Here is a 68878-nt window from a genome sequence, read left to right on the forward strand (position 1 = left end):
GTTGCGGTCACGACAAGTATACAGGTTGTACAAGTAATAAAGAGTGAGTAGAGTTATCGTCCCACGAGGATTAATTGCACCAAGCACTATTCTCACTATTCCCCTTAATTTGGACAGCGCAATAAATGTAAAGAAGACTACTTTTTAATTAAAATAAAAATAAACACAATTGCAATTAAAATAAGATTAGACAAGAATGCAGAGAATTAAAAGGGAATTTAAGAAATCAATAACGAGACTGTAGCTAGGTTTTACTTCATCTCTTATCGCCCTTGAGTAGTTTAAATTAATTTCAATAATAATTTATCTCTATTATTTCAAACAATTCATCTTCTTATTAATTGGTTGGTTGAATCTTAATGCCTTAGTGTCTTTAACCCTTTAACCTAAATGGAATCCTAATGTCTTAGTAATTCCTTTCAGATTAAGCCTTAAGCACGATGAATTATAAAAGCTTGCAATTCCTACATGCCTATGTCTAGATCATGTAAGAACTAGTGTTTACCCTTGTCATGATTAAAATCTCAATATGTCTATTGTGAACTCTAACCCTCAAATCCCTATATGAGTGATCAAGTCATACAAGAAGAATGCATAAAATTATTCCAATGTAAAACACAAATAATTTGAGACAATTTATTAAAAAAACAATTTAAACCAAACAAGGATTCTCGTTGGATCCATATCCCTAACTACAAAAGAAACTTATCCAGACACAGCTGGCTTAAACAAAACAAAGAAATAAAAAGAAGTAGAAGAAGTCATGAAGAAGAAGAAGAAGAAAAGAAATCAATGTTGCCCAATTTTTTAAGTCTTTTCTCTTTTTGAAATTCTCCAATCTCCAACAACAGCTCCTCCCTTTCTAAATGTGCCAGCCTCTTTCTATTTCTAAGAGTTGCCTTTTTATAGTGATGAAACCATATCTTTTAATTTTCCATAAGATCTTTAATGGAATCTTCATAGAATTTCCAATCATATCTTTAATCAAATCCTTAAAATCTCCCCTTTTATATTTAAAGAAAGACTTTCCTTAAAAATATTCAAAAGGATATTCAATAAGATCTTCAATCAATTATATGATTTAGAAATCCCAAAACAAATCCATTTGAGCTCTCTGATTTATCTTTTATTGAGCTGAAAATAACACTTTAATTATAATTCTCATAATTTTTTAATTATTTTTAAATCAATTTCATGCCCATATTAACCCTTAATAGATAATAAATTGGAGATACATCATTAGTAGTACCATTATTCTAAGAATCCAACCTGTTGTTTGTAATCCCTATTTAAAAAGGTTTGTTTTTTCAATAAAAGACACTACAAAATTGCTCCATTTAGTTTATTTTTCTCCTTTCCTTAAGCTTATCCATTTTGCTGAAAAGGAACCTAACATGCCCTCATTTACGTCAGCAAATCCATTATCCAGAATAATAACCCACACGATATTCAACACCATGATCAAACATTACCCCTTAATTATCACTATATATATATAGAGGCAAGATATTTTAATACTAGTGTAAGAATAAAAAATCTTAGACCAAATCTTAATCATTGATTTGCTTGTATTTAATGGTTCAAATATTTAATAAATAAGAACCGTTAAATATAAATAAGATCAACGATTAAGATTGAGAGTGTAACTTACACCGGTATAAACGATCTTGACCCATATATATTATTCCACAAAGGCTCTCAAATCAGTTTTTGTGTCTCTCAAAGGCATAAAATATACAGGCGGGATATACTTACCATCACAAAAGTTTACCACCCTTACAACCAACTTAATCATTGTTGATTTCCATTAATCTAACTATTATTGTAACATCCGTAAAAATTAGGAACTTATGTAAATTGCCTTTGGTATTGTGAATACATGTTTCGGATTCGGGTTACATACATGTAACTAAGGTAGAATGAACTTTTAATACTTCTAATTACATTATATGTAGAAACATTAGTTAATACCTAGTGAATACATGAAATAATAATTGTTAGGAAAATATTTAAATTGCAATTGAGAGTGTGAAGTTATGTCATGAAATCGAACTACATGTAGGGTAGCATAGGTTTAATTTCCGAATTACATCACATAATAAATCCTAGATAATACATAATAAATCACATAAAAATTATGATCCATTAGGAGTTAAAGTTAGACCATCTTGCCTTAATGGGCTACGGCCCAAATACCTTTGAGGGAGGCTCCAATCAGCCGAAGTCCTCTTACAATTGATCTATGAATAATCCTTATCTCTTAACTACTCGAAGAATTCAGAATGCATGCGCTTCTATTGGTTGAATAAAACCTCATTCAATCATCCGCACTACTTCATCTAGCGCGCTTATGAGAGAAGAACAAACTGAAATATTAGTCTTTGATTCAGAATGATAAGTAATCCATTATCCTCTCTACCATCTATGCGCACAGCTAGGAACAAAAGAATCAGAAACTCAGCCAACCATTTCTCCCCCAAACCGTAAACTATCAAGAAGAACACCTCAAGTGTTGACTGCATGCCCTTCCTTCTCATCCTCCCCATCAACCGTGAACCCCTAAGACCAGAAATTTCACCTCAAGGAGGTGGAGACATTCTTTGGTGGTCTTCCTTGTTCGTCCTTGCCTTAGGCGATTTGAGGGAGACCTCTCTGCATGCAGCTCGAAATCCAAAGTCTCCTCATGGCCTTTTTGCTTCTCTTGTGCCCAGCCGAAGGCCAATCATCAAGAAGGTGAGGTACCTTTCGTGTATTCTGGCTCATTCCTACTTGAACCAATTCTGGGTGGAGTTCCTTCCCATTGCATGTGTATGGTCTGGTTATGATCGAGCTCTCCCTTCCCTTTCATACAATATGTGACTTCACCCCAACATGCTTTCTCCTCCTGCTCGCGTTCGGCTGTGGACCTGCAAACAGGGAGGTGCGGCATTTTTCCCCATTCTTTTCGGTATGTTTGAGTTCCTCCCACTGCATGCAGTTGGACGCGGTTCTGTGGAATAAGAGGGAGGGCAAGGACTGCTCCTTGACCGATTTGGGACTGGTTGTGCGCCTGCAAGAAGAGGTAAGCTAACCTCAAGCTTTCTCCTTTCATCGTTTCTGTTTCGTTATGTTTAAGTATGATGGGAAGAAGATTCCTTTTCTTTGTCATGTCTTCCTTCGTTTTCTGCTCATTAAAATAGCCGCAATAATAATGCTTGCAAGTCTGAAAACTGGTTTGTGTGAACATTGGAGTATAATTCGTTTCGAGTTCGGAACTGTTTCAGGCTTAAGAAGATTAATTAAGTCTTACATGTGATAATGAACAAAGTCAGCATATTAAAAAGTTGTTTGACATTTGAGAACCTTTTGAAATATAACATTGAACCAAAAAAATTAATTAAGTGGAAGAACCTTGGATTTGTTATCGATACAAGTTAGAAAAATTAATAGAAAGTCAGAAAATTTATTTATTTTGAGAATCATGAAAACCGATGCTAAACAAGAGTTAGGTGGCATAGAAATTGTTTGTGAATTATAGAAAAGATTATTTAGAATTCTGATTTGGTATAGTTGGTATATGTTGTTGTATCAAGTTTTGCTCGAATTAAATTAATAGGGCAGCATGATGTATGTTCCCCTTAGCGCACAATAGGCCTGGGAAAGTGGAAAATATATGAATAAAAATCATGAGACCTTGTGTATAAAATCCGAATTGGTGACTTGAGAAACCTAGGGCTTTGTCACGGTTAACAAGTGGATAATATATATATTTGAAGTCAGAAAAGTTATTAGAAAAAGACCCTGTCACCCGATTGGGAGCTAAGAGTAAAAAGGAGTGAAAACATATGCTGCATAGGGGAATTTATGTGCCGTATAATTCTGACAGATTATATTCTTGTCTAGGTGCGCATAACCCTTGAGTGTGGACTGATTATTGCTGCTGTTTGATTAATAATTTGTGGCACACGAGGTAAGTGTCTGGTGGCATTACCTAATGTGACTATTAACTAGCGTATAGAATTGTGAATTGTTGCTCACATGTGCCTTGGATTAATGTGCTGTTATATGCTATATGTGTGCTGCCTATGAATGTGACAAGATGAAAATTCTGTTATGAGAAGTAATTGCTGTGCAGCAGCTTAGTATTGAAAATACATGAAAGATATGCTATTATGATGGTGATGATTTAGTCATGCATATGCACATCATGTTCATATGTTTCTTTGTGAGTGAGAAGCATTTCATAGCATACAGCATTGTGCATCCAATTTAGAAACCAAAGTATATAATATAAGTAAGCATATGATTGAGCACGCATCATATAGACATCCTTCCGGTACCAGGGTATGGGACACTTGGCTTCCGTCCGCATAGGCCACAGTTGGAATTCACCTTTGAGGAGCCATTATGGAATATCCACTGTGTATGTCAGTATGCGCACGACGGTGCTATGAGCGTAATGATGGCGTTATATACGCACTATGATATGTTAATACTTCTCCGGAAAATGAAATGTTGATGTGACTGTTTTATAATTTGGTGCCTAGTTTAATATTGTTGCATTATTGGTTTTGCTATCACACTACTGAGATTTTTCTCACCTTTTTGGAGATGCAAATTTTATAAAATTGCAAGAGGACGAAAGAGCATATGAGGACGTGGTTATATGAATAATTGCTGTTAATTGCTGTTGTTTGGACTTTTCTGTTGTGAACTGTTTGTCTGCTGGATGACTGTATTATTGTAATATTTTGGGAAGTTTGGATTACTGTTGGAAGTATGTTTTAATTACTGTTTTGAGACTTTTTATAATCGGTTAGCACCTTGGGAAAATTCTGAAAACGTTTTGCGAAAACTATTTCTTAACGTTTTGAACACAGCTTTATAAACTGTTTTTGCGAGCTCTTTGCGAGTTATATTTAGTGGGGCTACAGACCTCCGAATTGCTTATAAATTATATGTGCGCGAAGCCCTACGTGTTTAGTTTCAGATTATGTAAACGTTATAATGGAATTTTGAAAACTTGATTTTTCATGATTTTTGCAAGACAGCAAGGTCTGTCAGGAAAATAAATAATTTCAGCAAGCTATATATTTTTAAAAGTCCACTCTGATTTTCATGAACAACCAGATTTCAACTTAAGTGTTTAATTAGTAACTTAAAAATGAGTTTTCAGTATTTTAGTAACAACATTTGGACTCTAATCCGCTTAGCAGACAACTCTCCTAGATGCATACAGGGGAGGGTGTCACACTTATAATTTGTTGTAAATTAATAATTAATTAATAAAAGAAACCCAATAATTTTTACTAAATTATAATCGTTAGATTAACGGAAATTAACGATGATTAAGTTAGTTGTAAGAGTGGTGAACTTTAGTGGTGGTAACTGGTAAGTATATCGCATACCAAAAAATGAAAAAAAAAAAACTGGTAAGTATATCATTCCCCTAAAATATATAACAATATATCTTATTCCATCAACTGCCTTCACATGATGAAAAGAAAATATAATAACGCATCATATTTAATAAATTATAAACAATATTAAACTCAATTATTTTTTATTTGCCGTTAATAATTAGACCTGCAAGCAATATTCAATGTCAAACTCATAAATTTATTTAAAAATTTGGTTGTCCTTTCTAACTTGAATCAAATTAATTGAATAATCAATGAAACTGGTAAAAAAATCCAAAATAAAAGAAAACAGCAACTAATTTCTTTTAAATTAAGGGGTACAATAGACTATTAACCGTTGATTAAAAATTAACTGTTAAGATTGTAATAAGAAATACGTACACCTATAACAAACTACGAATTTATCAAAATTCACTCTGTTGATTGTTAACTCTAATTTTTATAATTTTATAATTTTCTCTTTAAATTGCATCACCCGCAAAAGAATAAAATTCCAAAACCTCGTGTTATGTTTTTTGATCAAAATATTTATGGTGTGGTGGATGAATATTATAAAGTGAATCAAAGCTTTAAAGACTAGAGCCCAACTATCACGGGCTTAAGAAAAAGCTCATCTATTACCCATGTTAATGGGCTACCAATTCAACAAACTTATCCTGACTCTACATTGTTTTGTTGGCACTTTTAAACATCAACGAGGATAATAATAAATAAATCATAAGAAATTAAAATTCAATTTTTATGATATATGTATTAAATCTAAAAAAATAGGTCAAACAATAAAACTGAAATTTAATTTTTTTTTTATGGATTGATATTCTTTTATTTAGACAAGCTTATTTTCAACTTGTTTAACTAGTTGAGTTTAAAACACTTTCTTTACATTTTCAACTCATTTGGATGACTCAATATGTAAGTGATTTGCAGCTTCTCCTAACGTGGCATCACATGTGTGATTGATACCCTTCAAGAGCAACAGAAGAATACTCTAGATGAATTCAGAACTATTGTTTGATACGCAATGTTTGACATGAGGTTTGAGATGATTGTGTCGAAACAAGAGCATAAAATTTAACAACATTACGCAATGTTTGATACCATATATTCTGTCTCCTTTTAAATATAAGTGGTCCATAACTTGAGTCATATATGTGTTGGTTTTTCCACCAACATATTAGGGCACATATGCAATGTTTGAAAAATGCATGCTATATGCAAAACCAGAGATGTGACGAGCACCATGAAACAAAGAATATATATGGGACAAAAAAGTAACAAGTCATTATCTAAAGTTGAACCAATTAGGAAAGTTCAAATAGCTATGACGCAACAGAACCCATTTTCTTCCTATTGGATAGACCATTAGGGTATTAGATTTGTTGGTTTTATTTCGCTCATCAGCTAGACCATCATCATGATAATATATTAATATATATATATATATGCTTTCTTTCTTCGTAAGCATGTTTGCATTCAATTCTCTCTAGCTAGACTAGATTTGACTTTAAGTTACATAGAAACTTCAAATTATTAAAAAAAAATTACATGAAAAGAGACAAATTAATATATTTTACCTTAAAAACCAAAACGTATTTGTAAATTTTTTTTACGTATAACTGTTATCCTGGAACATTTACGGTGATTACAAGATTTTATCCTAATTAAGGTCTTATATTCGTCAACAAATAAGTTTACTAATTAAGCTAATTTGACACCTTCTGAGTATATATCTAAGAATTATAAATAAAGTTACACATTACATTTATGAAATTATAATTTTTTGAATACATATTTACTATTTGTTATTAGGTTTAATATAGGGATGTCTACAACAAAATCATATTTGAAATATGATACCATTTGAATAGCAAAAAACGACAGATATAACCAATCTACATGCAGTATACAAAAGCTTAAAACATTACCTTAAATTGGTATGAGATAGTGGCATAGTGCTACATGTATCACATATAGCCAAAGCTACAGAGTATATGGCAAGTTAATGTGATGATATTGACAGAAGAATAGAGAGCACACTAAGAAAGCCTCTTTGGCCATTCACGGGTTGTGCTCTCTCTCTTCTGTCAACATGAGATGTCTTTCCCAACTAAACCATCCATTAAACCCTTCTTGACATGCTTTCCTCCACAGTTTGTTATATCACTGTCCATCATCAATAAAAACGACGCATTTCCATCATATATATATATATATATATATATATATATATATATATATATATATATATATATATATATATATATGTGTGGTAAAATGATTTGTCATGCGATTAGATCTAAGGTTTGGTGCGAACAAAAAAATATAACTATATTTTACGAATAGCACATAGTTATAATATTAAAGTTGTATTTTTTCTCTATTTTCATAAATTTAACTATGTATTACAGGTAATATATAGTTATAATATTAAAGTTATTTATTTTCTCTCTCCTATGTTACTCGACAATTGTCTGAAAAGTTAATGAGAATAGAAAAAAAAATAGCTTTAATATTATAACTCTGTATTACCCGTAGTACATAGTTAAATTTCTGAAGAGAGAAAAAAAATACAACTTTAATATTAAACTACGTGTTATCCATAATACATAGTTAATTATAATTTTTGACCACACCAAATCTTAATTCCAGTCATATATATATGTGTAAGCACTAAGCAGCGTTACTTATCATTTATATTATGTGTATGTGTTTAATAAAACTTCAAAAAAAAAAAAAATGGATGATGCATGGTTATAAAATACACAACACACATATAAAGAGATAAAAAAAATGCACATATAGATGTCGGAAGCTGGTTATGTAGATACTTTGCTCTTTAATAAGAATTAATAATCAAGCATAAACTCACCTGTATACTCATTTCTCTCCTCCCAAAATCAGCCACTTCCATCAACGTTTCTCTCTTTCTACAAAGCATGCATGATTCTAGTAAAGAAGGATAAAAAAAAAACAAAATATAAAAAGATGTGGTTGAAGAATGAACCATGAAAATAAAGTATAAAAGAGAATATATATATATATATATATATATATATATATATATATATATATATATATATATATGGTGTTTATATTTCTACAACTGTTGTACGTGCAACAGTCAAATACTTGTCATATATATAAGTGAAATTATTAAATGTGAAGAATCATAATCATATACCTGTCGTTACTGTACGTAAATCGACTGAAGAAATAATTTTTCCATATATATATATATATAGGATTTTTAGGATGTACAGTGACTGCACCTAAGCATTGGTGCAATCATATGAAACTACGTCGTTTTATATATAGTGTAAAAACATTAAATATGAAAAATCATAACCATACAAAGGTGGAAATGAATATAATATAGTATAATTAATAAATTCATATAATATATATTGGGGAAGGGATGAAGGTCTATGAAGCACCGACACTTCAAAAACTCTGACGTGTCGTGTTCTACCATTCCCGACACTCTCCAACACGCGTTATAGAAACTCAAAAAATGGTTCAAAAGTTGCATTGTGTTACGTTTTTAGTCCAAACTATTAGATTCAATTGGATTACGATTATATTTTATTGAGTTTAATATAAATACTTGGGATATCTTATGTTTCTTTGCAAAATTGATGGGTATTATAAGTTTAACTTCATTTTTTTGTTAAATTATTGAATATTAAATATAATATACACTACATAAATTAAAAATATTATTTAATATCAAAACGTGTCTTAATGTATTGAAATCTAACATTTTTTAGAATTAACGTGTTGGAGTGTCGTATCGTATCGTGTCACGTGTCGCGTGTCGGTATCGATGCTACATAGATGAAGATGAAGGTGAAGGTTTTACAGAAAGAGAGGAGAGAAAAACGCATAAACAAAAAACTCTATCTAAATGGAATGGAACAAAGTAGAAAGTGGTTCTTATGCAGACATATCAAGGTCATTGATTGGCTCACCTGTTAGGAGGTTTGTATGAAGTGGTCCTCTTCACTTTCACCGTTTCTAATTTCTATGTATGCATATGCACACGGTTTAATGGTATTTGTATATATTTTCTTCATTGTAAACTAAATTATAACAAGGTCGGTCCACCAGTGTATGGATAACTCGAAGAAAAAAATTTATTAGTGACGAAATTTTATGAAATTTCGTTACAAATGCCTACCTCACAAGTAAATTTCGTCACAAATTTTTACGTGACAAGTTTATTTGTGACGAAATTTGATTATTTGTGTCGAAAATTGTCGTTTATGACAAAATTTATGACGAAATCTTTTCGTCACAAATAAAATTTTTTCTTATATAGTGAACTTTATTTTAATGGGAATATTAACATTAAGATAATTAATGGAATGTCTAAGAAATTAATCTTGTTGTAATTAATGTCAATAAAAATACTTTAACTAAAGAAAAGAAAATAAATCTTGCAAGTGGTATCACAATTTTGTCCTTACAGCATCTACAAATCTTGCAAGCTTTTTTTTAAGATGTATTTCACCTTTATGAAATTTTCATATTTATTTTTCAATCATAATTATTTATTCTAACTTTTTATTTATGAATTTTATTATTTACCGTTATATTTTACACTAATAACCAACATTTTATCTTTTTTCCTTCAAAACTCTAAAAAACACTTTTACAATTATCAAATAGCTTTTAGTTTTATTCTTTAAGCTATTTATTTTTATTTTTTAAAAAATAACTTTTATCTTTAAAAAAAGGGACCAAACAAGCTCTTAGTCTAATTAGAAAAAAACAATTAAAATTTTGATTTTAAATTTTTAAATTCTTATGGTAAAATTTGTCATTTTATATAAATATTATATTAGTTATGTCTTATAAGACATAACTAATATTATATCAAAATAGGATAATTATTTTATTTAAACTAAATACTTAAAAGGAAAATTTTAAGGAAGGAATATATATTTTTTCAATGTCTTGAGAGGAATTTTGAACTCGGAGAAAGAAGTTGGAGGCAATGTTATTAAAACCGGCCCGATCAATGACCCGGTCGAAATATCGGGTCACTGGTTCAATCAGTGGGTCACTGATTCAACTGCATGACCCGGTAATTATTTATAAATCTATAATTTATATTAAAAAAATTATAAATATACTCAATTAGCTAAAAAAATAATATAAATTCTAGATATTTTAATATAAAAAATAATAAATTATACATTATTGTCCAATAAAGGATCAAACAAACACATAATGCTTGTTATATTGGTGTTTCAGGTTCGCTAAACGACATCTCTAACTATCAAATCAAAATTCTCTGCATAGTGCATAACTGAGATAATATTAGTATTGTAGGTACATAACTTATGTAAGTCAATAAGTAATATATCACTCAAATATGTCAATTATGATTTATTTATTTTTGAAAACTTTTTTTTTTTTAAATAATTTTTTTTTAAAACCCGTGCCGGTCACCGGTTAACTGGCCAAGTCATCGATTTTTCACCAAAACCGACCAGGTCACACCGGGTCATACTGGATCTGATACTTGACTGATCCAATGTGATAACCAGAACGGTCAGATGACCGGTTCACAGGGTTACAAATCAACCCGATCGGTCCGGTCCAATTTTCACAACATTGATTGGGGGCTTATAATGCCAGATTAGGCACTCTTTAGGGGAAACTGAGTTACTTTTATTATTGGGTTATACATGTATAATGTTACATAAAAAGCACTGTTCAGTCCTACACAAACATAAAAGAAGGTAGAGAAAGTGAGTTGAGGAAAGAGAAAAGAAAAAATTGTGGATCCCATGTATTTTTGTTTGTGCAGGAAAAATAACTTTTACTCTTGTTACATAATATATACATTTCCCTTTATTATTTCTCAAATATGAACTATGTATTTATTCTCACTTCAGGAAATTATTATGGGTTACAATAAACTTTTAGTTTTTCTAAGATGTTATAAAGTGAATCAAAGCTTTAAAGACTAGAGCCCAACTATCCCGGGCTTAAGAAAAAGCTCATCTATAACCCATGTTAATGGGCTACTAATTCAACAAACCTATCCTGACTCTACATTGTTTTGTTGGCACTTTTAAACATCAAGAACGATAGTAATAAATAAATCATAAGATATAAAAATTCAATTTTTATGATATAAGTATTAAATCTAAACATATGGATCAACTTATAAAATGGAAATCTTAATTTGTTTTATGGATTGATATTCTTTTATTTAGACAAGCTTATTTTCAACTTGTTTAATTTGTTGAGTTTAAAACACTTTCCATACATTTTTATATTACTTATTTTGCAAAACAGTGTGAGACTATTAGGGTATGAGGGAAAAAAAATGTCTTAAATTTGATGTTGTGTTAGTAGACTCATTTTGATGACTCTATGTAACTTGTTCTATTATGGGGATAGAGATATCTAGTTAAAGACTTGTGAGTTTATCTTGGATCTAAGAACTCTCTCAGGTATTTATAATAGATCAGTGTGTACAAGAGAATAACGATGTAACCAAAGGGGTGATGTGTGTGTATAGTGATAGCAAATATAGAGAAAGAGTGTCATTACATGTAGGCTTTATTTTTTATTTATAGAATTTACCTGTGGATAATGAAATTTTGGACCTCCGGTGAACTTTTGAGGGACCAATCTTGATCTATTATTGTCGTATTATGATTAGTATTAAGGAACATTTCTTTAATTTTCCTTAATATCCTTCTGAGTTATTGGTCCTTCTTTAACCTTATAGAATGTGAGCCTTTATGTTAGGTACATAGATTTGCAGCTTCTCCTAAGGTGGTATCACGTGTAACTGATGCCCTTCAAGAGCAATAGAAGGATTCTTTAGGTGAATTCAGAACTGTATTGAAGTTTGAGGTGATTGTGTCGAAACAAGAGCATAAAATTTAACAGCATTACGCAATGTTTGATACCATATATTATGTCTCCTTATATATATATATAAGTGGTCCATAACTTGAGTCATAAACGTGTTGGTTTTTCTACCAACATAGTAGGGCACATATGCAATGTTGTAAAAAAGCATGCTATATACAAAACCAGAGATGTGACGAGCACCATGAAACAACGAATATATGGGACAAAAAAGTAACAAGTCATTTTCTAGAGTTGAACCAATTAGGAAAGATTCAAATAGCAATGACAGAACAGAATCCATTTTCTTCCTATTGGATATAGACCATTAGGATATTAGATTTGTGGTGTATATTCATCTTCATTGGCTCATCAGCTAGACCATCATCATGATACCATTTTTCCGGTAATATATGCTTTCTTTCTTCATGAGCATGTTAATTTGCATTCAATTCTCTATAGCTAGACTACATTTAATTTTAAGTTACATAGAAACTTCAATTTATTTTAAAAAAAGAAAAAAAGATTACATGAAAGACAATATTTGATCCTAAGTTCTTATATTCACCGACAATTGAGTTTAGCAATTAAGCTAAGTGACACCTTCTGAGTATATATATATCTAAGAATTATAAATAAAGTTACACATTACATTTATGAAATTATAATTTTTTGAATATATATTTACTATTTGTTATTAGGTCTTAATATAGGGATGTCTACAACAAAATCATATATGAAATATGATACCATTTGAATAGGAAAAAAACGACAGATATAACCAATCCACATGCAGTATAGAAAAGCTTAAAACATTACCTTGATTGGTATGCAATAGTGGCATAGTGCTGCATGTATAACATATATAGCCAAAGCTAAGAGTAATGGAAAGTTAATGTGATGATGACAGAAGAAGAGAAAGCACACTCCCAACAAAGGCAAAGACTTTCTTTGGCCATTCCCGGGTTGTGCTCTCTCTCTTCTGTCAACATGAAATGTCTCATCACACTTCCCAACTAAATCATCCATTACACCATTCATGACATGCTTTCTTCTACACTGTTTGTTATATCACTGTCCATCATCAATAAAAACCATGTAAATAATGCATTCCCATGATATATATATGTAAGCAGCATTACTTATCATTTATATCATGTGTATGTGTTTAATAAAACTTAAAAAAAATAGATGATATTTTACGTTATATTAATTACTCCAAAATTTACAAACATCATAATGCAAAGTAAATAAATTCATGACATATAATCTCATGGCATTTGTCATAGTTTAGTCATCCATAAATTTATATATGGGATAGGCAACGCAACTCTTATGATGTAGATTTAGAATTAATTCCCTGTTATTATAGGGAATAGATGATATTTGAGAATTCTGTGACTTTCTTTCTTTCAAGCAAGTGAAACTCACATAAAAAAATTACACAAACTCGTTGATAATTTTCAAATCAACAATATTGGAATTTTTTGCACATAACGCATATATAATTGGAGGGATTTTTTTATTTTTATTTTTTTGCATTTTACTCATGTTAAGGTTTTCAAGGACCGGAACTTGTAATGAAATTGCCTTGATGGGTGTTCATAAATCATAATATCTCAACAGTAATTGAAATCTCCTTCTTGATTTATCTAAATAAACTGGCCAATCAACATATGCATCCTTAATCAAACTGCTTAACTTATAATAAAAATGTAATTGTTGAGTGCTGATGCAATCTTCCATAACGATTATAAACATCTAAGATTCAATTAGCTCTTTGGCCATCCACTGAAGAAAATTATCACTTACTATATGAGTCATATTTATGAATATAAAATACGCAACACACATATAAAGAGATAAAAAAATAAGTATGCACATATAGATGTTGGAAGCTGGTTATTAAAAAATGCAAGGTAGATATTTTTCTCTTTAACAAGAAGTAATAATTAAGCATAAACTCACCTGTATACTCATGTCTCTCCTCCCAAAATCAGCCACTTCCATCAACGCTTCTCTCTTTCTGTAAATCATGTACGATTCTAGTAAAGAAGAATTATAAAAATAGATGGGGTTGAAGAGAATGAACCAAGGAAATAAGGTCTAAAAGAGGAGGAAATGAGAATTTATAATGCAAAAGCTTTTACCTAAGAAGATGAAATATATAACGGGGAAAGGAAGAAGATGAAGGTTTTAGAGAAAAAGAGGAGAGAAAAACGTATAAACAAAAAACTCTATCTAAATGGAATAGAACAAACTAGAAAGTGGTTCTTATACACACATCAAGGTCATTGATTGGCTCACCGGTTGAGGAGGTTTGTATGAAGTGGTCCTCTTCACTTTCACCATTTCTAATTTCTATGTATGCATATAGAAACGGCACAATGGTATTATATCTTCTTTATTGTAAACTCAATTATAACAAGGTCGGTCCAGTACATTGATAAGTGAATTTTATTTTTAATGGGAAAAAAAAACATTCAGATATTAAGGAAGATAATTATTGGAATGTCTGAGAAATTAATCTTGTAGCAATTAATGTGAATAAAATTGCTTTAACTAAAGAAAAGAAAATAAATCTTGCCAGTGGTATCGCAATTTTGTCCTTTCATGCATCTATACAAATCAAAATGAAATAATCCCAAAAAAACATTTAAATATGAGTAATAAGATTGGACCTATGTACCACCGATACGACACGCGACACGCGACACGACACGACACGACACGACACTCCGACACGTCAATTCTAAAAAATTATAGATTTCGACACGTTGGGACACGATTTAATATTGAATAGTTTTTTTAATTTATATAGTGTATATTTCATTTAATATTTAATAATTTAACAAAAAAATGAAACTAAATTAATAATACCCATCAACACGTTATAAAGATGGAAGCTTTAATAAAAAAAATTAGAACTGGGATGAGAGAGATATATAATATCAGATAGAGAGATCAAATCATATTAGAGAAAGATCAGAGAGAAGGAGATACAACAAGAGCGTAATAGGAATTGACAACAATGATGCTGAGATGATCTCTTATCTACTTAAGGGAAAAAAAGACAAAAAAATAAAATTGATATGATCAAGTGGAAGCTTTATTAATATATTTTAATTTTTTTAAAAAAAAAATTTAAAAAAAAAATTATGAAAATGCCATTTGACCGTGTCGGACACGGTCAAATTCGCGTGTTGAAATGGTCAACGTGTCAGAAAAAGTTGATCGCGTGTCCGACACTGTGTCGGAGCGTGTCGCCGTGTCGGAGCGTGTCGGACACGACTCTTCCTGTATTTACAAGTGTCTGTGCTTCCTTGGATTGGACTATAACTCTGTGGGTAAGGCTAGGGGTGAAACTGGGTCGGGCCAGCCTACATGGGCCTACGGCTCGGCCTACGTCAGGCCAGTCCTGATCTAATATATTTCGTAAAATAGGCCGGGCTTGGGCCTTGAAAAAGCTTGTTTAATAAAAAGGCCGTAGGTCCACTTTCACAAGGCCTGGCTTATAAGCCTACAGGCCGGCCTATATTATTTTATTTATTTTAAATAAAGTAAAATAGAATAAGTATGTCTTGAAAAAAATAAAAGATATAAATTTAATCAATTGTAATTATTTACAACTTAATTATATTCGATTATATTTTAATAGAAATCTGACTTTATTTCTTATGTAGTAGGAACCAACATGTTAGATTGTGTATATAAATATATTAAAAGGTTTTTTGGAGAAGTTATACTTACTACAAGCATCATGATGTGTTTGTTGAATTCAAGTAGTTATTTTAATTTACATAGTATGGATTTGTTTGTTGGATCTGATGAAATATGTTATTTAGTTTGAGCATTTTGCTTTTGAAAGTGACTTAAATGCAGATTGTATGAGTTTTGTTGTGATTCATGATTCTGTTTGGACGTTGAAATTATGATTTTTGGTTTAGCAACAAAATTTGAGTATTTTGTAAAGTTGATTCATGGTTCTGCTTGAAAGTTAAAAATTAACAGGCTAACGGGCTGGGCCAGACCATTTGTTTTTTAATAAACGGGCCAAGTCAGGCTAACAGTTAGACTCGTACTAGGCTTGGGCTAGGCCAAATTGAAATTTTTTGACGTAGGCTTGGACTTTTCAGGGCAAAGCTTGGCCCAGCCCAGCCCACTTTCACCCCTAGGTAAGGCAAAAGAATCAATTTTTAGAGAGAATTGTAATTTATGTGTAGAGTTATCAAATTGCAAATTGTAACACCCCGTATATATCCGGTAATGTTATCATGTTATCGTATTAAGCTGCGCTTAATTAAAATTGCGGAATATCTTTTTCTTTTCAATTATGCTGTCATTAACCATTACCAACTTGATTACTTAATCATTTTCAAAACATTGCCTGTATGTACATTGCAATAAACAACTAACTGGAATACCTCATCAATTAATTAACATAAGTATGTCTCTAGTCACGGAACTACCACACGTAAACCGGACCAACTAGCAGTTTATACAACTCAACTCAAAAGTACCAACAACATAGTGGTATGGACAACTCCCATGCTCACCCAAATAAGGCAACAAAGCTTATCATAAGTCTCAACTCAATAATCATAAATGACAGAAAACGTAAACAACATCCAATCCAGTCATGCCAGCATAATATGAACAGCACTAAATATCAACTAAGCTCTGGCCTCCTGCCGCCAGAGGCATCAGTCCCCATACTACCTGAACCTGAAATAAGCATTCCCAAACGTGGGGTGAGATCTCTAAACAAGAAATCTCAGTAAGGCAAGGGGTCCTCAAGGATCTTTCACCCCAAGCTCACTTACATGTGCAATATAAGTTCAAAAACAGTTCATCAATATCATTTCTAAAACAGTGCAATGCAGCAGATAATCATGTCATGTGTGTCAATACTATTCTACTGGCCAGAGAAATGCAGGATTTATATACGCCAAATACCCACACATAGTGCAAGACGCTACTTGCATCCACCCCGGATCTCCGTCTTGTATGACGCCACATACTCAGGCTTTCCGTCAAGATGGAACAACACATGCATATTAAAAGCCATTATACGTAAAGCTCAACAGCATTCCAAATATATCAAAGCATGTAACACAACATGCATATAACCATTCCCCATGCGGCACGGTGGAACTACACAATGGCTAAATCGAGGACACGAAATCTTCCCTTGCAAGCTAACTATCCAATGCCAAGAGTTCACACAAGCTCAAGGCCCACAAACAACAAAATCACAATCTGCCCATTGTAACACCCCGTTCTAGAACCGGATTGTTATTATTGCGTACGACATTAAGCGCAGTTACAATCACATTGGTTCAATTAGAAAACCGGATAAATTTTTCCTTTTTAAACAAGCCGGATGTAAATAACCAAGTGCGTGATCATAACTATATATACTTCGCGGAATAGTGGGACTAAACTTAATATGATATTCTCATTCTACTTGACAATACGTCGTTAAATGTCTTCATCACTTTAATTATAAAATTAATTTTAAACTCCTTTTATGATTCCCATCTTCTACTATGTTATAGGATTCTTCATTAGCTACGCGTGGGTTCAAACCGCGCTCAAATCGGAGCACCGTAGCCAAAGTTATGCATTTTCTAAGAAAAGGGTGTGAAACCTCCAGAACCCCCGCGCCCGTAGCGTGAGATCCACGCCCAGAGCGTCGGAAAACAGAAAGTTGACGCCCCAAGCGTGGGAGTGGCGCCCCAAGCGTGGATGCTACTGTCTGATCTCATAATTTGGCGCCCCAAGCGTGAATCTGGCGCCTCAGGCGCCATCCACAGGTCTGGGTGACCCAAAACAAGGTCATTTAACCTACCTATGGTTTTCCACTCATAACTTGAGCTATACTCACTCAAATTACACCATTTTGGTCTCTATGGAAAGCTAAGAGAAATGTCTACAACTTCCATAGAGACATAAAAGTCCAATTCCATCACATTGGGTATGAAAATTGGTCAAACGGACAGGATGTATTTGTTTTCTCAACATTTCCCAATTTAGCACTAGGTACCTAATTTAGTTTCCAGTTCAACAATTCAATACTTAATGAACATACATATATTAAACTTAAAGTACTCATCAATTACAAATCATGTTCATTACAATTCATGGAACTTAGCTTACAAAATACTATGATCATTCCCTTGGCTCCCATCAACAAAAGAGATGACCAAAGGCATGAGCATAGGCTAAATCCATTCCAATATACAAATCATACATCTATCAATGGTCTATGAATTACAATCCTATACATGTGAGCTACAAAATAACATGTATAATATCAAAATATAGGATCCTCATGCATATGCTAATCCAAATATGGCCACTTGCCACTGGTGGCTCCTGCAGCATCCTTACCTGAAAGGGGGTACCCACAACACAGGGTGAGATATACGAATATATCCAGTAAACCAGGGGTCCTTGGAGCATCTCTCCACCCCACAGTTCCATATCAGTGTAATAGCAATAACAATAATAATGCAGTAAATACATATCTATGCAAAGTGCAATAACATCTCTCCACCCCACAGTTCCATACTATACAATGAATATTCATATATACTCATTAATACCACAACAACTCTACATCCCAACTTAGCAAGAGCTTACCTATTCCAAGGAGCTAATCAAGCTCCATAGTTTGCTCCAATGGTTGATCACTCATGGTTGGTCCAAATGTCTCAATCCTAGACATCACAAGGATCCAATCATCAATCAACCAAGCCAACCCATTGATCATAATTGCAAGAAAACTCTTCAACAAGCATGATAATCTTGCAATATACCAAGTATAGTCATTTAACTAACTAGGCTCATTTTTACCGATTAAATGACATTCCTAGCATTTTTCTCAACATGTGCTAAGTCTCAATTCTACCACAACATAGCCAATTTACTCAAATTCTCACAAAACCCATAACACTATTCATTCAAAACCCTATATCATGAAATTTCCAAGAAAACATGGTTCAAGGGGTAGAATCTTACCACCAATGGTTGCACAACCAAGCAAGAAGCGTTCCTCAAGCTCCCATGGAGGTTGAAGCCCTCAAAACCCCAATTTTCACAAAGGGCCGAATTTTTGAGAGCCAATATCTCTCTCCACAAAGCTCCCCACTAAGAACTAAGCTAGGATTATGAAAGAGGGGAAGATTTAGAGTAGTTTAGGCTTTTGAATCACCCAAAACGGTTGGGATTTGCAATCTCTAGGTTCCCTCTCCCTCTTCTCCTTCCTTTCTCTCTTCTTCCTCTCTTCTTTCCCTCTGTTTCTGTCGACGGGTTTCTGGGGGGTTTGGGGTTCTTATTGTTCTTTAGTCACTTAACATAGGTTAAGTGACTTTAGGCGGGTATTGGTTCGTCTATCTATTCAACTCCATTAATTACCAAACTTTACCCAAAAGTCTGGAATATTATTCTAAGGATATTTATAATTTTATTTTATATTTTGGGCACTTTCGCCAGTACCCATTTATACCCCTTAATTTTCACTGAGTACACTTTTTAACTTCAAAGTGACTCAGATTCATTTCATTAAGCCTTATACTTAATTTTACTCACTAAAACATGCTTAATTATTTAATTACATGTAATTTGCTAATTAATTAGGTTAGGGCTATTATACCCATACCATAATTAATCATCAATAATCATAGCTCAGATTACACAAGTGATTACGTTTTTGTTACTCATTTTAACTCATTACATGTTGTTTCTGCAGGAAGTATTCGAATACTCCACGAGTAGTATTCGAATACTTATAAGTATCCGAATACTTTCCCCCCAGTATCTGAATACCTCAGTATCCGAATACCAAACCTCATTGTATTTGAATACCTTCCAGTATTCGAATACTTCTTCAAAGGTATTCGAATACTTTTCTTCCCAGAAAAGTATTCCAATACTTCTGCAAGGAGTATTCGATTACCAAGGACAAGTATTCGAATACTACACGGAAAGTATTCGAATACTTCTCCAACAGAATACAGAAATTCGTGCCAACTTCTGCATAATGCCAAATTTAAGGATCCAAAAGCGATTGGGAGTCCAATGACTCCCTAAACAGATAACCACCAACATGTTATGAACCCAAAAACACATTCCTTTACTCAAATGGTTAAAGTTCCTCTTTTTAATGGATTAAACAAGCTTAGACATCAATAAGGCAAAGGTTAAGCTCATGGTATACCTCAACTCCGAAAATTCAGAAACAAGGCTCCTCCTTGGAGCTTACAACAAGGCTCAATGGTTCAAACACAAAAGAGCCACGAAAATACAGATCAAGCAAGGTCCTTTCTTTACCAAGTTAGCTCCTTGGAGCCAAAAATGCCATGACAATGGCCTCACCCACCCAAACACTCAAAACTCAGCATAAATCCTCCTCACACAGCAGCTGGTATACCCAGAAAAGGTCTCCTTTCACACTCACAAGGATCTCTCCCACTCACACAAGGTATCTAGTGAAGAGAAATGGAGGAGAAGAGGTCATAATGCACACCAAAAGGATGAGGAAGCAATGGAACAATGGAATGGAGGGTGGCAGCAGCATAAGACCAGAAAACTCACGTAGGCACATCACACATGACCTAGGGTTTTGTGCAAAAGTCCTATATATAGCCTCATTAACTCAAACCACACGGTATTAGCAAAAATAGTTACGCTTAGCATTTTAATCCCAAACTTAGGATGCTTAACCTACTCAATTTTACAAGAATTAACATATTTTTCTTATATTTTTCGGAGCACTTTTCTGGTATGCGCTTTTCATAGCCAGTATCAGTTTCTGGCACCAGTTCTCATTATATTAACTTGAAACTCGTTTTACAAGTCCTATATATTATTCTAGGAATTATCATGCACTTACTATAATTTTCTGGGATACTTTTTCGGTACACATTTATATCGACTAGCAGAACCGTATCTGCACTTTTCATCGGAAAAGTGACTTTTAGCATTATTACTCACTTACTATATTTATTAGAGCCTCATAATAATTATTAGGGTCAATTATAGAATTATCTCATTAAACTCATAATTAACTGATTAATTTCTTTAATTAACGGTGCGGGTTCTTACACAAATAACTTTATATAAGAATTGTAAAGCATTTTGTATGAATTGAGATAAAACTAATCATGCAAAGGGTATGTAAGTTTTTATTATATCAAATTTTTATATTTGTGACATCTATATCTATATTAATGTGAACTAATTAAAAGAGATTCCCAACTTTGTACTGTATTCATATGTACTTTATTCATATATTTGACCGTAAAAAAATAATTCCCAACTTTGCTATCCAATTCTAGTTATTATTATTAATTACTAATTTAATATTTTGAAAAAAGTTATAAAAAGAAATGGAAATATAGTTTAATGATTTTAAAATTTAAAGATAAATAGAAAAATGATAAATTATTTGAAGTCGTTTTAACTTCTTATTATATGTTAACTGGTAGTGGTGTGACTGGTGTCGGTAATACAAGTGATGAAGTGAACATATTAAATATAATTACTATTTGTATTACTATCAATAAAGTCCTTCAATATCACCTAGTCAATTTAGCCTCATTAGAAAAGAAAAAAAGAGAAATTAAAATTTTGATTTTAAATTTTATATAATTGTGGTAATATTTGACATTTTATATAAGTATCTATATTCCTCGATATTACAAAACATAACTAATATTAAATCAAAATAGGATAATTATTTTTTAAAATAAAAATAAACTAAATAGTTAAAAAAAAAAATTAATGTATAAAAAAAATTTAAGGAAGGAATGATTATTTTTTTTCAGTGTCTTGAGAGGAATTTTGAACTTGGAGAAAGAAATTGGGGTATATATTGTCAGATTAGGCACTCTTTAGGGGAAACAAACAAGTAATCCAGATATGAGAAGTATTCTGTGAATGGTTGAAGGAGATAGAAAATAGAATGCTCACTTGTTAGTTAATACTTTTGATCTAACATGCGTAATTCTTTTGTTATTTATATATCTTTTTCTATAATTCATGAAGCAACAAAGTTTTTCACAGTCCTAATGAAATAATATTAATCTTTTCAGATGAAAAATCAATTTAATCTTTTAAATTGCAAGATATATTTTATACAATGAAATAAATTTAAATTTAGTGTATTATTAATATAAAAATAAGAAAATAATTCTTTATATGTTCATTATAGTTATTTATAATTTTTTTAAAAACTGAATTAATTGCATTCTACGCCTTATTTTTAATTGATGAAACCGATAGGATCTAGGTAGTCAAAATCAGGATTTTACTTAAAATCGAAAAGGAAATAAAAAATCGTAAATCATAAAATCGTAATAAAAATCGTAGATTTTACCTGCACTCTAAAATTAAATTTTTATATACATATGCTTATGTATAAAAAAAATTAAGAAAAATAGACTACCTGCCACCATCCTCATACATTTGTATACAATTGTCACACTCTAAGGGTCTAAGCTAATAAATCATTCAAGTTATTATCTTCGAAGACATTCTGTTCCACGTGATCTTCAACTACATCATTCAAAATTGTCTTCATCTAAACTTTCATCATGAGATAAAGTTTCTTCATTTTCCACAATCCATTCATCTTCGGATAAAACATCAGCAATGTTATATTCAACAATTTTTCTAACTTGCTCGGAATTTAATCTTAAAATCGGACTTAAGTAAATGTCTAAATCGAGATTTTATATTGGAAAGGATTTTAAGTGAAATCTAAATCGTTTTAGCAAAAATAAATCGTTAAAATCGGAATTTTAAGATTTAAATCCCAATTTTAACTACCATGGATAGGATAATATTGGTAGAAGTAGGATAGGAATCATAGGATGTAGCTCTTAAATGAGCTACAGAATCAGCATATGATCTGTAGCAGCAAATGCAAATGGAGCCATAAAGGGACTGCAATCGTAACAAGTGGTAACACATCATATTAAGGACCTGCTATGCAATGCATGCACTTTTGGCGTTTCATATTAATTTCACTGAGACTATTATTCATATAGCATTCGTTTAGTTCTGACTTCTCGGTTTTGAGATCAGAGAAGAGATCATTTTCCATGACACGTTGTGGACATGCACAATTGGTATCCAGCACTACTCCCATTTCAAGATATATAGTCTTTGCCAATGCATTTAATTTGGAATGAAGCCCTTGTCAATCTATCTGTAATGCACTTTCTATTAGCTTCACATGTCGTTTTCTTAGATGGAAGGAGAGATGGGAAACTCAGTTACTTTTTTTACTTTCTCAAATATGAACAAGGTATTAAATATTAATTCTCACTTAAGGAAACTATTATGGGTTACAATAAACTTTTATTTTTTCTTCCGATAAAGGCTTAAGGTATATTGTTCTATTATAAACTTAGAATATGTTACAATCAATAACCTATCAATAGAAAATCACCATTAACAAACAAACCGACCTTTGATTAATGGCAATAAATGACTCAACTAGTTTCGAACCTGTTACTTCCCAAATTCTCTATCGTTTTAAGTGAAGAGTCTATGAGTAACCGTAGTATTGGTTGGAGTCAAATTTATGACATAACCAAGGATAATACGCCAAATGTTAACCGAATTGAAAGATGACTATAAAATAATGACACAATGATAGAAAATATTTTTAAAGAAATTTGTTTATGTTACACAACAGAGAGATAAATTTAATGGGGTAATGTGTAGATTTTTACATATGTAGAAAATTTAAAAATTGCTATCCCGCCCGAAAATTTATAAGTGGTGTCATTTTCATCATAATATCCCTATGCATCTCTGGTTGCTACAGTTTCTAAATTCATACAACACCACCCCAAAATATAGGTTGCTTTGTAAAAAATTTAACTTAATATGATATTGTGTGTTCATGCTAACAGTATACAAAATCATTAGTCAATAATCACAAGTTGGCTTCTGCAGTACAATAAGAATCTTCAATCTCAAAACATGACATTTTCCCACGAGGTGGAACATTTCTTAACCGATCAATTGTGTTTGGCTTGGTCTTTTCTACGAACTTCATTGCTGAAATTACATTACCTTCTACACTGGGATTTTCGTGTTCTTCGCTCCCCAATGTTACCTTGTATTCTATCAATTTAGTCTTCCATCTTATTCCAACTGCCTTTGCCTGATCAGCAAATAGACATTCTGATAAGGGCGAACAACATATTTTTTTATAAGTATCATAATTAGCAGCACATGTATTTCCACCTTCCAAAAGTTTTGCCAGCGGATGCAAAACCAAGATTGGACCATCACTTCTCTCTAAGGTGTCCTTCAATAAAAGAAACTCGGAAACTAGTTCAGTCTTGCTAAACTGAACGAACACTGCAGTTGCATCCAAGTGGTAGACAGTAACTACAGAAGTTGGACCAAAAACTTTAGATATACACTGTCTTACTTCGCTTGCCTTCAGCTTAGAAGGAAATCCCCAAATAATAACAATGTTCTCAAACAAAATTTTAGGGTACCGCCTCTTGAGGCTATAGCTCGGTGAAGAATCTGCAACCTTATCACCAGTATTTAGATCAATAATGTCCCCATGCATCCAACTAAGATATAGATGATTAATGTACTTCTGTAGTTTCTCATTGAGGGCTAACTGTTTTGAAGATTCATGGAGTTTAAAATCAACTCCTAAATCACTACATAACTGGGCAAAGATGCTTCCGGTCATGAAAGCATCATATCCTGCCTCATGCTTGCCTCCAGGGTTCCAGCTGGATGACCTGCAAATATACATCTTATGTTGTTACAAAAGATACATCTAAAAAGACAGCTTGAACAACATACGAAATTGAAGACACTATTTCTTTTTAGAAAATTCTGAAGAAATCACTGCAATCTATATGTTGATATGTAGACAACAAAAAGCCACACAAGAAACAAAAAATGTTACCCACCATTGTACATCTTATTCAAATAAAAGAGGCGGGAAGATGTGTATACTGGTATATCTATAAACTTTGCATTACTGGGATTGATATCAGAAAAAAAAGAAAAAGGAAGAAAAGAAAAGGAGAGAACTGTGTCATGTATGAAAACTGTTGGAAGAATGTATAACTTCGATCACATGCAAACAAATAGTTGAAACATAAATTCTGCTGTCATAAACTCGTGAGTCACTGATTTGGCATCCCCTTTAATATGCATTAAAATAAAAGCCTTGAATTATGCAGATAAGATAACACCATCTTCTATAATCACTAGACTGGTAAACTTAAATAACATATTACCAGATCAGGATTTATAGAAGATTGTAGAGACAAACCTCAAATCACCAACTTCAACGTCCACTTTCACATGTGAGAGCGAATCTAGATCAGTGCTTCTGGAGCCTGCAGCAATTTGTGGACAAAACAAAGCAAATGCAGAGGCCAGTGATTTTCTCGACCTTTTCATCCTTTCTTGGAGGGTATAATTAGTGTTCAAGAGTATTTTGGTGTCAACAATGTGTGGAAAGCACTTGTTAACGGAGGTGACAAACTCTTCAGGAGTCCCTGGAAGAGGACCTATAAATTTGCTGTAGACATGAGCAATATCTGCATCGTGGAATGATATATATATCATCAGAATGTCTTATAAAATTTAATAGCTTGTTAAGGATTCAGAATGACATTAATACCCAGAAAACAATTGTGACCAACTATCAACTTTTGTTCTGATGAAAGGAGATCAATAACATGGCGAAATCCCACTGCAGATTGGATCTTTAACTCTGCTGCCCTGTAATTTTCCTCTTTCACCTCCTTCTGCAAGAGATTAAAGAACATTTTTTTAAGAATTTTATAAGCTGCTGTAAATAAAACTCAGTTCACCACTTGATTTTAGCTTTCTCATTTTCAGCACCATTGTGCTTGGTTCATACCTAAGATGCTTAGGTTTAAGCTCTGTTTCCAGAAAATGCTTAGCCATCTAAAGATTCTAAACTAGAAATAAAGGACAACATAAGGTCCATTCAAATTTTCATTTTTAGTGGTAATCAAAAGATTCAGTGGGTTAACCCCTCCATCATCATTTCAAAAGAGCAGGAGGAGCAATTATATTCCAAAAACCATTGGCAATATAGAACACACATCACAATTTCATAGGAAACATAATAACAAGGTTTATTACCAGAAGTAAGTTAAGTTCATCCTTTGAGTCTGTATATACAACTATTTCTTGTGAACCAGATGCTTCACTGTTCACGCTAACATATGAAAGATCTTTGAAGTGCTTTCTGATGACCTGAATTTTTTTGAACTTGTAATCAGCGAAAGTCAGCCACTGCACAAACTTAATATATGTACAACACTACAAGTATTTAACCAAAGGGCATTTATAGATGACACAATAAAAATAGCAATACAAGAAACAAAATGTGAACGTATCAACTGAGGGGACAAGATATAACAACATTACCAACTGAATCAATTTAAGCTGATGAGAGGTGAATCCATTAAGCCTAAGAGCTGGATGCATCTTAAAGAAAATCACTTGAAATTGTTGTTTCGAGTCTTTTGAAATTCCTTGAATTTGGTCATCTTGATTTTGCTCCTGTAATAACCCATCACGCCACTCACGAAACTTGTTTTTCATTCGTTCAGTGAACAAAATGTCTGCCATGCTGACCAATGGTATTTCCCTAACATCTTTTAATTTACAAATGTCTGACCACTCACTATCATACGTAGAATTCAACCTCCTTATTGCTTCCCTTTCTTGTTCTCTGGATAAATAAGATATTCCTGACATTATCCAAGGGTGAAAATTCTCAAATTACAGAAATCAAAGAATTCATGATGTAATTATACATACAACCAAATGCCTATCCTATGAGTCAGTGATAGACATAATTCAAACTATGGTTATTGGTTAAAGATCAAAGACCCGTTTGATGGACAGGATAGTGGAGATAGGATAAACTATCCTATCTTCTTGTTATCCATTGATTGGTGAGCCAATAGGATATGATAAGCTTAACCTTTGTTGGGTCACTTTATCTCGTCCGCAACCTAATAAATTATCCTAAGGGGGGCCTTGGGTTAGGATTTTATAGGACAGGATAGGAAACTCTTCTTTCAAAAATAGCCTGAAGCCTCCTTAAGCTTCCCTAAGAACATTAGAGTCAATCCTACCATCGCTGCCACAACCAAGGCCACCAGCTAACACCATCGCTGCCACCAACCACCAGTCACCCCCATCGCCATTGGCCAACTAACATCACCAGCCAGCACCACCGTCGTTGCAACCATCATGACCACCACCATCATATTAGATTGCTTATCTAGTTCACATCAGACACGGAATAAGATATGAGCTTATCAAGACCTTATCCTTTCATATTCTTATCCAGCCCTCTTATCCAATTCATCCTTATCCTATTCTATCCACCAAGCGAGCCGTTAATGTCCAAATAATTTTCTAATTTCCTATAATCCTAAAAGTCATGTATATAGAGCCCTTCTGGTTTGAGTATATCCTTGAAAGTTACGTATGTAGAGCTCTTTGTATATTACCCCTTATCCATCAAATCACCTAAGCATCTAAGTAATAGACCCATAAGTGAAGCATCGACATCTTCGTTTTTCCATGTATAGAAATAAAGCATGTAAGCCAATCTCAGTTACTATGACTAGGAACTTTTATGGCAGATATTGGCGCATAAACTCCTATCTTTAACTAATTAGCTAATCGGCTTAATACCAAAGGAAATGGCAGGAAATAAGGAAAAGTAAGAAACCTTCATGTATGCAAGCATTAAAATCAAACTGATATTTAGCCAAGAAATCCATTGAAGTAGTCTGGCAGAGAAATTCATGACATGGACCCAAACCCGCAAGCTCCTGACGAGGAAAAACATAGAAATTGTGCCTGTAAAAGGGCAATTTCATAAATCAGAACAGCAGCAGATCATTCATTGCACGATTAAAGAAAATAAAGGAAAAGTAGAAGGGTAAAAAGAAACCATTTCCAGTAGCAATAGTAATTACTAATTAGAACCAAATTGTTAAGGAATTCTGAAGCAGAAAGAAGAAGAAAAATCAAAGTAAAAAAAGGAAAAGAAAAGTCCTGGTAAACTGAATTTGGATGCTCATAATTCCATATCAATTACAAAAAATAACAAGTAATATTAAATTATTAATAACAAAAAAAAAAAAAAAAGAGAGGCTTTTTTCTATAACTAAGTTGAAATATTATACTAATAAACTTACAAAATCCATTCTAACCAGCTCGTGAACGAATCCAAGATATGTTTTCCATTTTATTAATCTCAATAAAATAACATATTATAAAGACCTAACATGATAACTAAAAACCATGTGGCATTATCAAACCGGCACAAAAATTTCAATGCTGTCACTAATCACTCCCATTTCAACGGCAAACATTTCCACATTTACTTGAACAGTTTCAGAACGCCATCCAGTATTAAAATTGCTTCCAAGGACACCATTCAATTTTTCATAAAAATTAAATTTAACCCAACACTAATAACATTCACTCCAGTTAAAAACAAAAACTCCTGAAACTAGACTATCTATCTAATTACCAATTTACCATGCAATCTAAGTTCACTTTCCCCCAAAAATTGAGGAACACACAAGAATCAATCACACATGACACAACAGATATCATAAGTTATGGAAACTGAGAGAAAGAAACGACATACGGATAAGCAATGAAGGAGTGGTTGGAAGGATCCCATCGGAAGGGGCAGACTCCGAATTGGACGACGGCGAACTTGTCGGCGGAGTCCCTGACCTTGAGGTAGCGGACGTCGGAGCGGTCGAACTCGAAGGACTCGCGCCAGGGGGCGCTGGTGACGCCGGTCATCTCAAGGTCGATGGCTACGAAGTCCGAGGATCGGACATGGTGCCGGAGCTCCGCCAGGGAGGGTTCGAAGTTGGCGGTGGTCACCGTCTTCAGAGGGAACGCCGTTCCACATTGCGGCGATGCTGAGGTGGTAGTGGCGGTGGCGGAGCATAGGGCACGTGAGAGCGCACGTGAGAGTGCCAAAGAACGAAGTTTCTGTGGCTTCATTATCTGTGCTGCATTTTTCGTCTTTGCTGTTGGGGGTTTAGGTGTGGTATAACGAGAATCGAGTGTTTTCTTTGCTACGACGAAGGTGAAGACTTAAACGACATCGTTTTTTCACATTGAAGATCATTATAACTTGGGCTTGGGCTTACAATTTTCTGGCCTGGCCCACCTTATTCCAAACTGCATGCTGAATTTTTTTTCATTTTTCATTGAATGGTTTCGTTAACACATGTCATTAGGGTACACCTTATGAATAAAAGTAGGGTTCGTTTTTTCTGCAGTTACTGCAGATAAATTATCTGCAGTAAGCCCAATACGATGTCGTTTTAGGACGGAAATTATGGTATTTTTGTAATTTTAATTTATTTCAGGGTTATAATAGTCTTTATATTTATAATTTTTTAAGATTTCAATACCAAAACGACGTCGTTTTGGGAATAAATGCAGATTAACTGCAGAAATATTTTTCCCATAAAAGTAACGTCTATTACTTTGTATCAATTATTTTTAAAAATATTAAATTCTTCTGAAGTTTTTAGATACTTATATATTTCATGAAATAATATTTTGTTTTTGGTTTTTTAGTTATATCTTAAGGATATACGTTAACTAATCCTTATATATTAAAGAAAAATCTTTACTCTTCATTTTGTAAAGCTCGTGCCAAACTGGACAAAGGAACAATTCAATAAATATTTTACTGGTTGGAGAAATAGATGTCATCATTTGCCTAGAATTTCTTCATAAGCATATTTAAAAAAATTATTTTTATCCCAAAATACACACTTATTACAAAAATAATATTAAAACCTGACCAAAAGTATTAAACTTAAAGCTATGAGGATTGATCTAGTGATGAAGAGGTTCGAGAAATTTGTATTAGATTATGCATGTGTTCAATTTTCAATATTGTATCAGAGAAAAAAAATATGAAACTTACAAAGAATCATAGTGACTTAGCTTAAATATAACCTTAATGTCAAAAATATGTCGTTATTATATTATTTAATATAATTAATATTTATATATAATACCAACACCATTTTGAACTAGGAAATAGTTGCAACCGAAGGAAATGATAAATTATTTTGATGGAAATTTAGTGAATAGCTAGAGGTGAAGTGTATTAAATTCTTACAGAAATATTCTAATATAATAAAGATACAAATTTTTAAACTTCAGCTTCGTCAAGTTGGAATGAAGGATGGTTAGAATGGTTCCAAATTTGGTTACCAGGACAAATTTTGAATTTCATTTTGTTTGAAATGTGCCCATTTTAGGATACTAGGTTTATCCCCGTCATGAACAAGGTTTGAACCGGCAATCTTTACTAAGGTTATTCATTACAAAATATATCCCAAAGAGAATTAATTTGTCTTTATTAGTTAATTAATGGTAATCTTTTAATCTTCATTGTTGTAAGCGTATTTTTGTCTTCTCCAGTAACTAAAAACAAAAATCCTAAATTGTAGTTAGAACTTAGAAGAGTTATGTTACCACATGTTATGGACTCCTAAAATGGGTACGTTGAATGACAGGTTTAATAAGGGGCAATTCAAGATCTGAATCAATTATAATTACGGATAGTATCCATTAAGGATACTAATCTTAATACGACAGCATAGCAAGCATGCTTTGGCCCTTATTAGAGGCACAAAAGGCCTATATCATACTACCCACAGGTAATCTCTATAAATACAAGGTAAATCCTAAAGGTACAGTACGCTCTCTCTCTCTTACTGTTATGTTGTCACTGTGCCCACACACACCCAATTGACTAACGCCGTTATTAGTTCGTTGTGCACAGTGATCTGCTTGACTTAAGAGTATCTCTTTCATAGATACCTTGGAGAGGGCACTAAATCCAAAATTAGCATACCATTTCATTAGGCTGGACATCTCTGTCACTAAGACAGGACACCACCAAAGCAAAAATAAAATTGGTGGTGGAAATAGTTACTTTGTAATCGCCATTTTAAAGTTTTGGACTTACTATTTAATAGGAACAGTGGCCAAAGTGCCATTGTTGAAAAAAAAAACACCAAAATGCCACGCCAACAGTAAATTTTGCCAAAATGCCACGTGGCATATTTCGCTACACTGTGTAGCGAAATATGTGTGCAAATAATTCGCTACACGGTGTAGCGAAATATGCCGCGTCAGAATGCACAGAACCAAAAATGCCACATGTCAGACAGGGAGAATTTCGCTACACTGTGTAGCGAAATTCTCCCTGTCTGACACGTGGCATTTTTGGTTCTGACGTGGCATATTTCGCTACACCGTTTAGCGAAATATTTGCACACGTATTTCGCTACACAGTGTAGCGAAATATGCCACGTGACATTTTGGCAAAATTTACTATCGGCGTGTCATTTTGGTGTTTTTTTTTTGCCAACAGTGACACTTTGCCAGTGTCCCCTATTTAATATTTAAGGTTTGTGTTATAACAAACTTGGAAGTAGAGGATAAATGGGTCAGATGGGTTATTAGGGGTATATGGCCTCATCTACTTCAAGTTAAGTTTAGTCTCTTATATTTAGTAAAATAAAACAGGCTCAAATATTAAAAAAAATCTATTTAAAAAATAGGCTATAAACTTTTTTTAATAAGACTTGGCCTATAAGTCTACATAAGCTAGTCTATATTATATTTTTATTTTAAATAAATGAATATAATTATTATTCAAATAATTTTAAAAAATAAAATAATATTATTTTAATTATTGTTTTAATTGTTGAATGTCTAATAGGTTTAAACATACTAATAGACCTAGACTATTCCTTTTTATTTTTAAATATAGGCTAGGCTAAACTTATAATTTGGCCTACACTAGGCTAACAGACTATGTCAGACTTAAAATATTTTACATAGGTTTGGCCTATTTAAGTTAAAGTCTGATCCGACCTAGCCCATTTACATGCCTAAAAGCAAAAAACATTAAATATTATAATTTAAATAAAAAATTATGAAATTGTAGCAACTTGAAACTTATTTACAAATGTGTAGCAACTAGATGCGCCCAATTGGTCGCGCCTAAATTTGAGCGCGATAGGGGTGCAATTGCGGCCAAATTTAGGCGTAACTCACATCAAGATGACACGTGGCACAAAATTTTGCATTATCGTAAAACTTAGTGTAGATACAATGTATATTTTGATGATAACAAAGTGGCAACAACAAAAAGGCAAGATCATTTGATCAAGAGCAAAAAAAAACATCAACCATATGTGGATATTGAAGATGTATGATGTAGCCACACAAGAAGAGTGATGTCATATCGAAGTGGCAAGATCATTGGATCAAGAGCAACAAGGAATAATTAGAAGAGCAATAACAAGATCAAAGACAACTAACCATGTACAACATCTAAGAGAAGCACAATATCATAACCATGGTGAAAAATGATCAAAACCAACAAAGTGTCAAGCATTGTCATATCCAACAAGTCAAAGCATCAAGTTCAAGAAAAGATCCAAGACACAATACATAAAGCTAAGTCTAAAATCATTTTTGGAATATATCTTTAGGACTTAGAGTATATGTGAGGGTATATGATAGATTGCATTACATGAGCTCAAAGTTTTTCTCAAAGTAAACATGTTTTTCAAATTGCATAATCAAGATGTTTTGCAAACATGTTTTTCAAATCCATAGAAAAGATCCTTGACATATTTTATAACTTCAAAACATATTTATCAAGTCAAGATCTTTCACAAAAAGTAGTTGGAAGCAAGCTAAAACACATCTGAACTTAAAATTTATTGCTTAATTTCGCTGCTGTCTTCCATACACTTTTTCGTATCTAAGATGATAGATTTGGATCTTGTGTTCTTCATAAAAGTTGTAGACTTATCTTTTATCTTTCCAACAAGACCAAGATAACATCAATTCGATAAGTATAACTCAAATTATAGCCAAAATATGAAACAGTGTTTTTGCTGTCAAGTTGGGAATCAATTACCACTGCGACAGATCCCAACAGCTATAAAATGGCTAATTTTTCAAATGAGATCCCAACGGTTAATTTTTTAAATGAGATCCCAACGGCTAGTTTTCCAACGGCTATAAACGGCTAGTTTCCCAACGGCTATAAACGACTAGTTTTCAAACTGCTATAAACGGCTAGTTTTTGGAAACACTATATATGCACTATGGGTATATGGATTTTCAAGATATGAGCTCAAATATATTTGATCTTTGAAAGATATGAAAGAATATGCAAGTGATAGTGTAGAAGCTCTCAAAGTATGCTTAATGTGTGTTGAGATAATGCTCAAATGTTTTTGAGTCATTGGGAATGCCTAAGTAAATTTGGAGTGAATTGTAAGGTGACCAAGTACCCATAAACTTGGAGATTGAAAGGTATCCAAGAACCCGAAGTATTGGAAGATTATAAAGGTTTTCTAAGCACCAGTGAAGCTTGACCATTAGTGAAAGAGTTGACCGAGCGGCTTCAGCCTGGACGTAGGTCATAAGTGGTGGTGACCGAACCAGGATATATTGTGTTAACAATTCTCTAAACTCTAAACTCTTTATTTCTAGCACTTTAATTGCTTCTTTGATATCTTGTATGTGCTAGCATAAGCTCTATAATTGTGATGTATTATATGCTATGGATTGTCTGAATGTATTGATTAGCTTTCCATATATCAAAGTTTGCTTTAAACAATTATTTAGAAACTAGAAGGGGGCTTTTGCGAAAATTTTATAATACTCAATTCACCCCCCCCCCCCCTTGAGTATGAAAGTCACATTCCTAACACTTAGGAATGCCATAACTTTTGGCTCGGGTATACAAATTAAGTGATTTTTTCATTTCACATAACTTTTAAAAGATCTACGTGTTGGCGAATTCATGGTAATTTTTTTTTTCAAAAAAATACTTCCTTGTGACCGTTTGGCATATTTTTTCTTTGTGAATGATGTTATTTAATTTCTATTCTTATTTTTCATTATCCAACGCTAACAAATAATCATGACTCATTATTTCAATGGACAAGAGAAATTTTGTAAAACTTATTCAACTTATCAGGAAGTAGGTATATGTATCCCAAAATTTTATGCAATGTCGGGATCTCTACATTATGTGTAGGATTTGTAGATTAAGGATAGTTTGTGTAATTTATTTAATAAGTTGTGTGATTGTTTATGTGAATTTCCTGCGCGTAGATCTCAAAAAATTATGTGGAATAAAAATAACTCGATTCGGACCCCGAGCCAAAAAAACACGACGTTCCAAAATTTTGTGCCACGTGTCATCTTTAGGTGAGTGATGCCCAAATTTGGGCAAGATTGCACCCTTATCGTGCCTGGATTTGGGCGCAATCGGTCATGTTGAAATTTTTTTGCCAAGTGACATCCTGAGGTGAGTCAGGCCCAAATTTAGGTGCAATGCAATTGATTGCTATACATTCATAAATAGATTTCAAATTGTTATAATTTCATAATTTTTTATTTAAATTGTAATATTTTAATTTTTGTTGCTTTCTTATTGACATTGTGTGCTAGAATGAAAGTGAATTCAAAGAACTTGCCTTGAGGTGCCAGAGCATAATATAAGGTTTGTGTTATTTCAAGTTGGGTTGTGACCTAATATGCTATATGAACTTATGTAGATTATGACCCAATTTGACCCATTTTCATATTTTATTCAAATTGTATCAAATACTTTTAGGGATTATATATTATCAATTAATTAACTCGCAATGAATGATAAGCACTTTAGACCATTGAATCTTAAGGAAGTCACTCTTGTGGAAAGGCTACATTAGTACTATAACATCCTCTATAGCTACTAGTATAGATATTATCATATTATTTCTTAAATTATATTTTTACTGTAAGAATAATAAAATGGAGAAAATATGAATATCGATAGATCATACAAACTTTCTAAGTTACTTTATACATTGTGCCAGGTCAGATACATATATTTTACATTCAAACTCTTAGAATACAAAGCGAATAGAAAATTCATTGATTAGGAGGAATGTACAAGTGTAACAAGCATTCCCATAATTTACAAGGTAGTTCCTATTTATAGTTTAGGAATCAAAAGCTGATACAAAAGAAGCCACGTGGTTATAACATAAAGTTAAAAACTAACCTATAACAGACTTATAACAGAAGTAGTTAGTGTTGATATCTATCACCCCCCTCCCTCAAGTTGGAAGGCATATATAATGGAGACCCAACTTGGACTGAAAACCATGAAATGCACTGGGATGCAGAGTCTTAGTGAAAGAGTCTGCGAGCTGCTGAGTAGTAGAGATTGGCAGCAAGCGAATGAGACCGGAAACTGTAACACCCCGTATATATCCGGTAATGTTATCATACTATCGTATTAAGCAGCGCTTAATTAAAAATGTGGAATATCTTTTTCTTTTCAATTATGATGTCATTATCATTACCAACTTGCTTATTAATCAATTAATAAAACATCGTCTGTATGTAATTGCAATAAAACAGCTAACTGAAATACCTCATACTCATAGATAATAAAAGTGTTGCTCTAGTCACGGAACTACAACGACGTAGACCGGACCATCTAACAGTTTATACAACCCCAAATCAAAAGCACTAACATAAAGTGTCATGGACAATCCCCATGCTCACTCAAATAAGGCAACACGCCCAATATCAGTCTCAACAACAACATAAACATAAATAGCGGAAAACATAAACAGCATCCATATCCAGTCATGGCAGCAAACAGCATAATATCATCAACTAAGCTCTGGCCTCCTGCCGTCAGAGACATCAGTCACCAAACTACCGGAACCTGAAATAAGCATTCCCCAAACGTGGGGTGAGATCTCTAAACAAGAAATCTCAATAAGGCAAGGGGTCCTCAAGGATCTTCTACCCCAAGCTCACTTACATGTGCAATATAAGTTTAAAAGCAGATATCATCATCAGTTCTAAAATAGTGCAATGCAGCAGATAATCATGTCTTGTGTGTCAATTCTATTCTACTGGCCAGAGAAATGCAGGATTTATATACGTCTAATACCCATAAATAGTGCAAGACGCTACTTGCATCCACCCCGGATCACCGTCTTGTATGACGCCACATACTCAGGCTTACCGTCAAGATGGAAAACCACATGCATATTAAAAGCCATTACACATAAAGCTCAACAGCATTTCAAATATCCAAAGCATGTAACACAGCATGCATATAACCATACCCCCATGGGACATGGTGCAACCACAACATGGCTAAACCGAGGACACGAAAGCTTACCTTGCAAGCTAACTCCCAAAGCCAAGAGTCCACAGCTCAAAGTCCAAACACAGCAGATTCACAATCTGTTATGGACCATTACTATATCAATAATAATGCAACACAAGTATATAACTTAAAGACAATGCCTTTCCTTACATTTTACGTCTTAAGGCTCCATACCAAGCCATAAGCCCTTAATTACAACGATTCTGACTTAGTTCAATAATTATAGAAGTTCAACTTCCTCAATCTAGGGTCCACAAACCCCCAATAGCCTACTGTACACACAGCACAGCTACTGTTCTACGAAATCCCAGAATATCCGGATATTCCTCGGGACCATATCCGGATATGCAATATCCGGATATCTCACTAGACATATCCGAATATGCAATATCCGGATATCCAGAATCCCATATCTGGATATCTAATATCCGGATGTCCAAATCCCATATCCGGATATTTCACGACAGAATGCAGAAACTGCATTTCGTGAAGATATCCTTCCAAGGTTGGGTTTTACCGATTTTAAACACTTAAACATGCATTTCTAGGTGTGTTTGACCAACCCCAACATTAAGTTATCATCTTTTAACCTTTACATGCATCAAGGTTCCATTTTTAAGCTCAAAGACTCAAGATCAAAGGTGATGAAGCTTACCAAAGCTCAAACTCAGAAAAAGGGTGCTCTTGGAGCTCACACAACAACTCCAAGGTTCCGTCTCTCACTGAACATGAAAATAGTGCACAAAGGTGGTTCTTTTATACCACAAGGAAGCTCCTTTTAGCTCCAAAATGTCACCACAAAGGCTCAACACTCTCAATCCCCAAAGTCAGCAAACAAGGACCCTCCAACAGAGGTAAAAACTCAGAATGATGTTCCCAACACACTCACCATAGTGTTTCCCACTCACTCAAGGTGTCTCCAAGAAGAAAGTGTGAAGAAAATGGCTTCAAGCCTCAAGAAAGGAGAAGAGAAGCCTATGGAACAGTGTTTCAAGGTTCTGGTCAGCCACTCTCACGCTCAAAATTCTGTTTTCTAGGGTTAAGTGCCCTTAAAGAGAGTATTTATTGCCCAAACGCACTTAAACACACAGTATTAACTTTAATTTCTACGCTTAGCATTTTAATCCCAAACTTTGGAATCTGAAACTACACATTTTTCCAAGAATTATCATATTTTTCTTATAATTTTCTGAGTACCTTTCTGGTACGCGCTTTTCCAAGCCAGTACCGGTTTCTAGCACCAGTTCTCATTATTTGGACTTGAAACTCGTTTTACAAGTCCTACATAACATTCTAGTAATTATCATGCACTTATTATAATTTTCCGGGATACTTTTTCGATACACATTTATACCGACTAGCAGAACCGGTATCTGCACTTTTCTTTCGAAAAACGACTTTCAGCATTATAGCTCACTTACTATAATTATTAAAGCCTCATAATAATTATTATGGTCAATTATGGAATCATTTCCTATTTTCTCATACTTTATTAATTAAATTCCTTAATTAACGGTGTGGGTTCTTACATTCACCCCACCTTTTCCCTAGTGATATGACAGTCAAGCTCTATATGCTTGCTTCTTTCATGAAAGGATGGATTGTGGGCTAAGTGGATTGCAGAACAATTATCACAATAAACTGGTGAAGGGTGCAAGACAGGAACACCGTAGTATAGAGAATTTTCAAGATTTATACTACTTTTGTATTTTGGTCATATCTCACTCTACAGATGTCTGATTGACTCTGTTCTTATTGCGTTTTGCAGCTAACAAAAATGGCTACAATCTCTATTTAAAAGACTGAAGCCCAATTCAGACAGGAAGATGGTTGAAACCTGAGCCCAAGATGGACGTGTTTTGCTGGAAATTTATTTTGACATTTGGACTTGGAAATTAAATTAGAACTCAATGTGTTTAAGGCCCAAAGCCATTGTTTTAGTTCTGATTTTGTTTATTTTATTATTGTGGGCCAAAATTAGTTGAACCCTAACCCGGTTGTGATGTGGGTTAAAAGGGTTCATTTATGAAACTTGTTGGCATTCTTCGTTTTAGAGTTCGTATGTTTGACGGCTTTTTCTCTGAAGGATCAATCGATTTCTTCTTCTTCTTCTTCTTAATTTTTAATTATGTTTACCTTAGCCATGCTAGGCTAAGCTTTCCTTAATCAACCCAAGGATTAAGGATTCTATGTTTTGATCCAAAGGATCTGTGCTTTTCATGAATCAAATTTATTTCTTTTCCCAACTCAGGTTGACATCGCGCGATTGTGGATCTTCAATCTGAGATATGTGATCGTGTTCTTGGGCAGAGATTAATCACTAGATTTAGTGATTAGGTTGATTAACCCAATGACCTCAGGTCAATCAGGCTGATATTTTGTGATTGCATAAATTGATGTGTCACATTCGACCAAACGCTAGGCGATTGCCTAGAGAGGGGTTGCCTAAATAATTGCAGGCATTCCAAATTATTTAGGGTCAATCACGAATTTGATTATCAATTATCCAATGACGGATGTCCATAGAATCCTAATCCTGGGTTGGTTAGTTTTTAATTAAAGAAAATTTATTTTTACATCTCGTTTTATTTTTAATTTAAATCAAACAAAAATCCCCCATTTTATTTTCTATTTTTATTCAGCGATTTTAATCCTTGCGATTTCCTTGAGAGACGACTCAGGTTTTCACTTTACTACAAATTTTTATAAACCTGATTTTATTAATTTGCGCGAGTTCGACAACTCGTGTCAATCTCATAAAATGTAACATCCTCTATAGCTACTAGTATAGAGAATATTACATTTTTTCTTAAACTATATTTTAACTGTAAGAATAATAAAATAGAGAAAATATGAATATCAATAGATCATACAAACTTTCTAAGATACTTTATACATAGTGCCAGGTCAGATACATATATTTTACATTCAAACTATTTTACATAAGATCTTACATTCAAACTATTTTACATAAGGTCTTACACCCTAACTATGTTACATCAGTTTATTACATATAATACAACCTAATTACATAATGTCATAAATTTTTACAATATACAAGTCTCATCTAGTCTAATCTATATGTGTAGGTTTCTACACTATTAGCATAAAATATTGCGGCAACTCTTTAATTTCCTACTATAACATAGAACTCTCTATGTGATCATCATAGAAGTAAACAGTAACACCCCATCCTTCACCCGTTAAGCATAAGCTAGGCATGGTGATTCTCTAGAAAGGATAGCATAGAAACAGAACACACATGAGAAAAAATTGAGTAATATTGAGATTTTCTAACTATAACCATTCTAGCCGCAATAACGGAAGATATAATTCTCTCAAATAAATTCATAAAAATGAAATAATATCAAAAATAATAAATTATATAATATTTAACTGAAGCTAATTAAATGCCCAATTTGTGGGTCACTCTGCAAGTGAAAAATTTTGTATGGCGGAGCTCAAGTCATGATAAGACGTCCTTTACCCTATAACCATCTAATTCCAAACTTTTGTGGGTCAATTCACAACAATATCATACAGTTAAAATTTATGCATTCTCTTAATACTTATTTTGTACTAAATAATTCACCAGTCAATAATTAACTTAAAAAAAGATTTTAGAACTAAATAATAATAAAACTAAAGGTAGGAATAAAATGACGTAGAAAAAGAATTTTAAGAAAAGAATCTGATAGTGTAACAGTACCATTAAAAATCTTTTAAAAAAAACAATGAAAAAAAAAATGAGAGAAATTTTTTCTCTCAATATTACTTTCTTTTTTCTTTCTTCTCTTGCTTTGCTTTTCTCTTCTCTGTTTCCTCTCTTTTCTCTTTTCTCTTTTCCTTCCCTTTCTTTTCTCAGGTTCTTTATTATTATTATTATTTTTGGTATGCAGGTTCTTTATTTTCTTTCTTTTTTTTTGGTATGTAGGTTCTTTATTTTCTTTCTAATTCTCTACCTTTGTTTCTTTTCTTCTTCTTTTTTTCGTTCAAGCAGCAGAGTATGCATATGCATATATAAATACACACATTGACTAACTTGACTCATCATTACATATACTTAAATCTTAACAAAACTAATTAAGTTTATTTAGAATCTAACTAATCCTTAAAGGATGTAATCATTGCTTGTAGAAAAAAAAATCTTAACAACCTTTGTTTCATGCTTCCACGTTGCTTTCCAGAATGTGCATATGACTTATAGTTATTGGGAAATAATACTCTCATGTTACATGAGAGTAACATCTTTTCCTACACAAATTCGTTTTCCGTGCCAATTAATTTTATTTTTATTTTTTAATATAAAAGATGGAACTCACATTTAACTTCTCTCTACTTTTTTTCTCTCCTACTATCCTACAACATGAGAAAACTTGAACCCATAGTTATTATATATTTTTTATGGGGAATCATTTTCTTATGCTACATGAGAGAATTATCTCATGTAGCAGTGACAATATTATAGATGGGACCCACAAAATAAGAGGAAAGAGAAAAATAGAAATGGGACCTATTTCGATTTTGTGTGTGTAGGAATTTAACTTCTCTCATGTGAAATGAGAGAAATATAACCCAATTTTTATTTCTATATGTTATATATATTGCTACTATATATTTACATAGCACTATGGTGCTATTAATGCTAAGCGCAGGAGTAGCATTAATAGCATCAAGGTGATGTGTATATATATATATATATATATATATATATATATATATATATATATATATATATATATATATATATGAGATAAGATATTCTTACTCTGGTGTAAGAGTTAGAAGTCTTACACTCAATCTTGACCATTGATCCACTTGTATCCAATGGCTTACATTACTAAAAAATTAGAGCCCTTAGATATAAGTGGGATCAAAGGACAAGATTAAGAGTGTAACTTATACTGGTGTAAAATGATCCTAACCCTATATATATATATATATATATATATATATATATATATATATATATTTATTTATTTATTTATATTTGCACACCGCTATAATGTTATTAGCGCTGCTTCCTGCGCTTTCAGTGCTCATCATCAGTGGCGGAGCAACATACACTGTGGATGTGGCTTTCGTCTGGGCTAAATTTTAACAAATTATATTTATTATATATAATTATATAATTAATTATAATTTGGCCCGAATTAAAATTGTAATTTGCTCCGGGCTACAATTTGTAATTTGACCCTATGCAAAACTTAAAATATTTTTGAGAAAAGACTTGGGTAAGTTATATTAGATTATGTGTCTAATTTTCACTTGTATAAAAATAAATAAATTATTTTTAGTTAAATTAAAAAATATTTAATAAAATTATAACTCTTCTTAGTGCTGCTTGCTCAGGTGTTCTGCATTTATTATAACTTGAAAATATTATGATATGAACTAACTAAAATTTAAAAAAAAAATACACATATATATTTTTGGCCCGGGCTCAAATTGGAACCCGGCTCCGCCATTGCTCATCATCATTATTTTTTTTTATAAAAAAACTTGAATATTACATCTTACAATTACTCATAGAATTAGTCGTAGGGGCTGTAAAGGCAATTTTTATTTTATTTTACTTTCTCTCACACACACTTACAATTTAATAACATTGTCTTTTTCTATTTTTTTCACGTATTGTTTAATAACTTTTTCCCATTTTATAGTAAATTATTTTTGCATAACCTATATGCAATTAAAATTTGAGAAATGAACCCCCAAGGGTAGCTCAGTTGGCAGCTGAGCTCCCAAGGGATTGCTTGGTGCAGGGATCAAACCCTGCCTCAAGCAGTTTCTTGGAAAATCTTTAGGGGCCAGAGGATAAGCCAAAAAATCTCCGGTTGGGGGATTAGTCTCGTCCTTTCTCCGGTTGCGAAGCTTAGTGCACCCACTGTTACAATGAGGGGCTAGCCCAAACGGGCCGTACCCCGAGGGCATGGTGCCCGGAGAAGGTTGAATGGGGATACCTCCTAGCAATGTACCAAAAAAAAAAAAATTTTTGAGAAATGTTAAAGATGAATTTACTTGCATAAGACTGAAGTTGTTTGAAAGTTTTTATTAAGGGTTTTATGGATGTTATGTTGTAGGAAGTTTTTTTTGTATCATGTCACTTTAATAAAAATAATGGCCTTGTCTTTTTTTTTTTTAATGGGACCCACATCTTGTTTTTTGTGTGTGGATAGACCGATATCTTTTTTATTATGAGATATGTTATTCTACCTATCATTTTTTTGTCTACCTTTGCTTATCACTCTTCAACATCGTTAGATCAAAATCCCAATATGTTGAAGGGTGGTAGGCAAAGGTAGGCAGAAAAGTGATAGGTAGAATAACCTATCCCTTTTATTATAGTGACATGACACAAAAAAACTTCCTGCAATATAACATTCATAAAACCCTTTTATTAATGGGTAAAGTGTGTGTCATTTTAAAGAATGTAAAGTTGTATCATTTTAAGAGAAAGAAAGAGATAGATAAAGGAGGAGAGAGAGTTGACAAAAAAATAAAGGTGTGGGTCCCACTTCTTTGTGAGAGTGAAAGGATATAAGTTGTGTCATTTAAAGGGATAAATATTTTTCCCTTTATTAATATATGACATACATTTAGTTTCATCACGATCATGGAGATTTTGAAACCTAATACTAGGTGGTTACTATTTTATTTTAGATAGGAAAAAATGTTTGTTCTGGTAAAGAACATTTATTTTGTTTACCAAAAAAAAAAAAAAAGAGAACAGTTATTTTAGTTAAAATTAGAGTAAAGTTTTGTTTGGATTCCTAACAAAAAATACAATCCCTAATTTAGTCCCTTACAAACAAAAAAAGTCCTGAGGTCTCAAAGAAATTCAAAGTGGACTCATTTTAAATCTTTTGATGGACTAATGTGTGTCTGTTTTGAATTTCTGAGGGACCATAATTTCAACGAAATGAGTCCACTTTGAATTTTAAGGGACATCAGGACTAATTTTATTTTTGTAAGGGATTAAAGTGGGGATCATATTTTTTATTAGAACCCAAAAGAGGCTTTGCTCTTAAAATTATTATTATTTATTTAATATTTAAATTAGAAAAAATCTCTTATTTTCTCTCACCATAATTTTTGTTTCTCTCATTATAATACAATATTTTTTTGACTAAAATAACACAATTTTATATGCAAAACTCAATCTCTTTTAGATATACAAGAAACAAAGAGTTTTAGCGGGCACATATCAAAACATGAGTCCCTATCAATTGAGCCGAAAATTCCTTAAGAACTTAATTTGAATGTACTCTTAATGTAAGAAAGATAAATGCTATTATTTAAAGAATATTGTTATATTAAAAACTTTCACTATATTAAATTTTTTTTTTATCCAAATCCATTTAATTCATTTCACATATAGGGAGTGACTCTCCCAATATTATTTTATCTGTTCCAAAAGAACTTTAAAATTTTAATTAAAAATAATAAATTTTTTATCACTTGATCCCATTGTTACTTTTTCTTTTTTAATATTATCCATTGTTGGTGGATGGAACATTCGACTAATCTGATATATTAAAATTTAAACTCTTGGTGTAGTGGTGCATTCAAATCATATTGTTTCGTAGTATATTATTATAGGATCTCGAATTTGCTTAGTTATTTATGACCGAAAATAAAGTTACGAAGGATCTAATACGGTAATTATAATTATTTATTTATGATCAGATCAGATTGACTTAAATTGAAAAAGAAAAACACTCGTCAACATTAAAGAGCATCACTTTCTAATGAGAACCAAAGACGCTCGCTCCCTTCCAAGAAAGGAAACAAAGGCATCGTTAAAAGTAACATCACGTTACGGCGTTAACACTTGCCAGCTCACCGTTCCGTTACTTTCCCCAAACTCTCATCCGTCCATATTCGGCTCCACGTCACGGGTGACGCTAAATCTAACGGAACATTATTCCGTCCCCATCGAACACGTAACGACGTTCAAAGAATCCCGTTATTCATTCCCGTAAGGCCCATTTTCGGCCCAACTCTTATTGACATCAAGGTCTTCATCATCACGCACTTTCTCTCTCTAACGTTAACTCTCCCTCTCCCTCTCTCTCTCTCTCACACACACACAGACACACAGAGAATTTTCTTCTTTTTCCGATTCCTTTTATTTATTGGCGTTTTCCAACTCCGTTCATTTTCCCGGAAAATATTTCCTCTCTCGTATTGATGTCGGTAAGTGTGTTTTTCTCTCTCTATTTTTGTTGCTATTTTTTCTTGTAATGATTTATATTTTCCGAATTGATATGATTTAGTTTCTGGTCATTGTATTGCGCTGTTGTATCCCCAATCGTTGATTTGCAATTTTTTTTTTTTTGTGTGTGGGGTTAATTTAACTTTTTTTCATGATAATTTTGATTTATTGGTCCTATAAATTTTTTTTTTTTTTTTTCATTTCTGGATTTTGGTACTGTGATCCTTCTTCTTCGATTATTTGAATTTAGGTTAATATATTTGATCAAAAATTCATTTTTTCAATGGGGTGGGTTTGAAATTTGAAGAGAAAACCAGAGAAGATGCATTATATTGTAAAAGGAGCTCCATTGTGGTAGGATTTTGTTTCTTTGGAATATAATTATGCGATAGATTATGATTTCTACGAACCAGCAAGCTCTTTTTTTTTTTTTTGAAAATGTTTTATTCTTTGGTATAATTTATATGCCTTGTGATTCGATCCTCAAATGTTAAGTTAAAGAACAAAGTAGTCTTAGGATGCTGCTCTATAGCGTGCGTGGTTGTCAAATAAGTTAGATAGATTTATTAGTTCATTTTATATTTTGCCTTATATGGGGTGGTTGTTGGAAGTCAGTTTAAATATACAGTTTAACTATTCTTTTCTTTTTCTCTTGTTTTGTATCACCGTCTGCTTTGGTTAATTTGATTGATACTGTTTTGGGGGGTTTATCAAAGGTTCTTGTAGATAAGATATTTTATAACTTCTAGCTGATTTCCTTTTCTTCCTTCCTTGTGTGGGGTGAAATTTCAGAATTTTTAGTTGTTCTGTTCTAGTTTCTGAGTTGCTGCCTCATAATTTTTTATTTTTTTTTCTTCTTTATGTATGAATTATTTTATGTGAACTTTAGTTCTTGTTGCTTAAACGAGTCAGTTAGAACTTAGAACAAGCATTTTTATTTTTGTTTTTATTTTTTTACATAATAACAGAATTTATTAGAAAGAGCAAGTAGGGGAGTAAATCAGTTTAAAATAAGTAATCTGTGTAAAGGAAGCAAGAACACTCAAAACTAAACTATAAAAGAGACAAATGAACAAGGGAAAGCTATCCACTGCTTACATTGCACAATGCCATAGAGCCTTACCCTGTTTGATCTACCAAAAATATTTGAAATGGTATACAAGTTGTTCCAAACTTGCAGGACAGTCCAACATTCCCCGTTGATACCATACCAAAGAGTCTAAACCATAGATATTAAGCCACTGGATAGTGTACTGTAGGGATGAATGACTACCAGTCTTAGAGTAGGGAAAAGCTAAAAGAAAAAATAGAAAAGAAAGAAACATGAGAGAACTTTGTGTTGTTTGTGAACATGCTGCAAATCATTTGTGATTAACTGTTTTATATCAAGCAGTGCAGTCCAAATTCCAAATAATGACTTGACCTTTGAGATTATGGATAAGCAAAGGGGGTTGTCAATTAGAAAGACTTCCCTTTATGGAGATTGAATAAGAATTTGGAAGAACGACTTTCATGAATAGACCCTAGAAGATTCCAAAGAAGCATTCCTATGAATTATGATCATAAGGGATTTTGGGTTCCAAACTAACAACTATTGCTTTTAATCAACCTTCTCCATTTTTACAGTGTTATATTTGGTCAGTCATTCTTCTATGCTTAATGGTATCTTGCACCCAATATTATTATTCGAGGCATGCATTCATCAAATTTTTGTAGTATGTAGAGAATCTATTCCATCATCAGCTTTCTTTTCCAATTTAATTAGTTTCAGAGTTTATAAAATATCAAGTTCATAAGCATAATAAGGAGTTTTCTTTTATAGTTTTTTAAATCTTTATTTCACATTGGCTAATCTGATTATCCCACAGGAAAAGGGTCGGCCACTTCCAAAATTTGGTGAATGGGATGTCAATGATCCTGCCTCAGCTGAGGGGTTCACAGTGATTTTTAATAAAGCTAGGGATGAGAAAAAGACTGGTGGTAATCCTGAGTCACCAGGAAAGACTGCTACTAATCCTCAGAGCAAACCTGCATTAGATCCTGGCAAAGCTCAGAATGTAAGATGTTCTTGATTGAATATCTCTCTCTCTCTCTCTCTCTCTCTCTCTATAACTGACACACACACACACTTCTGTTTGTTATATTTAATCTAAGCACAAGATATTTTTGCCCAATTTTCAAGCTTGCAAAATGCTGATTGCGACACGCATGTCTTCTTTTTTTAATGAATTGTGAAGCAATGAGATGGCAGTCTAAGCAACCTAATACCACATCAAGAAGATTTCAAGTTAAAGAAGAAAAAAACAACAAAAACAAGAAGCTTTGGCCAACTAAATCTAATCCAAGATCAGTTGAAAGTTGAAACCATGATTTATAGTCTATAAATTCTAACCTCTGCTGAGTGGTCCCTCCCCAGCCCCTCCCTCCTTTTTTCACCATTATCCTTGAGGATGCTCTCTTATTTTTGAAATTAAAATATATGCATTCCTTATAATAATAAACCGGGATTATGATGAAGGTAAAAGGATTAAAATGTCAAAATCCAAAAGAAAGGGGGAAAAACATGGGTCTATCTTTTATTTGTTTTGGTTGCACCTGGATATGTATGGTTGTGGTGCTTGAACCTGCAAATTTTGGTCTATGGTTGGCCAACTTAGCGTTGATAATTTGTTGACCTTTGAAATTAAGTTTGTTTTCTGAACAGATAGCTCGGAGAAAAGGCGGATCTATCTTCTTTTTTTTCTTTTTCCTTGGCATTTGATTTTCGTACCATTTAGATTGTCAAATGGAGATGTATTAATTATTGAATAAATAATAGATGTGGAGCATTCAAACTAATTCAGTCTGTATGTATTTACCTTTTTCGCCTTATGAATGATTTCACTTGGTTTTCAGAAAAAATGGTTTTGCTGCATAAACCCTCCTGCAGAATCATAGCAATTGTTGCTCCAGTGAAAAGCTTGAACAGAAGAACAATGTTTATGTGTTACTAGCCCCACAGTATTTTCTCAAAGATAGGAGCTGTAGAGCCATAAGTGAATTCTGCTGGAATTTAGATTATGTGCTGTAAGAGTGAGCTGCAGTGGGGGAAAGCAAAGAAGACAGATTATTATTTATATGTGTGTGTATCAATGTTGTGATTTATTTTTAGGAGCCAAGGTTGCTTCCTGTTTTGCCTTGTTTGCGCTATGAGCTAGAGCGTTGTCACATTGTATTCCTTGTTGAATTATCAAACAAATACTATTTTATGAACCCATTTATATCCTTGATTTCGTTGCCTGGACAAAGCTTGCAATTTGGTACGTGCCTTGATATTGGTTACCAACTTACCATTATCTGCCTGTTCTTTCCCAGTCCCAACTATTCTTCCAAACCGGTAACGAAAGAGAAAAGGAAAAATAAATGAATGAAAGACTAAGTTATTTACTTATTTTTGCTCATAAGACATGTCATATTCCTGCAGACATGTTGGATCCAAAATTCCGGTACACACTTAGCATGCCAATAGCACTGTAGTTATCAAAAAGGTAAATGTTTACTTTTTTTTTTCTCTCCGTTGAAGTTTCAACTTTGTATGAAAACAAGGGTTCTTGTCATATGTAATAAAATCATTAGAGGAAGGTTTCGTTAGGAGTTATGTGATAATTGTCGCTATACTGTAGCTTTGTTTGCCCTTATTCTAATCTAGATTACAAGTACATGAAGCCTTACAATTGTATGCTTGCAAGTTCTGCAGAAATTCTTTTTGACATTGTGAATTCTGCTAATCTTTAAGAGGACTCAAGATAGCAAGCACGGAGACAGCATTGTTAACATGACTTATTCTGTGTAGCATAACAGTGAGACAGGAATACATGTCCATGTGCCTAAAAAGAAGTGCCGAGCTGCTAAATAATTTTCAATCTGGTAATCACTATGCATGCAATTTAACCCATAAATGCAAACAAAATTTGATGGACTAAAAAGTTTGGTTCCAAAATCTTCACACAGTTAATTGCAGTGTGATAATTAGACTCTATATCACCAGCTTTCTTTCAAAGAGGCGCCGAAGAAGATAAACTTGGAGGAAACTGGCACCAACTAGTGCTGCTGCTTCAAGAATGGCCTTGTGAACTGCTCTGGAGCTCATTGCATTATTTACTGCAATTGCAATAGAAATCTAGTCAGATATAATTTGTTATTCTATCTAATTTGTTATTTTATAATTTGTTACACACTCAATCTTGCTTATTGATTTTATTTATATTTAATGGTTCTGATTTATTAGATCAATAATCAAGATTGAGGATAAGACTTCTTATTTTTATACTGGTATAAGAATAATCTATCCATTATGTATAGGGCGTCTGAAGGAGTAATTCATTGTATTTTATTAACCATTCAATTTGTAAAGGGTATCCTTCGTGAACTTAAGCGTGCACAATCTATTATCATCATCCATTCTCGTGAATAATTTATTCTAAAATCATGTTAAGTACAGTATAAATTAAGATATAACAGAGTCAATAACCACGAAGTCTGAAATCTCATGTTAAGAAAAATAACCGGTTGTGAGAAAATAGATTATGATGACAAATATGATAATTTAATAAATAAATTCTGCAGAAAGAAAATAAAATTTTCTAAATTGGTGTTAATTGACCAAGTCCAAGGTACACACTATCCAACTGCAAGGCCTTACTCTTTTGCTTCCAACAATTACTTAGACTAGAAAAGGAGCAAGGCTTTGTGTCTTAAACAGAGAATCAAGACATAAAGTGGCCAAAATGTCAAAAACTGAATTGACAAGTTTCTTCCGATGTTGGAAAGTTTTTAAGACCTAGTAGGCTAGTATTCTAACAAGTCTCACTTTTGAACACAAATGAATAGTGGCTCAACCACACCCAGTCAACTTGGAAATAAAATTAATCAGCTGTGATATTCAGAAACCAGATACTTCTTCCCACCCCCCTCTTTTTTCAAAAAACAATTCTTATTAACATAAGTATATCAAACTCAAATGGTTTATTATCTATAATTTACTTTTCCCATTCATCATCCTCTATTGTTATACCTCCACAATTTTATTTTAATTCAACAATAATAGTCCTAAAAGGGCAAGCATGAAGCAGAGATAAAATTGTTTCTTTATGTTTGAATCCCAAAAACGTCCTTTTAAATATGCAAACGTAAGATTATATATAAGAATTGCTCTCACTCCACCCTCGCTAATCAAGGTTTAAAAGGGAGTGGTTTTTTTTAACAATAATAGTCCTCCTTAGACATTTGAAGCCATGAAATTGAACCAAAAGAAACTTATTGTGATATGTGATGTACCTATTGCCTGGCGTTCTGTCTGAGCCTCAAGCCAATGCTGTTCATACTGAATGTTAAAAAGAGCTTCCTCTAACTTTATTACGTGTTCTAACAAAGGATTAAAATGCTCTGCATAGATGAAGATATCAACAGTAACTCTCACCAATCCAGAAGGCTTCACAGTTGCAAAATGGACCAAAACAAACTAAATTGTAACAAATTTTTATTAGTAGGCACGTATGGCTCACCATCTTCTGCATGCTGATCAAAGTATGAATAGTGGTTAGAATGCACATCAAAATCAATTGTCTCATGATAGGGAGACTTATTGGTGAAGCAGAAACGGTGAGGTCCACTGTCTCGAGCCACAAATTCAAATTTTTCACTTATCTTGTCACGAAAATCTTGAATTCGATCACCAGAAGGCCCCTTTACCTGATTATTTCAACAAAACTATTGAATTAGTAGTTGACTTCTGAAGCATGAAGAGGGCAAACAGCAAATTCCGATGCACAAGGCTTCTTAACTTGCAAGAGCAGTTATACGTAGTCTTATCTTTGTAATTTTACAAAGAAGTTAGTTTCCCAAACTTGAACCTAGGACCTTCTCATCACAAAGAGTAATCTTATTGCTACTCTAAGGCTCGCCTTCAAGGGAAAACCTAGTGCACAAGACTCGCCGACTTACGAGGTAGGGATGAAAGGCTAATATACAATGAAGAGTTACACATAAATTTAAAACGAGGAATCTCTTAAGATAAGAAAAGCAATTTAACACACAGGCTCTGATAAATATATATATATCATAGTGCTTACCATAAGATCTACACCATCTTGAGTATATTGCTGCCAACCTGAATCAACCTGGATCACAACAAATGAAGCATGGACTCTATCCCCTCCATACTGAACATTATGAGAGAAGCATTCTTCTCTATCAATCACAAATCTAATTCCAAGCACTGCATTCAGGTTTAATAAGATTACCATTGCAACGGTGAAATTGGGTAGTCCCATCTTCATCTCTTTCTCTACATTGACACATTCAACAATCAACAACACTCTAGTGAGCATGCTAAAAACTTTATTTGCTTTATGAGTTATCCCCAAGTCTAATTGCATTATTTCCCATCATCATTTTCCTCAAAACTCCCAATAGTGCATGACACTAGTCCATCAGTTTTTTAAGCTATTTGAAATTATTTTCCTTTCCACAAATTTCATATTAATTATCTATCACCTTTTGAAATGTTGATTGTGTAAAATAAAATATATTCCCTCTCATTCCATCCAAAATTCAGGGAAGGCATATATCTATTATGCAACTGATAAGTGATATATACTATGTTACAAAAATGAATTCCAAATTAAGAATTTAAGTATTCAATATAGATCGCATAAGGACGAATCAATATGATTAGAAAGATACATTTGCAAAAATCAAATAGAAGAATGTTACCTTTTTTCAATCGAAGATTTTACTCCAAAATGAAATCAGAAACAAAAAGGAAGTAAGGATTCAACAAGAAAAAAAGAAAAGAAAGAGAAACGTAAGATGGTTTGTTTTGTAGAGCAGTTCGTGAAGTTTGAGGTTTTCGATTTCAATACAGAGCTGTGATCCTCTGCGAATCGAGTTTAGAACAAAATATGTGTTGGATGAATAACGTTCGTTTGATAATTAGTATAGTGGGTACTTATTTTTTAAAAATTCATTTGAAGAATTTTTATTTAGTATATTTACTGAACAAGATTTGTATATAATATAATGTTTTTCACTTTTTATCCAAATTTCATAGGGTAATGTGTCACAAATCAAATGTAATATATATAAAAAGTAAAAATGACCTAGTGTAGGTTTGGAAATGGCTTAACTTTAGAAAATAATCATTTTTGTAAGTTCTCTTTGTAACCTTAAAGCTTTTTAGCCCTGGAATAAGTCAATCCAAGCAAACTTAAACATTGGCAAAAGTTACAAAATATATACTTTTACCCAAATCATGGTTTGCAACTTTCCAAATGGGAAAACAAATATACGATTATCAATCTTTTTTTGTCTATTTAACATGAAAAAAATTAAGTTAGTTGATTAAACACAAATGCAATTATACCATATCAGTTTCGTGTGAATCAACATCCCTCCCAAATTAATCACTGCTATGATGATAGATTGATAGTAGAAAAGGGAAACATTAAAAGTTTCCTTATCTTCCTAGTTAAAAATAATGATAAAATTACATCATATCTCAAAAGAGCAAAGGGCAAATCGCGATACACAAGACTTAAACACATGGCTTAGTCATAAAAACAACCTTACCGCTATGCTAGAATTAAATCTTAACTAACTTGAAGATAAAACATTACAACAAACTGGCATGTTGAAGAATAATACTTCTCTTCCTATTAAAAAAGAAAATTAAAGTAGAGGCACTTGTTTTAATCATGCAAAGCTGAAGGAGATAAATACACCTAGAGCCAGTGCCGTTGATTTGATGGCAGTAGATCTAGGCAATCTGCCATTGTCCTTCCTTAAGAAAAGGCCATGGTATAGAGGCAAATTGATGAGAACCAGAAAGCCACACAACAGAACTTGTAACACCATTTTCTCATAAGCTCCAAGACCACCTTCCCTTAGCACTGCATCCTTCAACACACTAAGAAAACAAAACAAATTGAGCAATGCAAGTGTTGCTAGTATAGTGAACATTGGAGAGGAGGTTCCAAAGTCCATAATTTCTTTATAATGGCGTTTGGAAGCATCTTCTTCTGTAACCTTGGCTGTGATTGTAAAGGCTGAATCCGAGTATCCAAAAAGCTTCAAGATGGTGTCAATATAGGCAAATAGGTAAGAGCTTGTTCTCTTGTATAGCCATATCCGTAAGTCATTCCACCAACCTTGAAATGTGCCTCCAGAGAACAAAAACTCCAACAAACTATAACTAGTTTCCCCGAGTATTACATATGCAAAAGGTATGAACCATGGACTTGACATCTGATAAATCCAACAATAACCAATTTAACACATGAATGCTCAATACATTTTATGTATTTGCTTAGAAAAATCATGTTCATATATACACATTTGTGTAGGTACATGCAGTGGCGGACCCAGAAAATTTTCTTTATGTCTGCATACTTAGGGCAGGGGTTCGAGGGTGCCGCCCCCGGTTTTTTTTTAAAGATCATAATCATGATCCAATTTTTGCTTCCACTTCAAAAGTAAAGCTTTGGTGAATCAACCAAAGTTTTAAGGAAATAATCGATAATGATAACTAAAAAATAAATAAACACCACAAAAAAATATTCGTAAAATATGGTATAATTGTAGGGGTTAATCGATCAAAAACCCACCTTTTTCGATGTCTATTTGATCCAAAGTTGACCAGTTTTGTTTCATAAAAAAACATGAAAAATTCCGTGTAATTCTCCTCCACTCTTTACCTTTTTCCTTTTAATCTTCCTATATTTTTTTTTTTACTTGACTTGAACCACACATTCTATGTAAATTTTTTTTTTCCTCCTAATCTGCAAGTGCGGACAATGGAACCAACCTAGGTCTGCCATTGGGTACATGTATGCACACATATTAATAGGGTCTAACTACAAGTCATTTTGGATGTCCGTGTATGATTTTGGGAAAATTTGAGTTAGTTCCTTAGAAAGCTTTTCCACTTTGGTTTTGGTATTTTATTCCCAAAAGAACAAAGAAAATGAATTAATGTAACAATGAGTAAAACAAAATAGCACAAAAAAGGAAAAAGAATTTTAGCAGGGCACACTTTTCTATCTACAACTCTATAAACTATGAGAAAATATGAATGAATTCCCTTTATTTAATTAAAATTAAGCACTTAGAAAAGAGGATTTTTACCTTTGGAAACAAGGGAATGCCTTTAAGGAGATAGAGTGAAGGGATGATGCAGTAATATAGTGTTGCTAAACAGTTAGGTGCCCACAAGCCATAAGTACAATATCCCATTTGGAGTCCAAAATTGATCCTTCCAAGAGCATACCACACAGTACTGTACTTGGAAAACAAAATTTGAAAGTTTCCTTCAGACCATCTCTTATGTTGAACAAGTGTTTGAGACAAAGTGGTTGGAGCTACTCCTAAGAAAGCCCTCCTTGGTGGGTTGCAGTACACTGACTTCCATCCTTGGCATTGTATAGACAATCCAGTTATCACATCCTCCACTGGACACCCATATTTCAAACCTATCTGCAATTCAGAAAAACATTATGCAGCTAAATTTAGTCACAACATATTTACTCTTTTATAATACTATGAGGAGTGTGTGTGTCTGTGAAAGAGAAAAAGAGAGAGACCTCTTTTCCCCATAGTGTGTTTTCTTCATAGGTGCAGCTTGCAAGAGCCCTTGATTTTTCTTCTAGTTTCTGAAAACTTGCTTCTATGAATTGGTCATCTTCAATCTTCCAGTCATTCCTGTATTGATCACTGAACTTCATCCCACAGAGACTGTCTCTCTTGTGAAAGCAGCCAGTTCCTATATACAAAGGGCCACCATAACCGTCTGCACCATGGAACTCCACCTTCATTTCATACATAAAAAATCCACAAAAGTTTAAGCTATCAGATAAAGACGTATAAATAAATTTATCAACAATAATAGCATAATGCTATTTATATGCAGGACTACAAGGACGAAAAGCCTCTCCCAACCAAATTTTTAACATAACTTTCTAATTGAACTCGAGACAACATGTTAGAATTTAATATTTAACTTGTTAAGCTTTTGATTCTACAGATAACTTACCTCGCTAACTGATACTAAAATACTTCCATATAAATCATTCTTAGTGACATTCTCATAATGCTGTGGATACTGAACAAAAGCAATTTCATGGCCTTTCTCTTCATCCATGAAAAAACAGAGAGCATCCCTCACGGATTGTGAATTGTTTGAATACATGTCACAGTCAACATTAAGAATAATTTTCCCGTTGCTGATATTTGAAGACACCCTTAACTGCATTTAGACCAAACAAAAGAATGTGAGCTATTAATATACATCATACTTCATACCAACAAGCACATATTTCATACTTGTCACTCGTAACTAATTAGGCACCATATTCATACAAATTCACGACCATGTTTGAATAATTGATAATGTGCCAAATCAAATAATTTGTATTCGTGGAGTGATCAAATAGCACCTATGGAGTGTGCACTTTAATGTGAACTAACTTTTTGTACAAACTAGCATTAAGTACAATTTTCTAAATTTTATACGTATAAAAATTATCAAAGATTAACCAATATAAATAAGAGTATGGTTATATTGATAATATTCTACTCAAGAGTGTCTTACCGGTCAGAGATAGTGTAATTGTAAGAGTTTGTAAATAAAAAATTTATAAATATAATATTTTTCTATAAATAAATAATAAATTAAAACTATAAAAGAAATTTATATATATATAATATATACCAATGAATTCATAGCTCCAGCTTTGAAATTATGGGGATATTGGGGCCTCTTCTCGCGAGCCAAATACACCAGAGTTGGCAAAACGAACCCATCTACATCTTTTGAGTTATTTGGATCATTTTTATGAAGTAGTATCTAGTAAGAAAATCAAAACATAAGTGTAAACAAGCATCAGGGCATGTGCTATGGTGACAAAACTGCTACACTAAATTGAATTGAATATGCTTAAGAAAGCAATTTACTTGAAGAATTGTGTCATGGTCACGTCGAGAAGAATATGAATCCCACTGAGAAAATCCTTTATGCTTTAAACGTGCTTCTTTGGGTACACCACCCAATTTGGTTGCATCTTCAATTCGTCTTTCCATTTCGTTGTATAATTTCTACAACATGAAACAAAGAGAACTATAATTCTCTATAATATAAGAAGATAAATATTGTTTATATCAAAAATTTTAAATAAAAACTTTAGTCTATTATGTTTTGTCAGTTACTATTTTTTTTTTCAAACTTCACTTCTTCTTTTTTCTAATCATGATTGATTATGAGGTATTCGTAACAACTTTCTAATAAAAGCTTTGGCACCATGTATTATTGTTATATTTCAAAATAAGAGAAAAAAAAAATATGTTTCTAGGCGTGACTTTGAATCTCGTTGACTAGTAAGGATATGTAGTTCCTTCGAAATCGTCAAAGAGATAAAGATATGTCCTCACCCTGATGGAATACCGATATCTAACTTTATCTATGTATCCAAAATAATGTACGAACACTATAATTAATAAGAAAAAGTTATCTTATATCAAAATAGCATGCATATTACAAACTTCAAAGAAGACTTTGTTTTTATTTTTTTTGGTACAATTATATTCTCATTCTCATTCATATTAGTAACTAAAATTATGTGTTAATTAACAAATCCTTGAAATTCTAGGTTCTAACAATTCAAATTTAGATGATTGATTACTATATATACCTTGATAGCTTTCAATTCTTTGGTTTGATTAGGGTCACTATTAAAATATGCAGCAGGGGACCTGGGTTCCACATTGAACCTCTTGCAGAATGGAACCCAATGCTTTGCAAAGGTAAAAGCCTCTAGCATAGCATAGAACGTGATTTCTGAGGCAGCATCATCCGAGAGATACACACTTGTCTTCTCAGGTGGATAGTCATAAGCCATAACTGATAGCACTGTATTAATCACCATCATGGGTGGCTCAATCTCTGGGTCTGCTGTGCACACAAAGATGTCCACTCTTGGCAACCTATTCTCATATCTGTTCCAAAACACACACATATCAGTTTCCAATTCATCTTTGTTAAATAATATATCTGTTGGAAATCGATGCACACACAAAATTGACAAAACAAAAAAAGAGAAAAGAGAAGAGAGATTGACACGATGATTTATCCTGGTTGACCCCATATAGGCTACGTCCAACTTGTCTGTACTATATTCACCTCACCGCCACTCGTTACAAGGGCCCTCATCGCCATGCGAAATATGAGCCATACCAATATCCATTCATGACGAATTTACGCCGATATAAGTATTGCTATACCATTTATTAGCTGTTATAATAAAAATTGGGTGTAATATTTCTTATTGTTATGCTCATATATTAGTTAAGTAAACTGTTATATTATATATATATATATATATATATATATATATATATATATATATGAGACAATATTTCTGCAGCCACTTTAGGTAAGGTTGTCTACAGTCACCCCATTTTAGCTAAGTATGACCGGTCATGCATTAAAATTGCATTTTCTCTCTCCGCCACGTCAGTCGACAATGTCTGAGGAAAGAAAAAAAAACAGTTTTATAGTTATAACTAAGTATGACCGGTCATACTTAGTTAAAAAGGGGTAGCTGTAGATAAGCTTATCTAAAGTGGCTGTACAAATACTTTTCTCATATATATATATATATATATATATATATATATATATATATATATATAGGAGAGATCATTTGACTCCAAAGTAAGACTTATAAGTCTTACTCCTCATCCTAACCGTTGATTTCCGTCCATCCAATGGTTACTTATATATATAGGGTTCGTTTTTTCTGCAGTTACTGCAGATAAGTTATCTGCAGTAAGTCCAATACGACGTCATTTTGGGACAGAAATCGTGGTATTTTATAATTTTAATTTATTTCAGGGTTATAATAGTCTTTATATTTATAATTTTTTAAGATTTCAATACCAAAACAATGTCGTTTTGGGAATAAATGCAAATAACTTATCTGCATTAACTGCAGAAACATTTTTCCCATATATATGTGTGTGTGTGTGTGTGTGTTTAGAATAAATGACTAGTATTATTACACAATTAGTTCGTTTATGTGTGTGTGGAAATATAAGAATCATGTTGTAGGAAGGAAAATCTGGTCATGTTATCAATTATAACTATATGCTACAAATGTATGTGTGTGTGGAAATATAAGAATCATATTATAATTATATACTACGGATAATACATAGTTATATTATTAAAATTATTTTTTCTCTCTTGTCACGTCAACCGATAGCTTTCTGAGGAGAGAGAATTTATTTTTTAATATTATAATATGTAATATTCATAGTACATAGTTATATTTTTTTGCATGACTAAATTCTTTCCTGCAACATTACGGATTGAAACCCCATATATAAATAAAATTAACAGTTAAGAATTTAAAATTATTTTATCAAATAATTTAATTTTATATTCGTAATAATAAAGGGGAGATTCACATTATTTAGTAAGACCAGCATATCATTTTATCAAATATAATAAACAAGAGGCTTGCAAAGAGAGTATTTGCTAAAATTTGAGTAAAAAATAATGATATAGCACCTTTGAGAGAGTCTATTCTTGAAGGGTTGCCTGAAGACAAGGTTCCATCGAAGTGCTTGAGTGAGTACCCAATAAAAGCCAAACCATAGCTCTGCACCAAGCAAACCAAGACATGCCCATTTTCCATCTTCACCATTTCTTGTTATGTGGCTCAACCTGTAAACCCAGATGAAACATATACTCACAAATAATGAGATTGCAAAGGTCCTATAGATGAGCCTCCCTCTTCCCCTTCTTGTCTCAAATAATGGGGAGTATTCACCACTGCCCATAACTATCAATTATATATGTCTATCTCTTGCAACTTGTTAATTTCTCGTGCTTTTAATTGTGGTGCATTGTTTTTCATAGCCAATATATGTATATACAAAGGCATTGACGTTTGAAAGTTCATTTATTATTCTTTTGTCCTTTTTTGTTTGGAGCTATTGTGCCTTGTTTTTCAAAGATTAAACTTGCTTTGGTGGCCATCGAAAAGTGGTCAAAGGTAAGTGAGAAACGGCTATGATGAAAGCAATGACGATAACGGATAAAATTTGGGGTGACTAACTAATAATATATCATTTTCATAAAATAAATGTTTGCAATATAAATCTAAAAAGTTATTTCGATGGAGATTTTTTAATGGTTTCTATCAGGTCCTCTCACTTCCTGGGTTAATAAATTTGAATCGAATTCGTGATGCGTAGTTATGGAAACTCTAATATCATGTTAATAATTATTTTAAATAAAAGTTTAAGCGGTTATATTATATTCTTTTTAATATTTTTATATTGATCTAATAATGCACAATTATATAATTAAAATAAATAAATAAAGCACCACTAGGGTTAGCCTAGTGGTGTGGGGTGTGTGTGTTAAGAGTGTGTGTAGTGTAGGGTGTTGTGTTCAATTCCTTGTAACCTCCAAAAAAAAATTAAATAAATAAAATTTGGGAGAATACAGAGACTCAAATCCAAAATTAGAATAATTAGACCTGATACTAGTTAAAATCTATGAAAATAAATAAATATTTACATTGTTTTAATTAACTTAAATCACAGAACACGACTCTTTTTGCGTATTTAACAAAAAAAGTTATACTTTTTGATGTTTAATAAGTGATATTATAAACTTAAACACATTATTATGAAATCAGTTGAATCACTGAGTTATTTACGTCACTAATTTAACTAGTATATAGATTATTAATTTAACAAATTTACTACATTAATTAAATTTATATAAGAATATATAAAAAATATAATAATTAAAAGTATTTACAAATATATATAATTATGACTTAATAATTATTACTGTATGTATTATTTATTAACAGGTTTCAAACCCAACAGATTGGGGGTCTAAATTATAATAACGTAAGTATGAAGGTGTTTAGTATAAAAACAATTAAGATAGACTTATACTAGCTAAAAGAAGGTAATGTGTATTTTATCCAATAAAAAAATAAAATAAAATTGTCAATAACTAGTATAAGAACACAGGTTAAAAAAAATTCAGTAAGGAGTGAATTTATTTTTTAATATTTTTAATATTCTATTATTTTTGTTTTTATTTCTTAACAAGTGTGTTACCCTTATTGGCAAAATCATATGGTTAATCTCGTTGGTGGTGCGATTTCTATTCCCTCATATGAGATACCAACATTTAAACATTTAATCTCATTTAAATTTTTGTATTAAAAAAAAGGAACACTTCATTTTCACCCATTGTGATTTTTTGATTTATCATTTGACCCCTTGTGATTTTAAACTTATCACTTAGACCCATTGTGCTTAAATAATTTATCATTTAACCCTTCGTGGTTTCAAACTTTCACTTAGATACCTTGTGGTTAAATTTTTTTCACTTAAATCCCTTGTGGTAACTAAAATATAAAATTTAAAATAAGTATTCTCTTTTTCTTATTTTATATACTCACCTAATACATTTAGGGTTTAAAAATTACTTTTTTAAAAAAACAAAATCACTTATTTTTATCAACAAAATAAATTCAAATCAAATATTATTTTATTTTATCTAGTTTTTACCCGATATCGCTACAAAATTATCTAAAGAAAGTAAATATATTATTTTGATAATACATATTTAATTTTTCTTAAATAATATTTTTTTAATTTCAAATGTATTTTAAAAAATTAAGATAATTTATAAATTAATTTCAGAATAAATAACTTGAAATATTTTTTAAACCATAAATGCATTCATTACATAAGGATATAAAATAAAAAAGAGAGAAAATTTATTTTAAATACTTATTTTTTAAATATTTATTTTTTAAATCACAAAGTGTCTAAGTGAAATTTTTTATAACTAGAAGGAATCTAAGTGAAAATTTGAGGCATAGGGAGTTGAATGACAAATCATTCACGTCTAAGATAAGGCTCTCACCTGAAAAAATAAGGTTGCCACTAATTGAAGAGTTCAATGATTCAATCTACTGAATATAATATGGTATTATTGATTTGGAAGTCATTAGAGGATGTAAAGTCCATCAATCAGACAAACACAAATTGACTTTGCGTACAAGAACGTGATCCGAATTTGTCCACAATGACCGCTCAATTAATTGTTTTTTCTTTTAAATCGTATAATTTATGTTATTTCACTCTAAAAAAGAAGTGAGATCTATACTTTTATTTTTTTTATCCACTATCTCTCTTCTTTTATCTATCTTCTTCTTTCACTTAAAATAACACAACTTTATATCTTTTAAAATGATTCATACTCTTTCCTTAATTTTTTTTAAGAAATATTCCAATTGGTTCATTGTTTCGCAACTAATCCGATTCAGGACGGGTTCAGGATTAAGGCTTTAAATCCCTTCCAAATGTGATATTGGAAAGATTCGAACACATACTCTCCCCCTCACCTGCTTAACTTTCATGCGTCAACTGAGCTACCACCGTTTGGTACATTTTTCCCTTAATTAATTATAGGGAAAACTTCATTTTGCCATTGTGCTTTTATGATTTATCATTTGATCTCATATGATTTTAAACTTGTCATTTAGGTTTATTATGCTTAAATAATTTATCATTTAACTCCTCGTAGTTTCAAATTTTTACTTATACCCATTATAATTATAAAAATATCTCACTTAGACCCCTTGTGGTATTTTATATATATAATTTTTTTTCTCAACTTTTATTTTTTTTGTAAATATTTTTTTTTTGTAAATAAATTTTCTCAACTTTTAGATTATATCTTTATTATATTATAAATTAAAATTATGTACCAAAGAATATAAATTATTTATTTAATTTAAATTAATAATAATATCAATTATATCCTCATAATTTTATACATATAATTTTTTTTTTACTCTATTTTGTATTTTATATCCTCATCTAATCGTTTAAGGCAGGTAAATAAAAATAAATTTTAAAAAAATTCACTAATTTTTTTCACAAAAATAAATTGAATTAAACTTAAATATTATTATATTTTATCTATTTTTCACCTGATATCGTTATAAAATTATCTAAAAAAAGCAAATATTTTATTTTAATAATACATATTTAATTTATCTTTAATAATATTTTTTTAATTTTTAAATTTATTTTTAAAATCAATAAAAAATTAAGATAATTTATAATTTAATTTCAAAATAAATATCTTGAACTATTTTTTAAATTAATATTTAATTATTAATTTTATTATATTTTTATTAGAAAATGTAACACCTCGTTGTGCGCCGGCTCATTATCATTTCGTATGATATTAAACACAGTTATAATCACAACGGTTAAATTAAAATACGACTAAACTTTTTCTTTTTAAACGTTGGACGATTTCATCTTAAAATCCTTTTCGTATTTAAACAAGACGACATTGTAATTATAACTGAGACATAATGCTGAATAATATAACACTGCTTATTCATATCATACACCTTATATAAGGCACTGTAAGAACTCGCACCAGTAAATTATAATTTTAAAAATTAAATAATAATTAAATGAGGATTATTACATGAAATATTTAATTATTTTAATTAATTTAAGTTAAAGCACATTTTGAGAAAAAGATAAATATTGAGGGTTTAGCGATTAAAATGCAGTAGGCAACATTATCCGAAACTTAAAGATAATTAGCAATTATTATTCATAAATTTTACGAAGTTTTAATTACAACAAAATAATTATGATAATATTAGTAGGAAATATTAATTATTGGAATTTAGTCATTTTCGGTGAAAAATGCTGATACTGTAGGTACTGCAGTAGAAATAGCGGATATAAAAAAAAATCTGGAACTGAAAATAAATTATAGATTTAAGAATCATAAATTTTATATAACATTGTGGTCCAAAATTATAGTGATTTAAGCGATTGGAGCGCGTGAGTTTATACCGGTTGAGTTAGGTCAGTCTACTCTAAATAACCTAAACCTAGCCACTCACTCTTATTTCTTTTGTTCATCTACATAGGCAATTCTCTCCATTTTCTCTCATGGCAAAAAATGTTCTTCTCATCTAGGGTTTCATTATTTTTTCAAGAAAACAACCAAGACACCTCCTTTATTCACCATTTGAACATCAATCCTTGTAAACACTTGAGAGCAAACATTTTAGAGGAGAAAAACTCATTCTTGAAAGGTTAAAGATTCTTTTTGGTGAGGTTAAGGGGATGTTTTCTTTTGATTGGCTTGTTAGATCCATTTCTACACACTTTGGAGCTTCAAGAAGCCATCTTTATGGAGAAAGAACCCAACTTGTGAGCTTGAATTCGTGCAACCATTTGAGCAGTACCTTAGGGTTACTTCAAGACCTCAAAGATCACTCATTTCTTCTATTATGAGCTTTGGGTATGTGTTCCCACCTTTGCTCTTTGAATTTCTTTGAGAAATGTTGAGTTTTGATCATGTAAAATGAGAAACTTTAAGAGATTAAATGTAAAAATGATTATCTAAGTGTAAGTGAATTGTTTGGACTTCTTAAGTGTAAATATCGAAGTGGAACCTTTGGAAACCATTGGAATGTCAATTATGTAGTAAAAATATGATTGTCCGCATTCTGTTGAAGATTTGATCGATTAACCCCATGGTTTAATCGATTAAATCCCGACGAAATAGTTAATTGATTATAGTAATCGATTACAGCAAACCCAGTTCAGTAAGATTAAGATATCTCGAGCTACATAGCACCAAATTGAGTGAGGTTTGAACCTATATGAAGCTAACATGTAGGTTTACAACTCTTTAAAATTTTGATCCATTGTACGAGTGGATTAATCGCAATTTAAGTTTGAAGTCGTGACTTGGTTGCTGGAAATTTAGTTTGCAGCAGTCAGTTTGCGAAAAACATAATCGGAGTTATACAACTCCAAATGAGACCTATAATATATCGTTAGAAAGCTTAAGATATCTAGTTTAACATATTAAAACGTCAGAATTTTTGGTAAGGTGATGCAATTACAGTTTTAAAAATGGTAAACAAAGTTTGTTATCGTATTCACAATTAGAGTAGTTTCTTTGGAATGAATTTCAAGAAAATGACTTATAAATTCTATTGTGCTAGTGGGTGAGGTTTGTAACAGCCCGTTGTACACCGGTATTGTTAACATTAATTATGATATTAAGCGCAGTTACAATCACAACAATTCATTTATAAAAATGCGAATAAACTTTTTCCGATTATTACGCGAGCATTTAAAGCATAAAAAAACGTAATAATTAAAAGCTGTGACCGTAACCGTAAACTCTTGCGGAAGACTTATTTAAACTATTTTTATAACTCACTTTACTTATTATAAGTTACTAAGGGGTTCCCATAAACCCACTTAGCCAATTATTAACTTTTACGTTTTTACTTACTTGAACATGGTTCACTAATTAATTTTCTGCGAACACACCGCTCACAGCCAGACCTTCTTCTTAGATTATATTTTTTTCTTACTTAATTCACTTTCCAACAAGCTATCACACACTCAATTCTGAGCTCATTTGCTCCGGTTATCGCCATTTGAAGTTGGACAAGTAAAACAGCCAACCAACCCCAAAACGACACAAAACATCCCTCAATTTCTGAATTACTGCACTGAATCTACTAATCCAATTGCCCTCAAATTTTTACACCATAAACTAGACACCTCAATTTTCGATTTGATATATCATACGCCTAATTTGACCAAGAAACGAAGCGGGAATAAAATTTCCAAAACTGAACCAGAACAGCCCCTGTATCAGAGGTACCGGTACAGTCCGTGTTCCACAATTTCTACAGAGCTGCGTGCAGTTCAGAACCTGACCATATTTTGACACCATGTAGGGGACATCTCAAGCTTCAAAATGACATATGACACGTCCCTATTGGACCTCTATGGAGGGAGATATGCTCTCCCGAAGTTCGTCCAATTATGTCAATTCTACAGAAAATTAGCCAGTTTCCTTTGTTTTTCCTAAAATCCCCAAATTTGCATAAACTCAAAAGTACTTCAATTGTACCTAATAATCCAATAATAATTCAGTAATAATCTAATGGGTGGCACACACTAGGACCAACAATGCATTGGGGCACTAACAACCCAATTCAGTTTATATCTATTACACAGTTTATACTATAATGCTCACTTTAAAATCCTTCACTTGTTTCAATCACAAGGATCCATTTACATGTCATTTCTCAACATAAGTACATAATTATCATCTTACAATAGGCCTAAAGCCCTTACATCATGTTACATCAATATTCATGCATACTTACAACATCTCATTTAAATATAACAACGTACATATTCATAACTTGAATTTACAACTTGAAATATGAACTTGAATTTACAACTTGAAACATAACTTCGAATGACATAACAACTAACTAGACTTAGGCAAAATATATATCATGAACAAATAATGACAATGCTACCATGACTCATCCTACGGGCCTCTTGCCCGCCACTCCTGTGCCACTGCTACCTCTTGAAATAAAGGCCCCGAGACGGGGTGAGATATACAGATATATCTCAGTAATCGAGAGGATCTTGAGAAAACTCCGCCCAATGGTTCACTTCGATGCATATAAATAATATAAAACAACCACTTTCAAAACGGGATAAAGCAAGGGATTTAGAGAAACTGGGGAATATCGGGATACAAAATACGACGAAGCGGGATGGTAGCTACCAATACCACGCAACGTCCTCAGCATATATAAGCCTACGGGTATCATCCAAGGTGTGTTCCAAGAACCACAACCATGATGCCCCAACCATCCATAACACCCGAGACATTCCTAGTGTGCTCCTATCTGGATCACACACCACGACCCTAGGTCAACTGGAACTCCCTCTCGGAGACCTATCCAGTGGAAGTCCGAAACTGCCTGAAGGCTAAAACTGTCTAATGGCCAGAGACTCGATACATAAGTACCCACTGTGATAATGCAGGCATGCTCATGTTGTTCTACACTACTCATATACACTTCCTACCGTTGCCATCAACTGGCAAGGTGGAACAGAAAAGGGGAACAAGCCCCAGTACCAAGAGGTTACCTTAATTCGTTCCTTCACTTAGCTCCGCAGCAGCTTAAGTTCCAAGTCTGCTACTCAACAGAACGCCTACACATAGGACGTTCCCACTTACTCAAAGTTCACAAAATGCATGCCAATTCTCAATTTCACTTGCATAATACAATCACTTACCTCAATCCACTTGGTCCAAGACCAAGGGCAATCCACCGACTCACGATTCGGGATTCAAGTCGACGTACGACAACCTGTACAACCATGTACATCCATCAGTATGCGTCAAATAACATCAGAATGCAAAATCACAAAATTCCTCCCTATCCTCCTTGATCGTTTGGCCAAATAGGTGTTAATTTGAGATTTATTTTTCTAAATTTTCTTTCTCATTTTATTATGCTTCCTTAGGTCGCCATAAGGCTAATTCAAGTGTCGTTTCGACGTTTTACGTCTTTTATGCATCGATTTGCTTAATAGTTCACTCTAGGTCACTTTAACACTCAACACTTCCAATTATTTTTCTATAGGTTTTCCAATCATCCAACCACCACACAACTCATCTAATAACCATTTGATTACACAACACATGATCCCTATAATTTTTCCAACTCAATTCCTCCATTTTCATAACATAATCGATTTACACCATTGCACACATCCAAGGATTTTCATCAATTCTTACGACTCCACACCTCAACCAATTACATTATATCATCATTCAATCATACAACAACTCATTATTAACATCACAACACATTTTCCAAAATTCCATGTCATGACCATAAAAAAATCCTAAGTTAAAAATCATCAATTTTCACTTAAAATTTTCATTGCATTTCTAGCTTTAATACATCATTCTAAGGCATTATCATCTAATACACATTTTCCAATTGAGCTCCCTAAAAGAACACATCATCAAATCAAGCTTTAGGTTTCCAAAAATTCAATCACAATTAAACCATGTAAATGGGATAGAAACATACTCACAACAAAGGCTAGAAGCTACCCTAAGACTCCTCCAAGCAATGGAAGATCAAAAAGCTCCATGAACAACCATTTTTCACCAAAATTTTGTGGCTGTAAATGGCCAATATCTCACCAAAGAGAGAGTTTCAAGGTGAATGGATACCACCAATGTGATTGGAAGGTTGTTTCCAACAAATTTCAACACAAACTTTGTTGAATTTGATGGAGAAATGAGTGATTTAGGTGAGAAGGAAATTTTGCACAATAATGAAGGGGGAGGGGCTGTTTCCACGGATTTGAGGGGAGAAGGGGGAGTGGAAGAGGTAATGAATAGTGGAATGATGATGTGGATTAAGTGAATTTTTAGTGAGGTGGGTCCCACGCCACCTCACGCGATTTAAAATTCATCCAAATATCCACTAAACGTCCGTAAATTCAAAACCTATTTAGAAACTCTAATTTTTAACATTAACCATTGTCCTTTAATTATACTTGATCAGATGAATTTGGAGTTTTCCAGTCGTTCGGAGAAAACACTGTTTTAAGCTGTTGAGCACGCCGTTGGCACGCTTCCCCAAATGACTTAATTCCATCAAATATTATCAGAAATCATATTTCCTAGTTCTATAGACCATTTTTAAATCATATTTGAAACTTAGAGTTCAAAACTCAATCGGCACGTTTTACGGTGCAATCGTACCGCGTTATTTTTACCCGCGAAAAACACTATTCACTGATTTTTCTGAAACTTGCCTATCCACTCAATTTTTCGTTCTGAATCCATTTCCAGGGTTATTTTTTATCATCGGAGACCTTATACTCAAATTTTATCTCCTTAAGGTTGTGTGCACGGCTAATTACCATTTTGCCCTTTCTTTGTATTTTGGCCTAATCTTCAGGATTTTCACTAATCCTTCACTTAAATACTCACTTATTATTTTAAATATGTAATTTAGAAATGTGACGTGTTATATTCACCCCACCTTTTAGAATTTTGTCTGCAAAATTAACTCATACTCATCCGCTAACTCAGGACACAGCCGGAGAATCTCATCCTCCCGCTCCCAAGTAGCATCCTCAAGTGTGTATCTCTACCATATTACTTTTATCACAAGCATGATCTCCTTTTTATGATACTCTTTATCCTTTGATCCTTCACAATTACTCGTCTCTCATGGTTCTGTGACCTTTTAATTCACAATACTTTAAACTTTCTCTGGTTTACCGTTTCACTTCCGCTGATTTTTTTGGTAATAACATAACCATATTACAAATTTATTGATATCAATTCACCTCATTCTCATCTGTATCTATCTTTCTAACCCATGTTCGTTCTCAAAAGCATCTAATCGTTTCCATACTAGCTCTAACCGTTCTCATGCATATTCACTAGTTATTCCTGGAGTATTTCCAACTCACATTAAATTCTATACTCATATACTTTATTTTTCCTTGTCACGTGTCTTCACCTCTTCTTAGGTACTCACAACTATATCTTTCTCTTTGTGATACGAAACTAACAATCCTCACAATAGTTTATGTTTCCGATTAACCATTTAAGGTCCTTTAACCACAAACACACTCCTGAAATTTTTCCATCTACAAACTCATATTCTTAATTTACACTCACTGTTACTCTCTTTATTAACTTAACCATCTCAACTTTATCAACTCAGTCAGCTCAACTCCATACTTAGACCTCTCACAGTCTAAACACAACACTCATCAATGACCTCCACATCAAGGCCTCATGCTTAATATTTTCTCCCACTAACTATTTTCAACTTTCATTCCACTCCAGTGTTGCAACTTAACCATATGTTCCACTTATTTATACTACTTTTTCGTAATTATCGTCATTTAATCCTGGATGTCAAACTCAAAACAATATCACCTTACAGTTTTACCAACTTCCACCAAACACCTTGGGACGAATCATTTTCCAAACCCATTTCACTACTAACTGATGGACCCTTAAAAATGCCATGTCTCTTACCTCATTAATACTTAACCAAAACAACGTTAACATTGTGCATCTTCCAC

General features: G+C 32.6%; 3 protein-coding genes and 1 long non-coding RNA gene across 5 annotated transcripts; 1 reads left to right on the forward strand and 3 right to left on the reverse strand.

The window, feature by feature from the left end:
- Positions 1-7130: 7130 nt before the first annotated feature.
- On the reverse strand, positions 7131-14508 carry LOC133317373 (uncharacterized). Its single transcript, XR_009752299.1, has 5 exons — positions 14423-14508; positions 14241-14298; positions 13092-13346; positions 8269-8345; positions 7131-7562 (listed from the first exon to the last, which is right to left on the reverse strand). It is a non-coding gene; the product is annotated as an uncharacterized LOC133317373 (long non-coding RNA).
- Positions 14509-23998: 9490 nt separating this feature from the next.
- LOC133317371 (poly(A)-specific ribonuclease PARN) lies at positions 23999-29365 on the reverse strand. Of its 2 annotated transcripts, XM_061519227.1 has the most exons (7): positions 28981-29365; positions 28051-28181; positions 26730-27055; positions 26442-26555; positions 25951-26077; positions 25597-25867; positions 23999-25054 (listed from the first exon to the last, which is right to left on the reverse strand). In XM_061519227.1, exons 1-7 carry the CDS (start codon positions 29349-29351, stop codon positions 24223-24225), a joined length of 2172 nt encoding a protein of 723 aa, XP_061375211.1. In that variant the 5' UTR covers positions 29352-29365; the 3' UTR covers positions 23999-24222. The 2 variants fall into 2 exon arrangements, with proteins under 2 accessions (XP_061375211.1, XP_061375212.1); XM_061519228.1 differs by lacking the exon at positions 28981-29365 and having other exon boundaries at positions 26730-27036; positions 28051-28115.
- A 15259-nt stretch (positions 29366-44624) lies between these two features.
- Positions 44625-48116, forward strand: LOC133317370 (protein NOI4-like). Its single transcript, XM_061519226.1, has 3 exons — positions 44625-44787; positions 46675-46863; positions 47702-48116. The coding sequence occupies exons 1-3, from the start codon at positions 44782-44784 to the stop codon at positions 47741-47743; spliced, it is 237 nt and encodes a 78-aa protein (XP_061375210.1). The 5' UTR covers positions 44625-44781; the 3' UTR covers positions 47744-48116.
- A 705-nt stretch (positions 48117-48821) lies between these two features.
- LOC133317368 (cellulose synthase-like protein E1) lies at positions 48822-58678 on the reverse strand. The gene is made up of 12 exons (XM_061519225.1): positions 58407-58678; positions 56527-56830; positions 55793-55933; positions 55551-55685; positions 54873-55085; positions 54424-54648; positions 53969-54316; positions 52565-53089; positions 50917-51117; positions 50350-50536; positions 50123-50230; positions 48822-48946 (listed from the first exon to the last, which is right to left on the reverse strand). Exons 1-12 carry the CDS (start codon positions 58676-58678, stop codon positions 48822-48824), a joined length of 2784 nt encoding a protein of 927 aa, XP_061375209.1.
- Positions 58679-68878: the final 10200 nt, after the last annotated feature.

The sequence above is a fragment of the Gastrolobium bilobum genome, unplaced genomic scaffold (assembly GCF_033153095.1).
Source record: "Gastrolobium bilobum isolate Gb01-03AN ecotype WA unplaced genomic scaffold, APGP_CSIRO_Gbil_v1 utg94232, whole genome shotgun sequence".
Classification (NCBI taxonomy): Eukaryota; Viridiplantae; Streptophyta; class Magnoliopsida; order Fabales; family Fabaceae; genus Gastrolobium; species Gastrolobium bilobum.

Bases quoted from the DNA above. Each gene is read 5' to 3' on its own strand.
- LOC133317371 (XM_061519227.1), bottom strand. From the start codon at position 29,351: ATGAAGCCACAGAAACTTCGTTCTTTGGCACTCTCACGTGCGCTCTCA. The intron at 26,078-26,441 runs GTAATAAACCTT...AATCTCTTGCAG, and splicing joins ATGAACTTAACTTACTTCTG to AAGGAGGTGAAAGAGGAAAA. The intron at 25,055-25,596 runs GTTTGTCTCTAC...GTATATTTGCAG, and splicing joins GTTGAAGTTGGTGATTTGAG to GTCATCCAGCTGGAACCCTG.
- LOC133317370 (XM_061519226.1), top strand. The intron at 46,864-47,701 runs GTAAGATGTTCT...CTTGGTTTTCAG, and splicing joins ATCCTGGCAAAGCTCAGAAT to AAAAAATGGTTTTGCTGCAT.
- LOC133317368 (XM_061519225.1), bottom strand. From the start codon at position 58,678: ATGGGCAGTGGTGAATACTCCCCATTATTTGAGACAAGAAGGGGAAGA. The intron at 51,118-52,564 runs GTATTTATCTCC...AAAGAGATGAAG, and splicing joins CAACGGCACTGGCTCTAGGT to ATGGGACTACCCAATTTCAC. The intron at 50,231-50,349 runs GTGAGCCATACG...TCATCTATGCAG, and splicing joins TGATCAGCATGCAGAAGATG to AGCATTTTAATCCTTTGTTA.